Below are 70,718 nucleotides of genomic sequence, written 5' to 3' on the forward strand. Positions count from 1 at the left end.
CAAGTACAGACACTCCTCGACTTACGATATTTTGACGTTACATAGAAACATAGAAACATAGAAAATAGGTGGAGTAGGCCATTCGGCCCTTCGAGCCTGCACCGCCATTCAATATGATCATGGCTGATCATCCAACTCAGTATCCCATACTTGCCTTCTCTCCATACCCCCTGATCCCTTTAGCCACATCTAACTCCCTCTTAAATATAGCCAATGAACTGGCCTCAACTACCTTCTGTGGCAGAGAATTCCACAGATTCACCACTCTCTGTGTGAAAAAAAACTTTCTCATCTCGGTCCTAAAAGACTTCCCCCTTATCCTTAAACTGTGACCCCTTGTTCTGGACTTCCCCAACATCGGGAACAATCTTCCTGCATCTAGCCTGTCCAACCCCATAAGAATTTTGTAAGTTTCTTTAAGATCCCCCCTCAATTTTCTAAATTCCAGCGAGTACAAGCCGAGTCAATCCAGTTACAGTGGCGCAAAAGCGATGCACATTCAGTAGAAACTGTAATAAAGTGCTCAAGTCCACGCTAAGATACAACGCATCATTTTATTGATGCACTTACATCATAGGACCTGCAGTACATTACAGCTCCGAGCTGCTTCATCTACTGCCTGACGTAGGCGAGTTCTTAATATTATAAAGCACGTATTAGGCGGGACTACTACTAACAAGCACTACGATTGGCTAGCATGCAATAGCCCATTTACAGAAACCATACTTCGAATTTTGAATTTTGATCTCTTCCCGGGCTGGCGATTCTGTTTTTCACTTTCACTACAGTGCAGTATTCAATAAATTACATGGGATTGTGGCCAGGCCACTACAAGATATTCAATAGGTGCAGGAGTAGGCAATTCGGACCTTCGAGCCAGCACCGCCATTTTCCGTGATAGAAAATAGACAATTGGTGCAGGAGTAGGCCATTCGGCCCTTCGAGCCAGCACCGCCATTCAATGTGATCATGGCTGATCATTCTCAATCAGTACCCTGTTCCTGCCTTCTCCCCATACCCCCTGACTCCGTTATCCTTAAGAGCTCTATCCAGCTCTCTCTTGAATGCATTCAGAGAATTGGCCTCCACTGCCTTCTGAGGCAGAGAATTTCACAGATTCACAACTCTCTGACTGAAAAGGTTTTTCCTCATCTCCGTTCTAAATGGCCTACCCCTTATTCTTAAACTGTGCCCCCTGGTTCGGGACTCCTGCAACATTGGGGACATGTTTCCCGCCTCTAGCGTGTCCAATCCCTTAATAATCTTACATGTTTCAATAAGATCCCCTCTCATCCTTCTAAATTGCAGCGTACACAAGCCTAGTCGCTCCAGTCTTTCAACAGACGACAGTCCCACCATTCCGGGAATTAATTCGGGCAGTCAGTCAAGGAGTAACAGGTTTAGTTTAGTTTCGAGATACAGTGCGGAAGCAGGCTCTTTGGCCCACCTAGTCCGCTCCGACCAGCGATCCCCGCACGACCCTACACACGCACTCGGGACAATTTACAATTTTACCGAGGCCAATTAACCTGCAAACCTGTCTTCTTTGGAATGTGGGAGGAAACAGGAGCACCCGGAGAAAACCCACGCGGGTCATGGAGAGTCAAGTCAAGTCAAGTCAAGTTTATTTGTCACACACATACAAGATGTGCAGTGAAATGAAAGTGGCAACGCCTGCGGATTGTGCTAAACTACAAAACACAATAGAAAAAAAAAATTTAACACAAAAAAAATAATTAATACAGTAAATTAAATTAGTCCCTGGTGATATGAGAGTTAACAGTCCAGATGGCCTGTGGGAAGAAACTCCGTCTCATCCTCTCTGTTTTCACAGCATGACAGCGGAGGCGTTTGCCTGACCGTAGCAGCTGGAACAGTCCGTTGCTGGGGTGGTAGGGGTCCCCCATAATGTTGCTGGCTCTGGATCTGCACCTCCTGATGTATAGGTTCTGCAGAGGGGGCGAGTGTAGTTCCCATAGTGCGTTCAGCCGAATGCACTACTCTCCGCAGAGCCTTCCTGTCCTGGGCAGAGCTGTTCCCAAACCAGATTGTGATGTTTCCGGACAAGATGCTTTCTACAGCCCCAGAGTAAATCCTCTGAAGGGTCCTCAGAGAGACTTTGAATCTCCTCAACTGTCTGAGGTGGTAAAGGCGCTGCCTTGCCTTACTCACCAGTGCGGCAATGTGTGTTGTCCATGATGTCAGGTCCTCTGTGATGTGGACTCCCAGGAATTTAAAGCTGCTCACCCTATCCACAGTAATCCCATTTAACTCCAGTGGCGTGTACGTCCTCGGATGTTGGGCCCTTCTAAAGCCTACAATCAGCTCCTCAGTTTTTGTGACATTCGAGAACGTACAAACAGCATGCAGACAGCGCCCGTAGTCAGGATGGAACCTGGATCTCTGGCGCTGTGAGGTAGCGACTCCACCTTACAGAAAGTATAAGAAGATAACTGCAGATGCTGGTACAAATCAAAGGTTTTTATTCACAAAATGCTGGAGTAACTCAGCAGGTCAGGCAGCATCTCGGGAGAGAAGGAATGGGTGACGTTTCAGGTCGAGGCCCTTCTTCAGACTCCACCTTACAGAAAGGTCTTTTGAAGAAAATACACAGTGCTGGAGTAACTCAAGGGGCCAGGCAGCATCCGTGGAGGGAATGGATAGGCGACCATTTGGGATGGGGCAGTTCTTCAGACCGATTGGTACAAAGGAGAGTGCGCATGGGGCGGTGGCGCAGCGGTAAAGCTGCTGCCTTACAGCGCCAGAGACCCGGGTTCGTTCCTGACCACCGGTGCTGTCTGTTCGGAGTTTGTCCGTGCTTCCTGTGACCCTTTGGGTTTCCACCTCCCCTTTTTCCAACTCTCCGAGCTTCCCCCAAACCTACTCTCCCTCTCACAGACCCTCTTCCGAAACTGCCCCCCCCCCATCCATCTCAGTGGCTCTCTCTCTCATTGACCCCCTTCCCCGACCCCCCTCTCTCAAAGACCCTACCCCCTCAGAAGGCAGTGGAGGCCAATTCTCTGAATGCATTCAAGAGAGAGCTAGATGGAGCTCTTAAGGATAGCGGAGTCAGGGGTACGGGGAGAAGGCGGGAACAGGGTACTGATTGAGAATGATCAGCCATGACCACATTGAATGGCGGTGCTGGCTCGAAGGGCTGAATGGCCTACTCCTGCACCTATTGCCTATTGTCTATTGTCCCCAACCTTCAGCACAGCTGTGAGATGTAACGGTTTCAGCAGCAAAAGCAAAACCTCTGGTATCTTCCTCCCTGTCTCGATTGTGGTTTACCTTAGACCCAAAGTGAACAGGAAACCGAGACGCAAACTAGGTCAGTCATCATGGGCAGGAAACAACTGCAGGTGCTGCTTTAAATCGGAGAATAGGCACAAAATGCTGGAGTAACTCAGCGGGCCAGGCAGCATACTCTGATGAAGGGTCTCGACCCGAAAACGTCACCCATTCCTTCTGTCCAGAGATGCCGCCTGTCCTACTCCAGCATTTGGTGTCTATCTTAGGTCAGCTGCCTTGCCTTGCAAAGCTGTTTGCTGCTTGCTGAGGGGATGATGGGACTGGGTAGAGGGGGCTTCTCTCCGTGTCTACCAGGGAGTGTGTGACAGGACAGTGCAGAGGGAACTTCATTCTTCATCTAACCCTTGCCCTGTGTTTAAAAAATATATAATTGAAAATGCTTTATTTCAATTATACACAAATACAGAGTAGTAACAAAATCAAGGCTGCCATTTGGCACTTTACAATCAAACTGTTTAGTTTAGTTTGGCGATACAGTGCGGAAACGGGCCCTTCGGCCCATCGAGTCTGCACGGACCAGCGATCCACGCACATCTGTACGGAGTTTGTACGTTCTCCCCGTGACCTGCGTGGGTTTTCTCCAAGATCTTCGGTTTCCTCCCACACTCCAAAGACGTACAGGTATGTAGGTTAATTGGCTGGGTTAATTAAATGTAAAAATTGTCCCTAGTGTGTGTAGGATAGTGCTAATGTGCAGGGATCACTGGGCGGCGCGGACCCGGTGGGCCGAAGGGCATGTTTCCGCGCTGTATCTCTAAAAAAAAAATTAACACTATCCCATACACACTAGGGATATTTCACGTTTCCACCAAGCCAATTAACCTACATACAATAGACAATAGGTGCAGGAGGAGGCCATTCGGCCCTTCGAGTCAGCATCGCCATTCACAATCAGTGATCATGGCTGACCATTCACAATCAGTACCCCGTTCCTGCCTTCTCCCCATACCCCCTGACTCTGCTACCATTAAGAGCTCTATCCAGCTCTCTCTTGAAAGCATCCAGAGAATTGGCCTCCACTGCCTTCTGCTGCAGGGAATTCAACAGATTCACAACTCTCTGAGTGAAAAAGTTTTTCCTCATCTCTGCTATAAATGGCCTACCCCTTATTCTTAAACTGTTGCCCCTGGTTCTGGACTCCAACATTGGGAACATGTTTCCTGCCTCAAGCGTGTCCAATCCCTTAATCATTTTTATATGTTTCAATAAGATCCCCTCTCATCCTTCTAAATTCCAGTGTATACAAGCCCAGTCGCTCCAGTCTTTCAAAATTCGACAGTCCCGCCATTCCGGGAATTAACCTGGTGAACCTACGCTGCAGGCTCTCAATAGCAAGAATGTCTTTCCTAAAATTTGGAAAATTTGGTTACCTGTACGTCTTTGGAGTGTGGGAGGGTGGGAGTTATCAAATTAAAACATTGTTGGGCCGAAGAGCGTGTTTCCAGTGTTTCACTCAGTGTGTCACGTGTGGCGCCGCCGTAATGGCTGCGGCTCGCTGTCTGTCTGTTTGTCCTTTTTCCCTTTTTTGTTTGTGTGTTGGTGTTGGGGTGGTTTGTTTTTGGCTGTGTATGTGTGGGGGGTGTGGGGGGGTAGTGGGGTGGGGGAAATCTTTCTTTTTTTAGGTCTCTTCCTCGGGGCGAGGCTCGGCCGCGGGACTTAACAGCGCCCGGTGCAGCTCGGCCACGGGATTTTCCATCGCACGGTGTGGCTCGGCCGCGGGACTTAACAGCGCCCGGTGCGGCTCGGCCGCGGGGCCTTCCATCGCCTGGTGCAGCTCGGCTGCGGGATTTTCCATCGCCCGGTACGGCCGTAGGATATTCCATCGACGGTGCGGCTCGGCCGCGGGGCCTTCCTTCGCACGGTACGGCTCGGCCGCGGGACTTACCATCGACGGCGCGGCTCGGCCGCGGGGCCTTCCATCGCCCGGTGTGGCTCGGCCGCGGGGCCTTCCATCGCCCGGTACGGCCGCGGTATTTTCCAGCGCCCGGTGCGGCTCGGCCGCGGGACCTTCCATCTCCTTGCGAGTCGGTCGCCTCGGTATGCGTCGAGCTGTCTGTCCGTGGGTGGGGCATAGGGGAAGAGAGAGGAAGTTTTTTGGCCTCCATTACAGAGAGAGGGTGTTTGGAGTCACTGTGATGGATGTTTGTGTTGGGGTTGTGTGTCTTGTGTTCTTTGTTTTTTTTTGCTCTGTGACTGCTGGCAAATTAATTTTGATCAGTAAAACGAATGACAATAAAGCTATTCTGTATTCTGTATGACTCCATAACATATAGAGACTCATGTACCCCATTGCCGAGGAAGAAGCCCGATTTATATGAAAATTCAAGTCTCTCTCCCGCTATCAATACAATACAATATATCTTTATTGTCATTGTACAGGGGTACAACGAGATTGGGAATGCGCCTCCCATACGATGCAATAATTTAATTAGCTAGTCAGTATTAATTTAAACAACCCAATGAAACAAATTGTAACAGTTTTAAAACAGAATAAAGTGCAAGGAGATCTGTGCCGGTTCACTGTGCGATATGACCATCTGGCTCAGCAGGACCGGTTCATAGCAGCTATGGCCCTGGGGATGAAGCTGTTCCTGAGTCTGGAGGTGCGGGCGTATAAGGCCTTGTATCGTCTGCCCGATGGTAGAAGTTCGAACAGACTGTTACAGGGGTGTGAAGAGTCTTTGTGGATGCTGGTGGCTTTTCTGACGCATCGTGTGTTGTAGATGCCCTCCAAGGCTGGTAGCTGTGTTCCGATGGTCCTCTGAGCTCTATGGACTACCCGCTGAAGAGCTCTCCTCTCTGCCTCCGTGCAGCTGATCCCACAGGGATCCCATGTGTTAGGATGCTCTCTATGGTGCAGCGGTAGAAGGTCACCAGGTGAGTCAGGACAGTGTGAAGAGCCAGGGAGATGGCTCATCACACTCCCAGGGAAGGAACAAAGGAGGATTCGGCGTGGGGGGGGGGGGGGTGCCGTGAGGGGGGAGGGGGGGAAGAAAGGGGGACCTGGCGCAAGGGTAGCTTTGTAAACACCCTTTATGTGGTGACTACTTGCATACCTTGGTTATGCAAGCAAAGAATGTCACTGGCACTCGAGGTGAGAAGAAACTTTTTCCACCCAGAGGATTTGTCGTGAATTTGTGGAATTCTCTGCCACAGAGGGCAGTGTAGGCCAATTCCAATTCACTGGACGAATTTAAGAGAGAGTTGGATAGAGCTTTGGGGGCTACCGGAATAACGAGTATGGGGAGAAGGCGGGCACGGGTCACTGATTGTGGACGATCAGCCATGATCACAATGAATGGCGGTGCCGGCTCGAAGGGCCGAATAGCCTCCTCCTGCACCTATTTTCTATGTTTCCATATGTCAATAGAGTATTAATTAATTAATTCATTCATTCATTAATGTGTTGCTGTTGTCAAATCAGGAAAACCAATCTAACTTGAGGAGGAATTCCCACTGATGATGAAAGTCGCTGGAAATAGTGACGGTTTTACTTTCTAAAGACCTTTTGTCACAAGCTCTGCATTTCTCTTTAATCTGCCACATCTTTGTCATAGATTCATAGAGTCGTGGAGTGGTACAGCGGGGAAACAGGCCCTTTGGCCCATCTTGCCCACACCGGCCTTTATCCCCCTTGTTCCCACTCGACTTTCAAAACCCTTTACCCCTGACATTCCTCACCACTGCTTCTGTCTCACTCGGCTCATTCAGACCACCCCAGTCCCCCACTTCTCTCATTCATTTATGTGCCCTCTCACTCTCTAAGCCTCTCGCTTGCACATTATCACCTCTCTCTCCCTCCCTCCCCTCTCTCTCTCTCTCTCCCTCTCCCTCTCCCTCTCTCTCTCCCTCTTCCTCTCCCTCTCCCTCTCCCTCTCCCTCTCTCTCCCCTCTCTCTCCTCCTCTCCCTCCCCCTCCCCCTCTCCCTCTCGCTCCCTCCTCCTCTCACTCCCTCTTTCCCCTTTCTCTCTCTCTCCCTCTTTTTCTCTCTCTCTCTCTCCCTCTTCCCCTCTCTCTCCCCCTCTTCCTCCCCTCTCTCTCTCTCTCCCTCTTCCTTCCTCTCTCTCTCTCTCTCTCTCCCTCCCTCCTTCCCTCATGCCCTCCTTCCCTCCCTCCCTCCTTCCCTCTCTCTATCTCTCTCACTACCCCCCTCTCTCTCCCCTCCCTCTCTCTTTTCCCCACTGTTGCTTGTACATGCCTCTCGAGGCCTGGGTAGAGTAGACGTGGAGAGGATGTTTCCACTAGTGGGAGAGTCAAGGACTAGAGGCCATAGCCTCAGAATTAAAGGACGTTCCTTTAGGAAGCAAATGAGGAGGAACCTGTGGAATTCTTTGCCACAGAAGGCTATGAAGGCTGCCAATGGATATTTTTAAGGCAGGGTTAGATAGATTCTTGATTGGTGTGGGTGTCAGGGGTTATGGGGAGAAGGCAGGAGAATTGGGTTAGGAGGGAGAGATAGATCAGCCATGATTGAATGGCAGAGTAGACTTAATGGGCCGAATGGCCCTAATTCTACTCCTATCACTTATGGCCTTATGAGCCAACCACAGCAATATGGGCTGACGGGATTTTTCTCCAGCTGTTTTAATGCTGCCTAAAGGTGGCATGTTACTGCATGTGAGAATCACCCTTTGCAAGCAGGATAGCCTGGGGTCTTGTGAATCAGTCACCCAGCTGCACAGAGTTGTTTATGTTGAATTCTAATATTAGATATCCAATAAATAAATGCAAAGTCAGTTGTGCAATCAATGCAGGATATGACCAACCCATCATCTAAAACGCTGTCTAAAGTCAGGAACAAGACCAGTTGCAGTTGTCGTGCAATGGAGAAGCATTTCTCAAGATAAAAGTGACACAAACAGTGGTTGGAAATAAAAACTCCTAGTGCTAGTTGGCATCTTGCTCAAGCAAGCATTGCTACTGGTAACCACGAGACCAAACGCAGGATCGGCGATCGTTTCGCTCAACGCCTTCGCTCAGTCTGCCTTAGCCAACCTGATCTCCCGGTGGCTGAGCACTTCAACTCCCCCTCCCACTCCCAGTCTGGCCTTTCTGTCCTGGGCCTCCTCCATTGTCAGAGTGAGGCCCAGCGCAAATTGGAGGAACAGCATCTCATATTTCGTTTGGGCATCTTGCAGCCCAGTGGTGTGAACATTGATTTCTCTAACTTCAGATAGTTCCTCTGTCCCTCTCTTCCCCCCCCCTCCTCCTTCCCAGTTCTCCCACTAGTTTTCCTGTCTCCAACTACATCCTATCTTTGTCCCTCCACCTCCCCCTGACATCAGTCTGAAGAATGGTCTCGACCCAAAACGTCACCCGTTCCTCCTCTCCTGAGATGCTGCCTGACCCACTGAGTTGCTCCAGCGTTTTGTGATTGCTACTGGTACTAAGCTTGCTGGAGCGTTACACTGTGGTTCGTGTGGTCTCATGTGGTGTTGTCTCTTCTGCAAACTCAGCGGGCTGCGAAACCTCGCAGACGCATTGATCAGGCACCCGGTGCCATTTAGTGTCATCGAGTCATACTTCCCCATGCCGACCAAGAAGCCCCACCTACGCTTGTCTCAGCTGCCCGCGTTGGCTGACACCCTTCCAAACCTTTCCTATCCATGGGCATAGAGTCATACAGCACGGAAACAGGCCTTTCAGCCCAACTTCCCCATGCCATAGAGTTAGAGAGTTATAGTGTCATACAACACAGAAACAACTTCCCCATGCCAACCATGACGCCCCATCTACGCTAGTCCCACCTGCCCACGTTTGGCCCATATCCCACCAAGCCTTTTCTACCCATGAGCATAGATTCATACAGCACAGAAACAGGCCTTTCGACCCAACCTCCCCATGCCAACCATGACGCCCCATCTACGCTAGTCCCACCTGCCCACGCTTGGCCCATATCCCACCAAGTCTTACCTACCCACGGGCATAGATTCATACAGCACAGAAACAGGCCTTTCGGCCCAACCTCCCCATGCCAACCATGACGTCCCATCTACGCTAGTCCCACCTGCCTGCGTTTGGCCCATATCCCTCTAAATCACATGTGTCAAACTCAAGGCCCGCGGGCCGAATCCGGCCCGCCACGTCATTTTATGTGACCCGTGAGAGCTTAATTGTCATTGGTTGAATACCTTTTAAGTTAAAGACATTTTAAGCTTTAAAACTTTAATTTCATTTTGTCCAAGTGCTGTGCGTCTGACGTCACCACGCACGGCCTTTCCTCACACGCACAAACAAGATGGCCGCCGTTAGCGGAGCCGCCCGCCCGCAATCACCGCCTCTCCTCTCCTCACTCTCCCCGCTCTCCCACACCCGGGGGACACTCCCGAGCAGGAGGGAGATGGTCGGACTGATGGTCCGTTCATCCGTCCCTTCAACCCACGCCACGGCTTCCTCGAGTCCCCCCTCCCACCCGGGCCCAGCACCGTTACCGCACACAGGCCGCAGCGCAGCGCAGCGCAGCGGGCAGCCTCTTCTCCTCCTCCTTCAGCGGCCGCTGCCACCGACGGCCGCGTCGCGACTTCACAAAGATGGCGGCCTCCTCGCGCTCCGCCATCTTGTGCGCGCCTCCCGCAGCGCCATCTTGTGCGCGCCTCCTCGCGCTCCGCCATCTTGTGCGCGCCTCCCGCAGCGCCATCTTGTGCGCGCCTCCCGCAGCGCCATCTTGTGCGCGCCTCCCGCAGCGCCATCTTGTGCGCGCCTCCCGCAGCGCCATCTTGTGCTCGCCTCCCGCAGCGCCATCTTGTGCTCGCCTCCCGCAGCGCCATCTTGTGCGCGCCTCCCGCAGCGCCATCTTGTGCTCGCCTCCCGCAGCGCCTCTCTCGTCTCTCCTCTCTCCCCTCGCTTCTCTCCCCCTCCCCACTCTCCCAGAGTAGCCGCCGCCCGCCTCGAGTAGTCGCACCTCCGCCGCCCGCCTCGAGTAGTCGCACCTCCGCCGCCCGCCTCGAGTGGTCCGGAGCTCCCTCCTCCTCCTCCTCCCTGCACGCTCGGTAAGTGCCTTTCGCCGCCAACGGCTCCACGGAGGGGAGTGGACGTGGGGCCGAGTGGGTGGAGGGAAGGGTGGGGGTAGGAGGGGGGTGGGAGGAGAGAATGGGGTGGGGGGGAAGGGGAGAATGGGGGAAAGGGGGGGTGAGAGTGGGTGAGGAGAGAGTAGGGGGAGAGTGGGACTGGGGAGGGGGACAGCAGGGGTGGGGGGTGGTTGGGGGAAGAGAGAGTGGGGGTGGGGGGGTGGGAGGAGCAGAGAGTGGGGGTGGGAGGGAGAGTGGGGGAGGGGGGGGGGGGGGGTGGGAGGAGCAGAGAGTGGGGGTGGGAGGGAGAGTGTGCCCCGACGTGGCAACTCCAACAGCCTGACCGCGGGAGAAGACGGCAGGGGAAGAGAAAAGACATTGTGGCCTTCCATCACAGTGAGGAGGGACTGGAGGAGACTCACTGTGATGGATGTTTCTTTTGTTTGGTGTTAGTTTATGATTGTATTTTTATTGATTATTCTTATTGGCCTTATTGTTGAACTGCGGGTAATTTTTCATTTCACTACACATTTATGTGTATGTGACAAATAAATATTGATTGAAATATACGACTATTGAAGGGGGTGGTGGGGGGGGGGGGAAGAGAGAGTGGGGGCGGGGGGAAGGGGACTGGGGGTCGGGGAAGAGTGGGGGCGAGGAAAGGGGGAGAAGGTGGGTGGGGGGAAGAGGGACAGTGGGGGTGGGGAAGAGAGGACGGTGGGGAGGGGCAGTGAGAATGGGGGTGGGGCGAGTGTGTGGTGGGGAGGGTGGGGGTAGGTGGGGGGTGAGGGTGGGGGGAGGAGAGGAGTGGGGCTGGGGAGGAGAGAGTGGTGGAAAGGGGGGGGTTGGGGAAAGGGGTGGGGGAGAGTGCGAGTCCGGGTGGGAGGGAAAGTGGGACTGGGGAGGAGGGCAGAGTGCGGGTGGGGAGGAGGAGGGGTGGGGGGAAGGGGACAGCAGGGGAGGGGGGTTGTTGAGGGTTGAGAGAGTGGAGGGGAGGGAAGGGGGACAGTGGGGGTCAGGGAAGAGGGGAGAGTGGGGGGAGGGAGGAAAAGGTGGGTGAGGGGGAAGGGCACAGTGAGAGTGAAAGGAGGGTGAGGGGAGGAGAGAGGAAGTGTGGGGGGAAGGGTGGTGGTGGTGGGGGGAAGTTAGTGGGGGAAGGGGGAGAGTGGGGGGAGGGGGACGGTGAGAATGCAGGTGGGGTGGGTGGGTGAAGGAGAAGATAGGGGTGGGAGGGGGGTGAGGGGAGGAGACAGTGGGGGAGGTGGGGGTAGGTGAGGAGGGGTGGAGGAGAGTGTGGGGCTGGGGGAGAGAGAGGGGCTGGGGGAGGAGAGAATGTGGGGGGTGGGGGGGGGAGATAGTGGGGAAAAAGGGGGGCCAGTTACAACCGGCCCTTTGAGGGCAACCATAATGCTGATGTGGCCCGGGGTGAAAATGAGTTTGACACCCCTGTCATAGAGTGATACAGCGTGGAAACAGGCCCTTCGTCCCAACTCGCCAACACTGGGCCAACGTGTCCAGGCTGCACTAGTCCCACCTGCCTGCATTTGGCCCCTTATCCCTCCAAACCTGTCCCATCTCTGGTGAAAAAGGATGGGCGATGTTTTGGGTGGGAACCCTTCGCAAGAGGTCTTGTTAGTCAGCGACGGGCTGTTGTCAGTCACTGGTCCTGGTCTTTTTCCTATTCTTAGAAGGTGACAGATGATGAATTGGTCATATCCTGCATTGTTTATTGGTTAGCTAATTGCCTAAAATTCAACACATTTCACAACTGGTCCATGACTCACAAGCCCTTAGACACTGATGTTGCGAAACGGTGATTCTAGTTTACGTAGTGTCTATCGGACGGATAAAAAGTGAGTATTAGCTTGATAGAACATGGAAACAGGTCTTCAGGCCCAATGTTCCATGCTAATTCAGCAGCCAACCTGAGCTATTTGACTGCCTCTGACCCTTATCCCTCTAAACCTTTGAGAAAGGATTAGGTAGCAACAAGGTACTGCAGATGCCTGTTAATCCACAAAAGGACACAGAGCGCTGGAGTAACTCGGCGAGTCAGTCAGCATCTCCGAAGTTTAGCTTTGAGATACAGCACGGAAACAGGCCCTTCGGCCCACCGAGTCCGTGCCGACCATCGATCCCCACACTAGCACTATCCTACACACACGAGGGACAATTTACAATTTTACCAAGCCAATTAGCCAACAAACCTGTATGTCTTTGGAGTGTGGGAGGAAACCGAAGACATGGAGAAAACCCACGCAGGTCACGGGGAGAACGTACAAACTCTGTACAGACTGGCACCCATAGTCAAGATCAAACCCGGGTCTCTGGCGCTCTAAGGCAGCAACTCTACCGCTGCGCCACCATGCCGACCTTTTCAAATAGTCACTTGATATCTGTCTACCAAAACTCTCGTTTGTTTGTTTGTTTGTTCCTGAACTACAGCCAAAATGGTACACAATAGCACGACAATTTTAGGCCCACCTTACTCACCGTCGTCCCTTTGGTGCTAATGGAAGAAGGTTCATTGAAATCGGTGTTATATTTTTAAAGTTATTCACATTTTAAAGAAGGAGGGGGGGGGGGAGGAGAGGGTGCTACGCCAATGCAGGAGGGGTTTGGGCCCAACAGGTATTGTGGCGGTGGGCTGTCATTATTAACGTTTCATAAATATTATTATTGTGAACAATTGAACAAATTTAGTTTCGATAAAGTACTTTAAAAAAAAAAAAGGCAACAGAATCCAACGCAGGAGCACAGAAGTGCAACTGAGAAGGAGTTTCCCAAATGCAACTGCTTGCTGTGGGAAAGGGAAAATGTCACACTTCTGCATTTTCCAGCTTTCAGTTGCAAAGTTTCCTCGAGCTGTCACACGGAAGTGAATAATGATACTTTCTGTATGAGCCGACACAAATGCCCCCACTCGGATCACACCATTTCTACATCTTCATGACTGCCTCCCTGGAGAAAGGGAATAGGTGACCTTTTTCGGGTCGAGACCCTTCCTCAGACTGAAAGTCAGTCTCCCCAGTCGGGAGAACCAAGATTGTCTCGCTCAGTTTTAGCCAGTTGCCAAACATTTTAACTCCCCTTCCCATTCCCCGACTGACCTTTCTGTCCTGGGTCTCGTCCTTCCACTCTCAGAGTGGGGCAACACGCAAATTGGAGGAACAACACCTCATATTTCGTTTGGGCAGCTCATACCCCAGCAGTATGAACGTTGATTTTTCAGATTTCAGGTGGCCCCTTGGATTCCTTTCCTCTGCCCCCCCTTCCCCACCCCCCCCCACTCCAGCCGCCCTTGTAGTTCTGCTGTTCACATCCTTGTACCCCTTCGTTACCACCTCTTCCCCAGTGAACAAGGGACAAAGGGGCTGAGTAGTTGCCTGAATCAACCGTGTAATATTGACACCCGCCTGTTGCAAAGCTAATTATTACACAGCAAAAGTGCAGAAAGATGAGGTTTTTCTGAAGTGCCCTAGATGCAGTGCGGTCTTGCAACTTTTCTGCAGTTCTTTCGCCTCCGCCTCGCCTTTACCATCAGAGCAGAGGATCAAGAACGTCTCCACCACATCTTAAAGACCATAGCTTCCTGTCGGTGAGCTGGGACTGAATGTCTACCATTTTGTGTCTGCACTTCAGTGTGAAGAAGGGTCTCGCCCCGTTCCTTCTCTCCCGAGATGCTGCCTGACCCGCTGAGTTACTCCAGCATTTTGTGTCTACCTTCCATTTTAACCAGCACCTGCAGTTTATTTTCCTACAGAGACACTGAATGTTTGCCTTGGTGCATGTGATCTACCTCTCTTCTCCGCCTCTCCCCCTAACACTCTTTTAAATTACCTTCCTTTCACTCTCACTGTCCCCTTCCCCCTCACCCACCTTTTCCTCCCTCCCCCCACTCTTCCCTGACCCCTGACCCCTGACGGTGGGCCGAAGGGCCTGTTTCCGCGCTGTATCTCTAAAAAAAATTTTTTTTTAACTCTACTGCTGCGCCACCGTGCCGCACAATGGAGCATGTTGGTCAGCATGGGCAACTTGGGCTGAAGGGCCTGTTTCCACATTGTATGACTCTGACTATGAATGATCTCACTGATCTGCACGCAGAAAATAGTCTCGCGGTACCTTGGCGCACAAGATAAGATGGAGACCATTGAACCATTGAACATTGAGGAAGGGCAGGACTTGCCCAAGAAGATGTTCCTACCAGGAGGAAATTGATGATGGAAGGTGGGACTAGCGTAGATGGGGCGTCATGGTTGGCATGGGGAAGTTGTTTCTGTGTTGTATGACACTATAACTGTCTGACTCTATGGCATGGGGAAGTTGGGCTGAAAGGCCTGTTTCCGTGCTGTATGACTCTATGCCCATGGATAGGAAAGGTTTGGAAGGGTGTCGGCCAAACGCGGGCAGCTGAGACAAGCGTAGGTGGGGCTTCTTGGTCGGCATGGGGAAGTTGGGCTGAAGGGCCTGTTTCCGTGCTGTATGACTCGATGACACTAAATGGCACCAGGTGCCTGATCAATGCGTCTTTGCGAGGTTTCGCAGCCCGCTGAGTTTGCAGAAGAGACAGCACCACATGAGACCACACGAACCACAGTGTAACGCTCCAGCAAGCTTAGTACCAGTAGCAATCACAAAACGCTGGAGCAACTCAGCGGGTCAGGCAGCATCTCAGGAGAGGAGGAACGGATGACGTTTCGGGTCGAGACCGTTCTTCAGACTGATGTCAGGGGAGGTGGAGGGACAAAGATAGGATGTAGATGGAGACAGGAAGACTAGGGGGAGGGGGGGATGGGGGGAGGGGGGGAGGGGATGGGGGGGGGAGAGAGAGAGAGAGAGGGGGAGAGAGAGAGAGAGAGGGGGAGAGAGAGAGAGGGGGAGAGAGGGGGAGAGAGAGGGGGGAGAGAGAGGGAGAGAGAGAGAGAGGGGGAGAGGGAGAGAGAGAGGGAGAGGGAGAGGGAGAGAGAGAGAAATAAATGAGTTGCAAGCGAGAGGCTTAGAGTGAGAGGGTCACATAAATGAATGAGAGAGGTGGGGGACTGGGGTGGTCTGAATGAGCCGAGTGAGAGAGAAGCAGTGGTGAGGAATGTCAGGTGTAAAGGGTGGGGAGAGTCGAGTGGGAACAAGGCCGGAGTGGGCAAGATGGGCCGAAGGGCCTGTTTCCCCGCTGTACCACTCCACGACTCTATGAATCTATGACAAAGATGTGGCAGATTAAAGAGAAATGCAGAGCTTGTGACAAAAGGTCTTTAAAAAGTAAGACCGTCACTATTTCCAGCGACTTTCATCATCAGTGGGAATTTCTCCCCTGACTACTTCTTCCTCAAGTTAGATTGGTTTTCCTGATTTCACAACAGCAACACATAAATGAATGAATGAATGAATTAATTAATACTCTATTGACATATGGAAACATAGAAAATAGGTGCAGTAGGCCATTTATAGCGGAGATGAGGAAAAAAGTTTTCACTCAGAGAGTTGTAAATCTGTGGAATTCTCTGCCCCAGAAGGCAGTGGAGGCCAATTCTCTGAATGCATTCAAGAGAGAGTTAGATAGAGCTCTTAATGATAGCGGAGTCAGGGGGTATGGGGATAGGGCAGGAACGGGGTACTGATTATGAATGGTCAGCCATGATCACATTGAATGGCGATGCTGGCTCGAAGGGCCGAATGGCCTATTCCTGCACCTATTGTCTACTGTCTATTGTATGTAGGTTAATTGGCTTAGTGGAAACGTAAATTGTCCCCAGTGTGTGTATGATGGTGTTAATGTGCGGGGATCGCTGGTCGGTGCGGACTCGGTGGGCCGAAGGGCCTGTTTCCGCGCTGTATCTCCAAACTAAACTAAACAGTTTGATTGTAAAGTGCCAAATGGCAGTCTTGATTTTGTTACTACTCTGTATTTGTGTATAATTGAAATAAAGCATTTTGGATGATATTTTTTTTAAACACAGGGCAAGGGTTAGATGAGGAATGAAGTTCCCTCTGCACTGACCTGTCACACACTCCCTGGTAGACACAGAGAGAAGCCCCCTCTACCCAGTCCCATCACCCCCTCAGCAAACAGCAAACAGCTTTGCAAGGCAAGGCAGCTGACCTAAGATAGACACCAAATGCTGGAGTAACTCAGCAAGACAGGCAGCATCTCTGTCTGGACAGAAGGAATGGGTGACATTTTTGGGTCGAGACCCTTCATCAGAGTCTTCTCCTTCTCTCCAGTAATGCTGCCTGGCCCGCTGAGTCACTCCAGCATTTTGTGCCTATTCTCCGATTTAAACCAGCACCTGCAGTTGTTTCCTGCCCATGATGACTGACCTAGTTTGCGTCTCGGTTTCCTGTTCACTTTGGGTCTAAGGTAAACCACAATCGAGACAGGGAGGAAGATACCACAGGTTTGCTTTTGCTGCTGAAACCGTTCTTGAATGTCACAAAAACTAAGGAGCTGATTGTGGACTTTAGAAGGGCCCAACGTCCGAGGACGTACACGCCACTGGAGATAAATGGGATTACTGTGGATAGGGTGAGCAGCTTTAAATACCTGGGAGTCCACATCACAGAGGATCTGACATGAACAACACACATTGCCGCACTGGTGAGTAAGGCAAGGCAGCGCCTTTACCACCTCAGACAGTTGAGGAGATTCAGAGTCTCTCTGAGGATCCTTCAGAGGATCTACTCTGGGGCTGTAGAAAGCATCTTGTCCGGAAACATCACAATCTGGTTTGGGAACAGCTCTGCCCAGGACAGGAAGGCTCTGCGGAGAGTAGTGCATTCGGCTGAACGCACTATGGGAACTACACTCGCCCCCTCTGCAGAACCTATACATCAGGAGGTGCAGATCCAGAGCCAACAACATTATGGGGGACCCCTACCACCCCAGCAACGGACTGTTCCAGCTACTACGGTCAGGCAAACGCCTCCGCTGTCACGCTGTGAAAACAGAGAGGATGAGACGCAGTTTCTTCCCACAGGCCATCTGGACTGTTAACTCTCATATCACCAGGGACTAATTTAATTTACTGTATTAATTATTTTTTTTGTGTTAAATTTTTTTTTTCTATTGTGTTTTGTAGTTTAGGACAATCTGCAGGCGTTGCCACTTTCATTTCACTGCACATCTTGTATGTGTGTTACAAATAAACTTGACTTGACTTGACTTGACTCTCCGTGACCCGCGTGGGTTTTCTCCAGGTGCTCCTGTTTCCTCCCACATTCCAAAGAAGACAGGTTTGCAGGTTAATTGGCCTCGGTAAAATTGTAAATTGTCCCGAGTGCGTGTGTAGGGTCGTGCGGGGATCGCTGGTCGGAGCGGACTAGGTGGGCCAAAGAGCCTGCTTCCGCACTGTATCTCGAAACTAAACTAAACCTGTTACTCCTTGACTGACTGCCCGAATTAATTCCCGGAATGGTGGGACTGTCGTCTGTTGAAAGACTGGAGCGACTAGGCTTGTGTACGCTGCAATTTAGAAGGATGAGAGGGGATCTTATTGAAACATGTAAGATTATTAAGGGACTGGACACGCTAGAGGCAGGAAACATGTTCCCAATGTTGTGGGAGTCCCGAACCAGGGGTTAAGAATAAGGGGTAGGCCATTTAGAACGGAGATGAGGAAGAACCTTTTTCACTCAGAGAGTTGTAAATCTGTGGAATTCTCTGCCTCAGAAGGCAGTGGAGGCCAATTCTCGGAACGCATTCAAGAGAGAGCTGGATAGAGCTCTTAAGGATAGCGGAGTCAGGGGGTGTGGGGAGAAGGCAGGAACGGGGTACTGATTGAGAATGATCAGCCATGATCACATTGAATGGCGGTGCTGGCTCGAGGGGCCGAATGGCCTACTCCTGCACCTATTGTCTATTGAAATGTAAGGTCAGTTTCACCTTGCAGATGCTGCCTGACCTGCTGAGTTTTGGGGGCAATTTTTGCTTTTATTCCACATTGTAAGCCATGCATGTGGTTTGGGTCGCAGGTGTGGTAACAGGTGACAAAAGTCACTTATTAAATCAGATTCCCGCTGTTTCTGCAATTGTCAAAGTTAATTCTCAAAGTTACAGCTGGTCTGTGGTCGCACCGCGCGGCGTTGCTGCCATCTAGTGGCGGGACCAAGAAGTGACGCGGTTAACGCGTTGAAATGAACGGATCGACAGCTCTGATTCCAATTACTGTTTATTTCTCTCTTCCTACATTTACATTCCCCCTGGTTTTATTTCCGCTGGGGGTTTTTTACGACGCGGAATTTGGGGATTAAATGGGAGCCGTTCAGCGCCGACCTGTTGTCCACCGGGTTTCTGCCCCACAGCCCCTGAGCCCCGCTCCTGACGCCGGTCCCGGGACCCGACCCTTTTTCACACCCGGAGCGGAACCGGAGCACATCCTCAGCCAGTTTTCACCCCTATAAGGCCTGAAGAAAGGATAAAGTTTCTCCGTGAATTTATTCCCAGTGAAGGTGTGGAGATGGGACTTGGTGTCCGCGTCGTAAAATAAAACTGTCCCGGACTCGTAACTGATATAAACTCCCACCCTCCCGGGGATGGGACGGGCGGGGAGACGGGATGGAGGGGAGGTGGCTGCAACAAACCTGTCACCCCACACCCGCCCGATGCTCCAGACTCCAGTCTCCGGGGTCAGTGTGACCACTCCCTTCCTCTCCACAGACTCTGCGGCGACTCCCAGACGCCAGTACTAACTCCCCGCCACCTCTACCTCCCAGTAATGTCTCCCCGATGTGAATCCCTCCGATCCCAGCACACACGCATTGTCTGTAAACCTCTTCCCGGTGTCAGGGAGACTCCTCCGGGTCCATCTCATCCTCTTCCGATCCTCAGACACCTCGAGCTCCGGACCTGCTGTTTCCACATCCAGGGTGACGGAGAAGCAGAGAATCAGAGAGTCCCCGGGGGTCGGGGGGAGACTCGGGCAGCGCGGCCCCGGGACCGGGGGAGAGGCCGCTCGGCCTCAGGCGCAGGCGGGCGGACAACTGAAACCCTGCCCGGGGTTTCACCCACAACCACATCGGGTGGACAACAGACATCTTTACCGGCGTTTTTAATCCAGAGATGGCGAGGGGAATTTCGTGAGGTTGGGGAGGGTGGACGGGGAGGACGAGTGTGGAGAGTGAGGAGGATTGTGAGATTGCGGTGATTAAGGAGAAACGAAGGGGGGGGGGTACTCACATATGGAGGCAGAGGATATAGAGGTTAGCGGTAATTTGAGGTTGTGAAAGAGGAGGTAGAGGTGGGTGGTGGGGTCGTCATGATCACAGTGAAAGGTGGCAGACACGAGGGGCCAGATGACCTGCCCCTGTTTCTTTGAGTGGAGGGTGAGAGAGGGAGGGGTGGCTTGGACCATGGAAGGAAGCAGAGGTTGAATGATCGGGTGTTGGACAGAATGGGTGGAGACTTGTGGTTGTGGGGTCGTTGAAAGAGAGCGGATTCAAGTCAAGTCAAGACAATTTTATTTGTATAGCACATTTAAAAACAACCCACGTTGACTAAAGTGCTGTACATCTGATTAGGTACTAAGGAAAAAATGAAACATACAGTAGCACACAAACTTAACAGGACATACAAAACAGTTCACAGCGCCCCCTCAGAGGGCCTCAAACGCTAGGGAGTAGAAATAGGTTTTGAGCCTGGACTTAAAGGAGTCGATGGAGGGGGCAGTTCTGATGGGGAGAGGAATGCTGTTCCACAGTCTGGGAGCTGCAACCGCAAAAGCGCGGTCACCTCTGAGCTTAAGCCTAGACCGCGGGATAGTGAGTAGCCCCAAGTCGGCCGACCTGAGGGACCTGGAGTTAGAGAGGTGGGTAAGAGGATTTTTGATGTGGGGGGGAATGTCCATTTAGGGCTTTATATATGAATAGGAGTAGCTTGAAGTTGATTCTGTACCGTACAGGGAGCCAGTGGAGAGAGGCCAGAATCGGCGTGATGTGGTCCCTTTTACGGGTACCCGTCAGGAGTCTCGTTGCGGCGTTTTGGACCAGTTGCAGGCGGGACAGGGATGATTGGCTGATCCCAGTGTATAGGGAGTTGCAGTAGTCTAGGCGGGAGGAAATTAAAGCGTGAATGATTTTTTCAGTGTCGTCGAATTGGAGGAAAGGTTTGATTTTAGCTATGGTACGAAGTTGGAAGAAGCTGGCTTTTACCACAGCGTTGACTTGCTTGTCAAACTTTAATGCAGAGTCAAATATCACGCCGAGGTTTTTGACATGCGGTTTGACTAGGCAGGATAGGCTTCCAAGACTGCCTGTTATCGATTTGATGGAGTCGGGGGGGAGGCCGAATAGGATGACCTCAGACTTGCTCTCGTTTAATTGGAGGAAGTTCTGTGCCATCCAACATTTTATGTCCTCAAGGCAGTGTAAGAGGCTGTTTAAATTTGACTGGTTGTTGGGTTTCAGGGGGAGGTAAAGCTGAGTGTCATCGGCATAGCAGTGGAAAGAAATGCCGTGCCTTTGAATGATTTGGCCAAGGGGGAGCATGTATAGAGAGAAGAGAATGGGGCCTAGGACGGAGCCTTGTGGAACTCCGCAGGAGAGGCTAGCTGGAGAAGAGGAATAACTGCCTATGTTGATGGCGAAACTCCTATCCTTGAGGTAGGAAACGAACCAGCTCAGGGCAGTGCCATCAATGCCAACCGCGTACCGGAGACGGTCAATAAGGATGGTATGATGGGTGTGTACAACTAACACACTGATCTCATTGTAAAACAATATATGAACTTCAATGAGGGACTTGACAATGTTCCGCGTGCAAGGCTGGTCCAGAAAGCGAAGGCAGGTGGGATCCAAGGCGAACTGGTGAAATGGATCCAGAAGTGGCTTGGTGGTTGGAGGTAGAAGGTAGCGGTAGAAGGATGATTTTTCTGCTTGGATGTCTGTGGCTGGTGATGTGCAGCAGAGATCGGTGCTGCAACCGTTGCTGTTTATGTTATATGATCATGGCTTGGTTGTGAATGTGGGAAGTGTAATTAGTAAGTTAGGGGAGGAAGCAAAAATTGTGGATAGTGGGGTAGGTTGTCAAAAGTCTGCAGCAGGATGCAGGATAATTATCTAAACCTTATTCGAATGCAGGGATATCAAATCACGAGAGTGCAGGTTTATATTGAGAGCAAAGAATTTTAAACTATATCTGAGATTTATGTTTTACTAGACCAAGTGGACACGTTGCGCCCAAACCTCTCCTGCATTGGTGCAGCACCCACTCTTCACCACCTCTCCCCCTCCTCCCCTCCTTCCTCCCTCCCTCCCTCACCCCCTCCCCTCTCTCCCCCCTCTCTCCCTCCCTCTACCCCACCTCCCTAGGAGATAGATTTAAACTTTAAAATGTGAATAACTTAAAAAATATAACACCGATTTCAATGAAACTTCTTCCATTAGCACCAAAGGGATGACGGTGAGTAAGGTGGGCTTAAAATAGTCATGCTATCGTGTACCATTTTCGCTGTAGTTCAGGAACAAACAAACAAACGAGAGGTTTAGTACATAGATTTACTCTGAGAGTGGGTGATATCGGGAACATGCTACAGAGGGGGTGGCGGAGTGAGATATCATCAATATATTGGAGGTAATTAAATAGGTGAGGTGGAGAAGAATGCCGATGGAATGTGGGCAAATCGATTAGTATAGCTGGGGAAAAGATGGTCATGGACACGATGGACCGAAGGGCCAGACTCTGTAATGTACAACCACGGCTCTCAGCTCCAAGAGCACTGAATGACTGAGTCTCCACAGCCACCGGTGCAGGGTCATTCCCCAGTCTCTGCGTGCAGTAATGTCTCCTTATCTCTGTACTACACGGTGAGGCCCACATTCTGAGAGAGTGCCCGCTCTCCAGACCCCTTTGACAGGGGAACCATCTTCCCTGCATCCAGCCCACTGAGCCCTGTAAGAACTCTGTGTTTCACTGAGATCTCCTCTAATACACTGAAACACTCAAGTACACAGGCCTAGTCTACTCAATCTCACCCCACACAGCAAACACATTGTCCTAGGTACAAGTATTGTTAATCTCTGCGTCAAGTCTGTCTATTTATCGGTGCACAGGAGGAAAGGAACACAAGAAAACAGGAGCAGGATTAGGATCCACTCCTCAGGCTTGCCCCTCCATTCAATGTGATCATAGCTGATCTAAGCTGGCACCAATTCCTCTTCTGTGTGAGTTCCCCATAATCTTATATTTTCGATCTATCAAATATTTATTTGTAGCCAAGTTGCACATATCCAACAACTCAGCTTTTTACCACCACCCTGGGCACAACATGCCAGATATTCACTGCCCTCCGAGAGATGCAACTTCTACACATCGCATGGGAGGCCGCTCTGGAAGGTTGGATCTCATGGAATCCGGGGTGAACTAGCCGATGGAACACAACATTACCTGAAGGTCGCAGGCAGAGGATGTTGGTAGAGGGTTGATTTTCAGACTGGAAACAGAGCCCACTGTTGTTCCTTATTTATATACATGATTGAGTGTGTATGTAGGTTGCAAGGTTAGTCAGTTTGCAGATGGAAGTAAAATTGGTGACATTGTGGAGAGTGAAGAATGTTACCTGAGAGTAAATGGGATCCCTGTGAACTGGGCCAATGGGCTCAGGAACGGCAGGTGGGATTTATTCATGTGAAGGTGAGGCGATGAACTTTGCTAAGACAAACCAGGGCAGGACATACACAGTAAACGGGGAGCTTTATAGAATGGAGAGATGTCGGGGTGCAGGTACACAGTGCCATGGAAGATGCAACGGTGACAGGCAGGGAGGTGAAGAATGTGTTTGTCGCTCATGCTTTCATAGGTCAGGATATTAAATACAGCGCTTGACACAATGAGGTTGTTTGTAAATTGGAAAGGGTGCAAAAGGATCTACGACAATTTCATCATGTCTGAAGGGAGACGTTGGACAGGCAGGGACATTTGTCTTTGGAGCCCATCAGGGTGCTTTAACAGTTGTGTATAAGATCTATACAAGGTGCACAGATGAGGTGAATAGCCACAGTATTTTACCCAAGGTACGAGAGTCTAAACCTAGAGTGCATCAGTTCAAGGTGAGAGTGGAAACAGTAAAAAGGAGCAGCTTTTTCAGTCAATGCGTTGTGTATGTACGGAACGAACTGACAGAGGAAATGGTGGAGGGAGGTACAATGACGACCTTTTACAGACAGTTGGGTGGATACGTGGATCAGAAAGACTTGGATGAATATGTGTCAAGCTCAGGCAAGTTGGACAAGCTCGGTTGGGCAACTTGGTTGGCATGGTCATGTCGAATCAAAGGGCCTGTTTCTGTGTGACACAGCTCTCTGACTCTGTCATGCTTTTCTGCAGCTGTGTTTGGTGGAAGATCAAATCTTCAATTTCCCTTCAGTCCAATATACCATTAATGTTTGCATCTACACATTACTTAAAGATGTCAGAAACAAGAACAATGGAAAAGGTATAAGTTTTACCTTGCTTGATGGCATTAGATGTTTCTGCCAATACCGCGTTGTACAAAAAAGGAGTTTCAAACTTTTCAATCAGCAAGTTACCATCTACCACCCACTGTCGTTTGGCTTCATCACCAACTCTGCAAATATTTAACAGCTGGTTATAAACTGAGCATTAGAAATATATTGGGCTGTTCAACAAGACCTTACAATGTTTCTGTCAAGAGCATGTCCTACCTTCGATTGCGACCAGCTTCCTCCTGAAAGAAATAAAACACAAATCTCAATTGACTGAGATGGATCGTCCTCATCCCGACAGCGGGAATTTCACCACATTTCTACAACCCTCTGATAATTCCCATTTCCCAACTCTTATTACCGCTGTCATGCAGATGGAAAGCAGACATTGCCGTTGAGACGTAGAACGATGGGGAAAAGCACAAGAAATGTTCATGAGAATGATGCTATAACTGAAGAGGATGGAACTCAATGCAAAGACTGGGCAGGTCATGGGAGTTTATCTGGGGAAGATGTCAGGAGTGAAGAGATAGGATTTAAGTTTATCGGTGGATTTAAACGGGTGAGGATGAAATAATATCTCTAATCGATGGGAGAGCAAAAATCAAAGCTGAAATGTAACGCGGTCTTCAACAAATACCGAAAGGAATGCAGTTATGAGAACATGGACCTCACTTGCATTGGAGGGACTGAAGCCAACAGCAGAGATAATTTAAGGGCGATCGGGATAAACACTTGAGCACTCCTGGAATTCGGGGTATTGTTACTGGGTGTGGTGAGTTGATGGGAGGGATGTTGAATGGAGCTGAAATCTTGACCGGATAGGATGGGCTGAATGGCCTGTCTATGTTGTAGAGTGGGATGTCATTCTATGGTGAACAAAGGTGGGTAAAACAAACAGCAAATTCCCCCAAGGTGACCGCCCACTGCTGATGGGAACCGGATGTAGATGATCAATCTGCTGTGTGCCACGTTCTAGATTTCAATGTTAATCCCCACAATGTGGTCATGGCTGATCCAGCCCAGGACTGAACTCCTCCGCTTTGTCCCATTCCCTTTCATTTCAGTTCCCCGAATTTTCAAAAATGTATCTTCCTCTGGTATAAATACGTCTAACAGGTTAAACCTCTCAGGGTCTCTGGGTTGGAGAATCCCAGAGATTTACTGCCCTCTGTCCATTCGTGGCCCTTGGGATCAGATTACGATTACCCGTCGTAGTTCTGAACTCCATAGAATACAAACACCTCTCTACATTCCGGCCAGGCAGTCCTGAGATCCCATAGATTATGCGAGAGGTCAATTAGTTTGGGAACAACAACAACTGGAATAGATGAAACATTTACCCCATTCTGAATTACTGGTAAATACAGCATTCATTTCAGAAATGTCACCCACCATTTTGTGACTGCACTTTCACTTCGCCAGACTGTAGTGAAACCACTCACCTTCAGAAACACCACACTGTCCTTTTGATCCATCTGTTGCTGCAACTTAAAGAGTTCCTCCTGAATGGAATTTAAATTCTCCTCAATTTCTTGAAGATTTTTCTCCATTACATTTAGAATCTTCTTCTCTTCCTCCCGGATATCTGCCAGTACACGCTGCTCATTCTCAGTGAGAATCTGGTGCAGTTCAGCAAACTGGGATGTGATCTTAGACTGAAGGTTGTGTGACTGTTCCTGTGAAATGAAAGGTGAAGATCAATATTTCCTCAATATCTCAAAGTGTGGAGTTGTGCATTTTTGGCGTAGGAATAAAGCATAGGTTATTTTCTAGATGGGGTGAGATTCCAGAAAACGGAGGTGCAAAGGGACTTGGGAGTGCTGGTGTTGGATTCCCAAAGCCTTAATCTGAAAGTCGAATCGATAGTAAGGAAAGCAAACTCAATGCCAGCATTTATTTCAAGAGGGCTTGTATAGAAAAACAGGGATGTAATGTTGAGGCTCCATAAGGCGCTGGTAAGGCCGTATTTGTAATATTGTGAGGAATTTTGGGCACCTTATCTGTGGAAAGATGTGCTGGCTCTGGAGAGGGTCCAGAAGAGGTTTACAAGAATGAGCCCAGGAATGAGTGGGTTAACCTATGATGAGCATTTGTCAGCACTGGGCCAGTACTCGCTGAAGTTTCGGAGAATGAGGGGGAGCTAATTGAAACATACAGAATAGTGAAAGACTTGGATAGAATGGATGTAGAGAGGATGTTTCCACTAGTGGGAGAATCCAGGACTCAAAGTCATAGCCTCAGAATTAAAGGACGCTCTTTTGGGAAGATGAAGAGGAATTTCTTTGGTCAGAGGGTGGTTAATCTGTGGAATAGTTTGCCACACAAGGCTATGTATATTTTTAAGGCAAAGATAGATAGATTCTTGATTAGTACCGGTGTCAGAGATTATGGGGAGAAGGCAGGAGAATGGGGTTAGGAGGGAGAAATAGGTCAGCCATGATTGAATGGCGGCGTGAATGTGGTGGGCTCATTCTACTCCTGTTTCTTATGACTTTAATTCCCTGCTGCCTATTCCTTTTCATGTACCCATTAATTCTCATTCATCCGCCCAACACCCACATTCGCAGGGATAATTTACAGTCGCCGATTGACCATTGAACCAGCGTGTATTGGGGACCAAAGATACTAGAGGAGCAAGATAGACCACTCGACTCTAAAAACTGTAGTCGGTCATGGGTAAATTTCAGCGCCATTTTAGTAAGCAGATTCTGTGTGCCAGACTGGGCTGGGTTCACAACTCTCTGCGATTTCTTCGTATATAAAATGTTTGCAAACAATTTTTATTTTCAACTTCTTGGATAAGTTGATAGTTGACATTTATAGCGATATCACGATGCTGCTTCGTGATCTTTAAACTTTGGATGTTACTGATTGAATATTTGCACGAGAGATCCAATCTGTCTGTATCTGGCCAATTGATCATATTTAATGAACTGTTCTTCTTTGCTTTCACTGTTAATTTTAATTTCACCTCCATGAGCTATATCTCTTTTTGTTTTATTTTAAAAAGTCATGGAAGCAGAGATTAGGCATTTGCAAACAATAGAACTCTACTGTATCCACAATATATTCGAAACGACATTGAATTTTATACTTAGAGCCAAGAAAATTTGAATTGGTGAATTGATCAGTTAAAAACCCCTGACAGCCAAGAAAATGACCAATGCTGCCTGACATGATACAGAAGCTTGAATCCAATTCAAATAGACACAGTGTAGGAGTAAGTGACCGGGTCAGGCAGCATCTCTGGAGAAAAAGGATGGGTGATGTTTCAAGTTGGGACACTTCTTCAGACAAGGGGGAGGGGAAGGTGAAGTGCTGGAAAAATCATGACCTGATCATTTCATTGGTTAGCTGATATGCGAAACAGTGCAACCCTGTATATCTCGCACACAAAATGACGTTAATCTTACCATGAATGACAGAAATAAAAAGTGTTATCCTTGTTTATGAAGTGCATTTTTGAATTATGTAAAATCGGGATTTGCTTACTAAAATGGCGGACGTTCCTCCGTTGCGTACTACACTTCAGTATACGCGATTTCGACAGAGTGGTTCATCTTGCTCCTCTTGCTGGGTGGTAGTGTGAACTGTGAGGATGATGCTATGAGGTTGCAGGGTGACTTGGACAGGTTGTGTGAGTGGGCGGATGCAGTTTAATGTGGGTAAGTGTGAGGTTATCCACTTTGGTGGTAAGAATAGGAAGGCAGAGTATTATCTGAATGGTGTCAAGTTAGGAAAAGGGGACGTACAACGAGATCTGGGTGTCCTATTGCATCAGTCACTGAAAGGAAGCATGTAGGTACAGCAGGCAGTGAAGAAAGCCAATGGAATGTTGACCTTCATAACAAGAGGAGTTGAGTATAGGAGCAAAGAGGTCCTTCTGCAGTTGTACAGGCCCCAAGTGAGACCGCACCTGGAGTACTGTGTGCAGTTTTGGTCTCGAAATTTGAGGAAGGATATTCTTGCTATTGAGGGCGTGCAGCGTAGGTTCACTAGGTTAATTCCCGGAATGGCGGGACTGTCGTATGTTGAAAGACTGGATCGACTAGGTTTGTATACCCTGGAATTTAGAAGGACGAGAGGAGATCTTATGGAAATGCATAAGATTATTAAGGGGTTGGACATGTTAGAGGCAGGAAACATGTTCCCAATGTTGGGGGAAGTCCAGAACAAGGGACCAAAGTTTAAGAATAAGGGGTAGGCCATTTAGAACGGAAATGAGGAAAAACTTTTTCAGTCCGAGAGTTGTAAATCTGTGGAATTCTCTGGCTCAGAAGGCAGTGGAGCCAATTCTCTGAATGCATTCAAGACAGAGCTAGATAGAGTCTAAAGGATAGCGGAGTCAGGGGTATGGGGAGAAGGCAGGAACGGGGTACTGCTTGAGAATGATCAGCCATGATCACATTGAATGGCCTCCTCCTGCGTCTATTATCTAGCATGTTTTTTGGGGACGTGGAAGGAATCCGACGCGGTCACAGGGAGAAGGCGTGAACCACACGGGCAGCGCCCGAGGTCAGGATCGAACCCGCTCGCCAGAACGAGGAGACAGCAGCACCACTTGTGTCACTGCGCTGCCCTGTTATTACACGCATCACAGGGATCAAACCTGCACAAGATCAGGAAATCGAAACTTAAAGCCTCACCAGAACTCCAGAAATCTCCTCTTTCTGTTGCTGCTCCATTTGCTGGATCCCTGTTTTTTCTTTTGTGAGGGACAGGATGGAAGATTTCACCTGATCCTGGAATTGTGTTTGGGAATCAGAAAATTAAATGTTTGAACAGTAAAAATGGAATTAAACAATGATACGATTAAAATCGGTTTGCTTTTACCTTGTGGTTTTCAACAGCTTCTTTAACCGGCATGAAGCTGTGAGACTTGTGTTCCCGCTCAGCTGCACAAATCACACAGATCAGCTTCTTATCAGTTTCACAAAACAGCTTCAGTTCTTCCTGATGTTCCTCGCAGTGAAGTTTACTTTCCTTCTCTGTCCGATTCAGGCTCAGTGTTCGAGCTTTCTCAGCCAGTCTCGCCAAGGCCGACTAACCCTGAGGGTGCGGTCTTCAAACTCCTCTCTACATTCCGGGCAGGAGTTTCTCCCCTCCCTGTCCCATCTCTGTGTGATACAGGAGCGGCAGAAGTAGTGGCCACACTCCAGTGACACCGGATCGGTGAAGAAATCCAGGCAGATGGAACAAACTACCTCCTCGGTCCAACTCTCGACCTGGTCTTTCGCAGCCATTGTAACTCCGCCTCTTCCTGGTTCAGTGTTTTCCACTGCGCGCGCTGCCGTCTCCGGCAATGACCTTATTTGGCTGCAAGTGTTCAGTGTGAAGGTGTCCTGGCCACTTCCAACTAATCACTCGAGGGAGGGGTCAGTTAGACATTAAACAGTCCTGAATATAGACGAAAGCGGAGAGATTGCCCTGGGAATGTCTAAGGCGTGACAGAAAGGGACGGACCAGCGCTAAGGAGGTGTAACTGAGGAGGCGTTGCACCTGTTGGGCAGTGGAACCCGCCGCCCGCATCTCCGTTCACAGCCCGGGATCAGGATGGACGGAGACCTCCCTCCGGTCTTATGTTAATCCACAACAATGCACCTGTCTCTCATGCACCAGTCTTCGGGGCAATCTATATTTGCGTGTGTTGTTTAAAGGATATTATATGACCCTTTAACATTTATTGCAGTTTGCAAAGGTTCACTTTATCTTCTGATCAGTTTAGTTTAATTTAGAGACAGAGGGCGATAACAGACCCTTTGGCCCACCGAGTCGCAGCGACCAGGGATCCCCGCATGTTAAGACTATCCTGCACACACTAGGGACAATTTTACACACACAAACACCAAGCCAATTACCCACACGTCTTGGGAGGATTGTGGGAGGAAACCGAAGATCTCGGAGAAAACTCACGCGGTCACGGAGAGAACAGACAAACTCCGTGCAGACAGCACCCGTAGTCGGGATCGAACCTGGGACTCTGGCGCTGCGAGCGCTGCAAGGCAGCAACTCTGCCGCTGCGCCACCGTGGGATCAGTGAGAGTGGAACACGGAATACTGAGATTCGAGAGCCCAATTGACACCCTTTACCCCCCCCCCCCCCCCCCCCCCACACACACACACACACACACGTGCTGGCCAATTATTCCGCTAATGTTTCCGAGATGGCGCCCAACCCAGGTGTCTGTTTGCGTGCGACGCAGATCTACAATCACATATTACAATCGCCCCACACTCTTAAATCTCTACTCCCACCTCAATATTTCTCACTTTATGTATGATCGGTTTAACCTTGCACTAAATGTTATTCCATCGTCGTGTATATGTTTCACACACTTACATACTGTAAGTGGCTTGATTGTAATCATGTATTGTCCTTCTGCTGACTGGATTTCACTGTACCTCGATACTCGTGACAATAAACGAAACTGAAAAGCCTTATTCCCCTTAGATAGGCACAAAATGCAGGAGTAACTCAGCGGAACAGGCGGCATATCTGGGAGGAGGAATGGGTGGCATTTCCCTACAGTCTCGACCCGAAACGTCACCCATTCCTTCTGTCCAGAGATGCTGTCTGTCCTGCTGAGCTACTCCAGCATTTTGTGTCTATCTTCGGTTTAAACCAGCATCTGCAATTCCTTCCTACACTCCCAGCTATATTCACCTTGATGCTTCTCCCTCTCAAATCAGTGCCCATTTGAACCTCGCACAGATGGGAAAAACGTCCCCCCCTCGACCCGCCCCCCATTTCCCCAGTCCACACCAGACCCAAGCTTAAACCTTCTGTGAAAGCGTTCAAATGCCCTTCTCCACAGAGAACCTGCATCCGCTTCTCCGGCCTCACCCTCGACCCGAATCTCCTCAGCCTTGAAACCATTCCAATGAATATTTCCTGCGCCATCCCGAGGACTCTCGCTCCATTCATTAAGTGTGGTGACCAGAAATAGCCTTGATGCACCAGGTGGGTCCAAACCTGTGTTTTATACAGATTCAACATAATCTCCTGATGATGTGGGAAGGAACTGCAGATGGTGGTTTAAATCGCAGATAGTCACAAAATGCTGCAGTAACCCAACAGGACAGGCAGCATCTGTGGAGAGCAGGAATGGCTGACGTTTCGGTTCGAGACCCTTCTTCGGACTCTTTCACTCATTTTTTTCTATACCTCTTTACACCACCGTCTATATCTCTCGCTTCCCTTTCCCCTGAAGCTCAGTCTGAAGAAGGGTTTCGACCCGAAACGTCACCCACTCCTTCTATCCAGAAACAATGCATGTCCGGTTGAGTCACTCCAGCTTTTTGTGACTATCTCCTGATGTTGTCCTCTGGGCCTTCATTGATGAGGTTCTGGATTGCCGTTCCCATTACCGGCTGCGCTTCAATGTGATTTACGCAGGTAAAGCACTCTGGGGTCTCCTAAAAGAGATGCGGGTACATTGTATAAACGCGAGCGGGTTGTGACGCTGCAATGCTGAGAACTAATATGCTGCACATTGTAACTTCTCCTTTTCCCTATCTATTGTACTCGTGTTTGACTTGATTGCATTTATCTTTGGTATTATCTAATTTGACTGGATAGTGTGCAAACGTTAGTGTACACGTTAAAATAATCAACGTAAACCGGTTTGGGACTGGAGACACTGCGGCAGGTGGGGCCGGGTGGTGGGGGGTGTGAGTGCCGGAGGTGGGAGGCGGGCGGGGGGTATCACACCCTCCAGTGTTTGTGTTCATACCCCGTGTTGTCCGTGATCCGGAGGGCCGCCGAGTACTGAAGGTGGCCACACGTACAGAGACGTTTGGAAATTCTGTGAAGAAAGTCACATATCTGGAGCATAAATCGATACCGATTTATCTGGGTGCTGTGCATCTTATTTAGTCGATGAATTCACTGCACTGCCCCATCACAAACGCTGCCGTGGCTGGCGGGGTGTTCCAGTGATTACCGCTGCCGCCAGCGAGATCCAGCGACTTGAGTTCGATCCTGGCCTCCGGTTCTGCTTGTGTGGACTTTCAGAAAGCCTTCGACAAGGTCCCACATAGGAGATTAGTGGGCAAAATTAGGGCACATGGTATTGGGGGTAGGGTACTTACATGGATAGAAAATTGGTTGACAGACAGAAAGCAAAGAGTGGGGATAAATGGGTCCCTTTCGGAATGGGAGGCAGTGACCAGTGGGGTACCGCAAGGTTCGGTGCCTGCTGTACCTGCATGCTTCCTTTCATTGACTGATGCACTAGGACACCCAGATCTAGGTTAATTCCCGGACTGGCGGGACTGTCGTATGTTGAAAGGCTGGAGCGATTGGGCTTGTATACACTGGAATTTAGAAGGATGAGGAGGGATCTTATTGAAACATATAAGATAATTAGGGGATTGGACACATTAGAGGCAGGAAACATGTTCCCAATGTTGGGGGAGTCCAGAACAAGGGGCCACAGTTTAAGAATAAGGGGTAGGCCATTTAGAACGGAGATGAGGAAGAACTTTTTCAGTCAGAGAGTGGTGAAGGTGTGGAATTCCCTGCCTCAGAAGGCAGTGGAGGCCAGTTCGTTGGATGCTTTCAAGAGAGAGCTGGATAGAGCTCTTAAGGATAGCGGAGTGAGGGGGTATGGGGAGAAGGCAGGAACGGGGTACTGATTGAGAGCGATCAGCCATGATCGCATTGAATGGCGGTGCTGGCTCGAAGGGCTGAATGGCCTACTCCTGCACCTATTGTCTATTGTCTATAACCTGTCACCGCGTGCTTTTCCGCGGGTGCTCCGGTTTCCTGCCACTTCCCGAGGGCGTGAGGGGCTCTCGGTGAACCGGCTGCTTGATGTGACCCCAGCGTAGGTTAGTGTGGGGGTGGAGGCAAGGGGGAATAGGGTAGGATGAGGGGAGTGGGGGTGATGGTACGAGTGCGAGAAATGAGTGCAAGCAGTGGGGCTGATGGGAATACAGTGAGTGGCGGCAGAGAGTTGAGTCACGAGCCAGGAGTTGCTGGAATCTCAACAAAAAAAAATCCGCTCGACTCAACGGGTGAGGCAGCATCTGTGGAGGGACATGGATGTTTCACGTTTCCACTCGTGATCCTCAGGCTTGATGGACAATTGGCTTCTCGTCTTTAAAATCGTGCGTAAAAAAGAACGAGCCTTGACAGAATTTCACTTTCAGAACTTGAATTTCCCCTTGAACCGCGCGGCCGCTGGTATGACTTGGTACATCTAGATTGTGCTCGTGTACAGTATGATTTGAATGGACAGCACGTAAGCAAAGCTTTTCACTGTACCTCGGTGCACGTGAAATCATAAACCTACCGAAACCACCATGTTGCTGTCAGCGTGTCAGTGAATGAATGACGAAATGAATGAATAACTGAACGAATGAATGAACGAATGAATGAACGAATGAATGAATGAATGAACGAATGAATGAATGAGTGAATGAATGAATGAATGAATGAATGAATGAATGAATGTGAGTGAATGAATGAATAATTGAATGAATGAATGAATGAATGAATGAATGAATGAATGAATGAATGAACGAATGAATGATACTTTATTATCACATGTGACATGTCACGGTGTGATTCTTTGTTTTGCATACACAAGTCTGCAAAGAGTCGCCACATAATCGGCGTCGATAGTTACAAAGTATTCCACTTAGTCCCCAATTGTCCCTCTGTTCACACAGACCCCCCCCCCTCACCACGCCGGTCCCTATTTGTTCTCGGCCGCGCGTCCAACCAAGGGTCTCGACCCGAAACGTCACTCATTCCCTCTCTCCTAGATGCTGCCTGACCTGCTGAGATACTCCAGCATTTTGTGATACCTCCACCCTTCTGCACGCACACGAGCCTGTCGACCTCATGGCACCCTCTGCAGGCCTGTCCTCGACCGCCGACGTCCGTCCTCGACCAGCGGCCCCTTCCTCGACTTCGACCAACGGCCCCGTCCTCACCGCCGCTGGGTCCTCTCCAGACGACTCCTCGGCGTCTGCCGGGAGCTTCCCCAATGACTTCCCCCTGTTACCTCAGTACATGTGATAATAAACTACATCGCTGTGTAACGTTACAATGTCCGTCCAGCCTTAATCCCGGTTTTAAGCATGATTGTTAACTAATACCATAGAAACTGGCGAACTCAAGGCAGCAACAGGCAGTCGGCGTGAGGTGTTGAGGCAGCGATTTATTTATTGAATGAGGAACCCAGAGACACAAATTGAAGTCTCCTAACGCACCTTGAATAGTTACTCATAAGTGATAGGAGCAGAATTGGGCCATTCGTCGCATGAAGTCCGCACAGCTACTCAATCATGGTTGATCTTTCTCTTCCTCCTAACCCCATTCTCCTGCCTTCTCCCCATATCCCCTGACACCTGTACTGTTCATGAATCTAGCTATCTCTGTCTTAAAGATACCCATTGAAATATAATCTCAAAAATATAATCTCAAATCCTTTAAAAATAAACTAGTCCGAGGAGCGATGACCACAACGCTGCTAAGACACGCATTAAGTTCAAAGTGCTTGAAGGAACCACTCAGAGGATAATTAGGGATGTGCAGTAAGTGATGCACCTGCAGCGACAACCAAACCGTGAACACCGATCAAGATCATCCATTTAAAGTATTCCTTTATAGGAAGATGGAGGAGTGTTTATGGAAGATGTTATCTTATTAACTGTTCAAGTTAATGAACAGGTAACACTAGTAATGGTGCAATTTGTATCAAATCTAGTTATCGAGGCAGCTTGTGGCCTCCTCTGTTCTTTTCCACGCAACAGATACATTTAATACCCTGTTGGTGAATTTCCATAATTTGCACGACCAGTAACATTCACAAGAACTGAATAGAAAGATTGTGTTTTTGTTAGAATTATATCGTTGGTGCTTCTAATACTGCAAATGAAATCAACCCAAATCTCTTTGGAGAGTATCGCTTGCTTTTAAACTCAATTTGTGAACGTTCCTGTCTACAAATTGACTCCTGCGTTTCAGTTGCCGTTCGTGGCTGCACTTCAAAGAGATTAGCGCCTGTAAAGCACTCTGTGGTCTCCTAAACGAGATGCGAGGACGTTGCGTAAATGTAAGCGGGTCGTTGCTGTGCGCACTCGGACTTGGAGGGAATATTCCATTTCCGATGCGCAAACAGGGGTAGTGGAGAGACAAAGTGGCCGATGGCGTCCGCGAGCTTGGAGTGGACTTTGGTCACTCGCGTTTTCTCTGAAACGGAGACAGAGACGGCGAGAAAGCGAAGGGAAGAGTCGGGGCTCGAGCAGAGGAAAGTGGGAGCTGGTGGGAAACTGACTGCGCTACTCTAGCAGCTGCGGCTCGCCTGTAGTCCGTTTGTCTTTTGTGTTTTTTGTTGTTTTTTGTCTTCATTGTAGTGTTTAGATGTGATGTCGTGTTTTTTTGTGGTTGTGTACTATGTGTGTGGGGTGGGGGTCGGGGTGGGGACTGTAAAATTCTCTCTTCTAAACGGAGACGCGACCTTTTTTTCTGGGTGGTGTCTCCGTTCCCGCTGCGCCCTACCATCGGCCAAACACCTGGAGCTGGCGGCCTCCAGCTGGGACCACCTGGGCTCTGGTTCACAGAGCCCGCGGACCGGACTGTACTTATCATCTGCGGAGCTGGCTGCCTTCGGAGGCTGCGGTGACGCTGCGGGAGCGGCTGCGACTCGCCTTCGGAGGCTTCGGCCGCGTGGATATCGGAAGCTCGCAGGCCCTGCCCTGGGCGGGGGCCGACATCAGGAGCTCCGGCAGCGGCAGCGTCTTCGCCCGCCCCGGACCTCGCGGGGCTTGGGTCGGCCCGCCGCAGACCATTCACCGTCCGGCGCGGCCTGGAACGTGGCAACTTCAACAGCCTGACCGCGGGAGAAGACGGCAGGGGAAGAGAAAAGACATTCTGGCCTTCCATCACAGTGAGGAGGTGACTGGAGGAGAATCACTGTGATGGATGTTTCTTTTTGTTTGGTGTTGGTTTGTTATTGCTTATTTTTATTGCTCTTATTGTTGGACTGTGGGTAATGTTTCACTTCACTGCGCCTTTATGTGTGTGTGACAAAATAAAATTGACTATTGAGGGAGGTGAAACGTTAAAGCGATGAACGAGAGCAGGAAGCAGCACCGATACAGACATGATGTGCCTGGGAGAGAGGTGAGGGAGATGAAGCGTTAAATGCTGAGGCTCTGTAAGGCGCTGGTCTGGCCGCATTTCAAATATCGTGAGCAATTCCTGGCACCATATCTGAGGAAGGATGTGCTGGCTCTGGAGAGGGTCCAGAGGACGTTTACATGACTGATCCCAGTAATGAGAAAGTTAACATATGATGAACATTTGACTGCACTGGGCCTGTACTCGCTGGAGTTTAGAAGAATGAAGGGGGACCTCATTGAAACATACAGAATAGTGAAAGGCTTGGATAGAGTGGATGTGGAGAGGATGTTTCCACTAGTGGGAGAGTCGAAGACAAGTGGTCACAGCCTCAGAATTAAACGACGTTCTTTTAGGAAGGAGATGAGGAGGAATTTATTTCGTCAGAGGGTGGTGAATCGGTGCAATTCTCTGCCACAAAAGGCAGTGGAGGCCAAGTCATTTAATATATTTTAGGCAGACAGATAGATTCTTGATTTATGTGGGTGTCATGAGTTATGAGGAGAAGGCAGGAGAATGGGGTTAGGAGGGAGAGATAGATCAGCCATGATTGAATGGCGGGGTAGAATTGATGGGCCGAATGGCCTAATTCTACTCCTATCACTTATGAACTTAATGCGGTGAACAAAAGCAGGAAGCAGCAGCGATACAGACTTGATGTAACTGAGGGAGAGGTGGGGACGGGGTCTGGCGGCGACTGAATGAAGAATGATCTATGTATCGACGTCGAACTACAATCTTTAGAACCCGGGGGGGGCCCGGAGCTCAGGACCCGCCGCCCGCGGCCGCTGCTGAACCCGCGGGAAGGGCGATTGTTTCAATCTTTATATTTTCACAAAAGTAATTTCTGTTCCGTTGACGGACGCGGTTAACGCGTTAAAATGAACGGATTGACAGCTCTGATTTCAGTTGCAGTTTATTACACTCTTCCCACATTTACATCCCCCCTGGTTTTATTTCCGCGCTCACTGGGGTTTTTACGACGAGGAATTTGGGGATTAAATGGGAGCCGTTCAGCGCCGACCTGTTGTCCACCGGGTTTCTGCCCCACAGCCCCTGAGCCCCGCTCCTGACGCCGGTCCTGGGACCCGACCCTTTTACACACCCGGAGCGGAACCGGAGCAGATTCTCAGCCACTGGTTTGGTGCCCAAGGCCCGAAGAAAGGATAAAGTTTCTCCGTGAATTTATTCCCACCGAAGGTGTGGAGATGGGACTTGGTGTCCGCGTCGTAAAATGAAACTGTCCCAGACTCGTAACTGAGATAAACTCTCACCCTCCCGGGGATGGGACGGGCGGGGACACGGGATGGAGGAGAGGTGAATGCAACAAACTCGTCACCCCACCCCCGCCAGATGCTCCAGACTCCAGTCTCCGGGGTCAGTGTGACACGTCTCTTCCTCTCCAAAGAATGTGCGGCGACTCCCAGACCCCAGTGCTGACTCCCCGTCACCTCCACCTCCCAGTAATGTCTCCCCGATGTGAATCCCTCCGATCCCAGCACACACACACTGTCTGTAAACCTCTTCCCGGTGTCAGGGAGACTCCTCCGGGTCCGGGTCCATCTCACCCTCTTCCGATCGTCAGACACCTCGAGCTCCGGATGCGCTGTTTCCACATCCAGGGTGACGGAGACTGGGGGAGAAGCAGAGAATCAGAGAGTCCCCGGGGGTCGGGGGGAGACTCGGGCAGCGCGGCCCCGTGACCGGGGGAGAGGCCGCTCAGCCTCAGGCACAGGCGGGCGGACAACTGAAACCCTGCCCGGGATTTCACCCACAACCACATCGGGTGGACAACAGACATCTTTACCGGCGTTTTTAACCGGGCAGTAGATGAGAAAATCCGCGCGTTAGCGGGAACGGGAGGGAGTGGTGCATGCGGAGGGGGAGAACGAATGCGAAAAGTGAGGATGAACGAGAGATTGCGGGTGGGGATGGAGATACGGCGGGTAGTCAAATATCTGGGTGTCCTAGTGCATCAGTCACTGAAAGGAAGCATGCAGGTACAGCAGGCAATGACGAAAGCCAATGGAATGTTGGCCTTCAGAACAAGAGGAGTTGAGTGTAGGAGCAAAGAGGTCCTTCTGCAGTTGTACAGGGGACTAGTGGAGTACTGTGTGCAGTTTTGGTCTCCAAATTTGAGGAAGGAGATTCTTGCTATTGAGAGCGTGCAGCGTAGGTTTACTAGGTTAATTCCCGGAATGGCGGGACTGTCATATGTTGAAAGACTGGAGCGACTAAGCTTGTATACACAGGAATTTAGAAGGATGAGAGGAGATCTTATCGAAACGTATAAGATTATTAAGGGGTTGGACACGTTAGAGGCAGGAAACATGTTCCCAAAGTTGGGGGAGTCCAGAACCAGCGGCCACAGTTTAAGAATAAGGGATAGGCCATTTAGAACAGAAATGAGGAAAAACTTTTTCGGTCAGAGAGTTGTGAATCTGTGGAATTCACTGCCTCAGAAGGCAGTGGAGGCCAATTCTCTGAATGCATTCAAGAGAGAGCGAGATAGAGCTCAGCGTCGGGTAAGGGGAGAAGGCAGGAACGGGGTACTGATTGAGAATGATCTGCCATAATCACATTGAATGGCGGTGTCTATTGTCTATCTTGCGGGTAGATGCCGAGGGAGAGACAGATTGGAAGATGAGGAGACTGTTGTGAAGGGTAATTGGAGATGGTTAAAGAGGAGGTAGAGATATGGGGTGGAGTTATCGTGATCACATTGAATGGGAGTGTACTTTGTGGGCGAGGCAATCTGCTACTGGTTACTTGCTTTATTTATTGGACGGTGGATTTGATGCGTCTGTGTAACCAAGAACACTCTGATCTCATTGTGAACCAATATATGAACTTCACAGAGGGACTTGACAATGTTCCGCATGTAAGGCTGGTCCAGAAAGCGAAGGCAGGTGGGATCCAAGACAAGTTGGTAAAATTGAGCCATAATTGGCTTGGTGGTTGGAGGTAGAAGGTAGCGGTAGAAGGATGATTTTTTCTGCCTGGAGGTCTGTTACTGGTGGTGTGTATCACAGATCGGTGCTGCAACCTTTGCTGTTTATTTTATATTTTTGTGATCTGGATGCGAATGTAAGAGGTGTGTATAGTACGTTTCTGGAGAATGAGAAATGTTATGGGTTGCGAGGAAGTCTGTCAAAGTTTGCAGAAAGACCTAGGCTGGATCATCAAAACATTATTTTCATGCGGGGATATCAATTCTGGAGGACACAGTTTTCTTCACACAAAGAGTTGTTAAGAGGTATCAGTTTTACCTAATTTGATGATATCAGATGTTTCGCTCAATGCCATGTTGTAGAAAAAGGTGTGATCAAACTTTTCATTTGGCAACTTGCCACCGACCACCAACATTGGTTTGGCTTCATCACTGAACCTGCAAATATTTAACAGCTGGTTATAAACTGAGCATTTGAGCTGTTCTTATAAAATATACATTGTTTCAGTCAAAAGCATGCCCTACCTCGTCTTGCGACCAGCTACCTCCTGAAATAAATAAAACACAAATGTCAATAGACTGAGATGGATCGTCATGATCCCGATAGCAGGTATTTCGCCAAATTGCTACAAAAAAACCCACTGATAATTCCCATTTCCAAACTCTTTGCCTGTGCCACACAGACAGGAAGTGGATATTCTGGTAGAGACATCGAACACGGGGCAAAGCATTAGGAATGTTGATGAAAAATAGGCGCGATCATGCAACCTACGAGTCAGACCGGGCAGGTCGTGGGATTTTACCTGGAGAAGATGTCAAGAGAAAATGGGATGGAATATTTTAGGATCAGCGTCGGATTCAAATGGGTGGGGGATGGAAATATTATCACTACTTGCGGGGGGAACAAAAATCAAAGCTGAAATGTAAGATGACCTTTTGATAAATTCCATAAGAAATGCAGTAAAGAGAACGTGGAACTCACAGGACAGCCTGAAGACAATATTGCAGATAAATTTAAGTTGAAGTGGGATGAATACATGAGGATTCCTGGAATTTGGGGTATTGTTGTCGGATGTGGGGAGTAGTTGGAACAGACGGAACATTGACCCAGTTCTGAATTACTGGTAAATGCGGCATTTATTTCAGAAAATTTAACCCACCATTTTGTGCCTGTGCACTTTCACTTCACCAAACTGTAGTGTAACCCCTCACCTTCAGAAATATCACGCCATCCTTGTGATCTATCTGTTCCTGTAACTTTGAGAGTTCCTCCTGAATGGACTTTAAATTCTCTTGAATCTCTTGAAGATTTTTCTCCATTGTTTTTACAATCGTCTTCTCTTCCTCCCGGATCTCTCCCAGTAAGCACTGCTCTTTCTCAGTGAGAATCTGGTGCAGTTCAGCAAACTGGGATGTGATCTGCGACTGAAGTTTGTGTGACTCTTCCTGTCAGATGAAAGATGATAATATATATGTTATATCATTCTGAGCGCAGAATAGGCCAATTGGTCCATCATGTCCATGCTGGGCTTCATATGTATCTACACAAATCCCATTTACATGTATTTAAACCATAGCTTTCATTACCTTGGCAATTAAAGAGCTCGTCATGATAATTCTGAAATATTTTGTGAAAGCAATGTACAAGCACATCATTCCCATTTCCCCAATTCAATTCTCTGCAACCTGTTCCATTTAATTTCTCCATTAACCCTCACTGGACAGAACCAGGTCACCAGAACTAGCAGACAGCAGCACCACTTAGAATGTCAGACTTCACAGAGTCATACAGCAAGAGGTCATACCGACCAAGACGCCCCATCTGCAGTATTTCCGCCTGTCCGCATTTGGTCCAAATAGTTAAAAACCTTTCTCTCCACGAATTTGTTCAAATACCTTTTAAATGTTCTTATGTTACCTGACTCAACGACCTCATCTGGCAGCTCTTTCCATGCACACACTACCAAATTTGTCCTTCATGTTCGTTTGAAATCTTTTCCCTCTCACCTAAAACCTATACCCTCACTTTCCCGATCCTCCTACTAAGACTGACCATCCAACTTATCATTCCGTTTCGTGATATTATACACCTGCCACAGCCCATTCTTCAGACTACTGCGCTCCAGGGAGTAAAGTCCTTGGTTGCTCAACCTCTCCCAAGAGTTTTGGACCTCGACTACTGAGCTCTATAGAGGTGCCAAATTATTACACACATTGCAGGGATGAAATGTACACAAGAACATTAAATCGACAGTACAAACCTGAACTTCATAAAAGCTCTCTTTCTGTTCCGCCTCCGTTCGCCAGATCTCTGATTGTGTCCTTCTGAGAGATTCGAAGGTAGATTTCACCTGACCCTGGGGTAGGGTTTTAAATCAGAGAATAAAATTGTCAGAAAATAAACAAGAAGTGACACAATGATGTGATCAGAATCGGTTTGCTTTTACCTTGTAGATTTCAACAGCTTCTTCTATCAGCATGAAGCTGTGAGACGTGTGTTCCCGCGCAGCTGCACAAACCACACAGATCAGTGTCTTGTCCGTTTCACAAAACAGCTTCAGTTCTTCCTGATGTTTCTCGCAGTGAAGTTTACTTCCCTTTGTCCGATTCAGGCTCAGTTTTCGAGCTTTCTCAGCCAGTCTCGCCAAGGCCCGACTAACCCTGAGGGTGCGTTCTTCAAACTCCTCTCTACAATCCGGGCAGGAGTTTCTCTCCTCCCTGTCCCATCTCTGTGTGATACAGGAGCGGCAGAAGTAGTGGCCACACTCCAGTGCCACCGGCTCGGTGAAGAAATCCATGCAGATGGGACAAACTGCCTCCTCGGTTAAACTCTCGACCGGGTCTTTCGCAGCCATTGTAACTCCGCCTCTTCCTGGTTCAGTGTTTTCCTCTGCGCGCGCTGCCGTCTCCGGCAATGACCTTATTTGGCTGCAAGTGTTCAGTGTGAAGGTGTCCTGACCACTTCCAACTAATCACTCGATGGAGGGGTCACTTAGACATTAAACTAGCCTGAATATAGACGAAAGCGGAGAGATTGCCCTGGGATTGTCTAAGGCAGGACAGAAAGGGACAGGGACCAGCGCTAAGGAGGTGTAACTGAGGAGGCGTTGCACCTGTTGGGCAGTGGAACCCGCCGCCCGCATCTCCGTTCACAGCCCGGGATCAGGATGGACGGAGACCTCCCTCCGGTCTTATGTTAATCCACAACAATGCACCTCTCTCTCATGCACCAGTCTTCGGGGCAATCTATCTTTGCGTGTATTGTTTAAAGGATATTATATGACCCTTTAACATTTATTGCAGTTTGCAAAGGTTCACTTTATCTTCTGATCAGTTTAGTTTAATTTAGTTTAGATTGGAGATAGAGGGCGATAACAGACACTTCGGCCCACCGAGTCGCAGCGACCAGGGATAACCGCATGTTAAGACTATCCTGCACACACTAGGGACAATTTTACACACACAAACACCAAGCCAATTACCCACACGTCTTGGGAGGATTGTGGGAGAAACCGAAGATCTCGGAGAAAACTCACGCGGTCACGGAGAGAACGGACAAACTCCGTGCAGACAGCACCCGTAGTCGGGATCGAACCTGGGACTCTGGCGCTGCCAGGTTCCGCTGCGCCACCGTGGGACCACTGAGAGTGGAACACGGAATACTGAGATTCGAGAGCCAAATTGACAGCCTTTACCCCCCCCCCCCCCCCCCCCCACCACCACCACCACACACACACACACACACACACACACTTGCTGGCCAATTATTCCGCTAATGTTTCCGAGATGGCGCCCAACCCAGGTGTCTTTTTGCGTGCGACGCAGATCTACAATCACATATTACAATCGCCCCACACTCTTAAATCTCTACTCCCACCTCAATATTTCTCACTTTATGTATGAATGGGTTAACCTTGTACTAAATGTTATTCCATCGTCGTGTATATGTTTCACACACTTACATACTGTAAGTGGCTTGATTGTAATCATGTATTGTCCTTCTGCTGACTGGATTTCACTGTACCTCGATACTCGTGACAATAAACGAAACTGAAAAGCCTTATTCCCCTTAGATAGGCACAAAATGCAGGAGTAACTCAGCGGAACAGGCGGCATCTCTGGGGAGGAGGAATGGGTGGCATTTCCCTACAGTCTCGACCCGAAACGTCACCCATTCCTTCTGTCCAGAGATGCTGTCTGTCCTGCTGAGCTACTCCAGCATTTTGTGTCTATCTTCGGTTTAAACCAGCATCTGCAATTCCTTCCTACACTCCCAGCTATATTCACCTTGATGCTTCTCCCTCTCAAATCAGTGCCCATTTGAACCTCGCACAGATGGGAAAAACGTCCCCCCCTCGACCCGCCCCCCCATTTCCCCAGTCCACACCAGACCCAAGCTTAAACCTTCTGTGAAAGCGTTCAAATGCCCTTCTCCACAGAGAACCCGCATCCGCTTCTCCGGCCTCAAACTCGACCCGAATCTCCTCAGCCTTGAAACCATTCCAATGAATATTTCCTGCGCCATCCCGAGGACCCTCGCTCCATTCATTAAGTGTGGTGACCAGAAATAGCCTTGATGCACCAGGTGGGTCCAAACCTGTGTTTTATACAGATTCAACATAATCTCCTGATGATGTGGGAAGGAACTGCAGATGGTGGTTTAAATCGCAGATAGTCACAAAATGCTGCAGTAACCCAACAGGACAGGCAGCATCTATGGAGAGCAGGAATGGCTGACGTTTCGGTTCGAGACCCTTCTTCGGACTCTTTCACTCATTTTTTTCTATACCTCTTTACACCACCGTCTATATCTCTCGCTTCCCTTTCCCCTGAAGCTCAGTCTGAAGAAGGGTTTCGACCCGAAACGTCACCCACTCCTTCTATCCAGAAACAATGCATGTCCGGTTGAGTCACTCCAGCTTTTTGTGACTATCTCCTGATGTTGTCCTCTGGGCCTTCATTGATGAGGTTCTGGATTGCCGTTCCCATTATTGGCTGCGCTTCAATGTGATTTACGCAGGTAAAGCACTCTGGGGTCTCCTAAAAGAGATGCGGGTACATTGTATAAACGCGAGCGGGTTGTGACGCTGCAATGCTGAGAACTAATATGCTGCACATTGTAACTTCTCCTTTTCCCTATCTATTGTACTCGTGTTTGACTTGATTGCATTTATCTTTGGTATTATCTAATTTGACTGGATAGTGTGCAAACGTTAGTGTACGCGTTAAAATAATCAACCTAAACCGGTTTGGGACTGGAGACACTGCGGCAGGTGGGGCCGGGTGGTGGGGGGTGTGAGTGCCGGAGGTGGGAGGCGGGCGGGTTGGGGCGGGCGGGGGGTATCACTGCCTCCAGTGTTTGTGTTCGTACCCCGTGTTGTCCGTGATCCGGAGGGCCGCCGAGTACTGAAGGTGGCCACACGCACAGAGACGTTTGGAAATTCTGTGAAGAAAGTCACATATCTGGAGCATAAATCGATACCGATTTATCTGGGTGCTGTGCATCTTATTTAGTCGATGAATTCACTGCACTGCCCCATCACAAACGCTGCCGTGGCTGGCGGGGTGTTCCAGTGATTACAGCTGCCGCCAGCGAGATCCAGCGACTTGAGTTCGATCCTGGCCTCCGGTTCTGCTTGTGTGGACTTTCAGAAAGCCTTCGACAAGGTCCCACATAGGAGATTAGTGGGCAAAATTAGGGCACATGGTATTGGGGGTAGGGTACTGACATGGATAGAAAATTGGTTGACAGACAGAAAGCAAAGAGTGGGGATAAATGGGTCCCTTTCGGAATGGGAGGCAGTGACCAGTGGGGTACCGCAAGGTTCGGTGCCTGCTGTACCTGCATGCTTCCTTTCATTGACTGATGCACTAGGACACCCAGATCTAGGTTAATTCCCGGAATGGCGGGACTGTCGTATGTTGAAAGGCTGGAGCGATTGGGCTTGTATACACTGGAATTTAGAAGGATGAGGAGGGATCTTATTGAAACATATAAGATAATTAGGGGATTGGACACATTAGAGGCAGGAAACATGTTCCCAATGTTGGGGGAGTCCAGAACAAGGGGCCACAGTTTAAGAATAAGGGGTAGGCCATTTAGAACGGAGATGAGGAAGAACTTTTTCAGTCAGAGAGTGGTGAAGGTGTGGAATTCTCTGCCTCAGAAGGCAGTGGAGGCCAGTTCGTTGGATGCTTTCAAGAGAGAGCTGGATAGAGCTCTTAAGGATAGCGGAGTGAGGGGGTATGGGGAGAAGGCAGGAACGGGGTACTGATTGAGAGCGATCAGCCATGATCGCATTGAATGGTGGTGCTGGCTCGAAGGGCTGAATGGCCTACTCCTGCACCTATTGTCTATTGTCTATAACCCGTCACCGCGTGCTTTTCCGCGGGTGCTCCGGTTTCCTGCCACTTCCCGAGGGCGTGAGGGGCTCTCGGTGAACTGGCTGCTTGATGTGACCCCAGCGTAGGTTAGTGTGGGGGTGGAGGCAAGGGGGAATAGGGTAGGATGAGGGGAGTGGGGGTGATGGTACGAGTGCGAGAAATGAGTGCAGGCAGTGGGGCTGATGGGAATACAGTGAGTGGCGGCAGAGAGTTGAGATACGAGCCAGGAGTTGCTGGAATCTCAACAAAAAAAAAATCTGCTCGACTCAACGGGTGAGGCAGCATCTGTGGAGGGACATGGATGTTTCACGTTTCCACTCGTGATCCTCAGGCTTGATGGACAATTGGCTTCTCGTTTTTAAAATCGTGCGTAAAAAAGAACGAGCCTTGACAGAATTTCACTTTCAGAACTTGAATTTCCCCTTGAACCGCGCGGCCGCTGGTATGACTTGGTACATCTAGATTGTGCTCGTGTACAGTATGATTTAAATGGACAGCACGTAAGTAAAGCTTTTCACTGTACCTCGGTGCACGTGAAATCATAAACCTACCGAAACCACCATGTTGCTGTCAGCGTGTCAGTGAATGAATGACGAAATGAATGAATAACTGAACGAATGAATGAACGAATGAATGAACGAATGAATGAGTGAATGAATGAATGAATGAATGAATGAATGAATGTGAGTGAATGAATGAATAATTGAATGAATGAATGAATGAATGAATGAACGAATGAATGAATGAATGAATGAATGAATGAACGAATGAATGATACTTTATTATCACATGTGACATGTCACGGTGTGATTCTTTGTTTTGCATACACAAGTCTGCAAACAGTCGCCACATAATGGGTGCCGATAGTTACAAAGTATTCCACTTAGTCCCCAATTGTCCCTTTGTTCACTCAGACACCCCCCCCCCCCCTCAACACGCCGGTCCCTATTTGTTCTCGGCCGCGCGTCCAACCAAGGGTCTCGATCCGAAACGTCACTCATTCCCTCTCTCCTAGATGCTGCCTGACCTGCTGAGATACTCCAGCATTTTGTGATACCTCCACCCTTCTGCACGCACACGAGCCTGTCGACCTCATGGCGCCCTCTGCAGGCCTGTCCTCGACCGCCGACGTCCGTCCTCGACCAGCGGCCACTTCCTCGACTTCGACCAACGGCCCCGTCCTCACCGCCGCTGGGTCCTCTCCAGACGACTCCTCGGCGCCTGCCGGGAGCTTCCCCAATGACTTCCCGCTGTTACCTCAGTACACGTGATAATAAACTACATCGCTGTGTAACGTTACAATGTCCGTCCAGCCTTAATCCCGGTTTTAAGCATGATTATTAACTAATTCCATAGAAACTGGCGAACTCAAGGCAGCAACAGGCAGTCGGCGTAAGGTGTTGAGGCAGCGATTTATTTATTGAATGAGGAACCCAGAGACACAAATTGAAGTCTCCTAACGCACCTTAAATACAGTTACTCATAAGTGATAGGAGCAGAATTGGGCCATTCGTCGCATCATCCGACAGATGGGGGGAGATAAACAAGTAGAGTCTATCATTGGTAAACCAAAAATTGCAGTAATGGGATGGGGCTGTAGATCAATATTCAAAACCGTAGACAAAGTACTGAAAATGTCTTTCCAGTACCTTTCCAAGGAAGAGCATGACCAAAACATATGGGTAAGAGAAGCTATCTCAGAGTGACATCTATCACATATAGGATTTATATGGGAATAAAAACGAGCCAGTTTATCTTTGGACATATGAGCCCTATGAACGACTTTAAACTGTATCAAAGAGTGTTTAGCGCATATAGAAGAAAAGTTAACAAGTCGAAGAATTTTATTCCAATTGTCAATAGGGATAGTAAGATTAAGTTCTCTTTCCCAAACATTCTTAATTTTATAAAAGGGATAAGAGTGTATTTTCATAATTATATTATAAAGATTTGATATTACACCCTTTTGAAGGGGGTTTAATTGTAACATATTCTCCAAAATACCCTTAGAGTCTCGGTTAGGGAAAGAAGGAAGAACCGTGTTTAAAAAATTCCTAATCTGTAAATATCTAAAAAAGTGAGGACTGGAAAAATTATATTTGTTAGATAATTGTTCAAAAGACATGAAACAATTATCCAAAAATAAATCTGAAAATCGTACTATACCTTTAATCCTCCAAACTAGATAGGCTTGATCCATCAGAGAGGGGTGAAAGAAAAAATTCGATACAATGGGTATCTCTAAAATAAAATAATTCAATCCAAAAAATTTCCAAAATTGAAACCATATTCGTAAGGTATGTTTAACTATCGGATTGTCAATTTGTTTATGTAACTTAGAAGGAGCTAAAGGAAGAGAAGTTCCTAAGATAGAGCCCAATGAAAATCCTTGTACCGATTTAGTTTCCAAATCTACCCAATGAGGACTCGGAGATAAGTCCAAGTCGTTCAGCCAACATTTCAGGTAACGAATATTAGTTGCCCAATAATAGAATCTAAAATTAGGCAATGCCAATCCACCTTCCTTTTTGGATTTTTGTAATAAATGTTTTTTCCCTAATCTAGGATTTTTATTTTGCCATATATATGAAGATATTTTAGAATCAACTTTATCAAAAAAGGATTTGGGAATAAAAATTGGTATTGCTTGAAATATATATAAAAACTTAGGTAAAATAATCATCTTGATAGCATTAATCCGGCCTACCAGAGATATTGATAATGGTGACCATTTAGTACATAAACATTTAATCTGATCCAATAGATTCTTGATTAGTACGGGTGTCAGAGATAACGGGGAGATGGCAGGAGAATGGGGTCAGGAGGGAGAGATAGATCAGCCATAATTGAATGGCGGAGTAGACGGTGGGCCGAATGGCCTAATTCTACTCCTATCACTTATGAACTTAATGCGGTGAACAAAAGCAGGAAGCAGCAGCGATACAGACGTGATGTAACTGAGGGAGAGGTGGGGGAGGGGTCTGGCGGCGACTGAATCAAGAATGATCTATGTATCGACGTCGAACTACAATCTTTAGAACCCGGGGGAGCCCGGAGCTCAGGACCCGCCACTCGCGGCCGCTGCTGAACCCGCGGGAAGGGCGATTGTTTCAATCTTTATATTTTCACAAAAGTAATTTCTGTTCCGTTGACGGACGCGGTTAACACGTTAAAATGAACGGATCGACAGCTCTGATTCCACTTGCTGTTTATTTCACTCTTCCCACATTTACATTCCCCCTGGTTTTATTTCCGCGCTCACTGGGGTTTTTACGACGCGGAATTTGGGGATTAAATGAGAGCCGTTCAGCGCTGGGCTGTTGTCGACCGGGTTACTGCCCCACAGCGCCTGAGCCCCGCTCCTGACGCCGGTCCCGAGACCCGACCCTTTTGCACAACCGGAGCGGAACCGGAGCAGATTCTCAGCCACTGGTTTGGTGCCCAAGGCCCGAAGAAAGGATAAAGTTTCTCCGTGAATTTATTCCCACCGAAGGTGTGGAGATGGGACTTGGAGTCCGCGTCGTAAAATGAAACTGTCCCGGACTCGTAACTGAGATAAACTCCCACCCTCCCGGGGATGGGACGGGCGGGGAGACTGGATGGAGGGGAGGTGAGTGCATCAAACTCGTCACCCCACCCCCGCCAGATGCTCCAGACTCCAGTCTCCGGGGTCGGTGTGACCCGTCTCTTCCTCTCCAAAGACTCTGCGGCGACTCCCAGACCCCAGAGCTGACTCCCCGTCACCTCCACCTCCCAGTAATGTCTCCCCGATGTGAATCCCTCCGATCCCAGCACACACGCACTGTCTGTAAACCTCTTCCCGGTGTCAGGGAGACTCCTCCGGGTCCGGGTCCATTTCACCCTCTTCCGATCCTCAGACACCTCGAGCTCCGGATGCGCTGTTTCCACATCCAGGGTGACGGGGACTGGGGGGAGAAGCAGAAAATCAGAGAGTGTCCGGGGGTCTGGGGGAGACTCGGGCAGCGCGGCCCCGGGACCGGGGGAGAGGCCGCTCAGCCTCAGGCACAGGCGGGCGGACAACTGAAACCCTGCCCGGGGTTTCACCCATAACCACATCGGGTGGACAACAGACATCTTTACCGGCGTTTTTAACCGGGCAGTAGATGAGAAAATCCACGCGTTAGCGGGAACGGGAGGGGGTGGTGCATGCGGAGGGGGAGAACGAATGCGAAAAGTGAGGATGAACGAGAGATTGCAGGTGGGGATGGAGATATGGCGGGTAGTCAAATATCTGGGTGTCCTAGTGCATCAGTCACTGAAAGGAAGCATGCAGGTACAGCAGGCAATGACGAAAGCCAATGGAATGTTGGCCTTCATAACAAGAGGAGTTGAGTATAGGAGCAAAGAGGTCCTTCTGCAGTTGTACAGGGCCCTAGTGAGACCGTACCTGGAGTACTGTGTGCAGTTTTGGTCTCCAAATTTGAGGAAGGATATTCTTGCTATTGAGGGCGTGCAGCGTAGGTTTACTAGGTTAATTCCCGGAATGGCGGGACTGTCATATGTTGAAAGACTGGAGCGACTAGGCTTGTATACACTGGAATTTAGAAGGATGAGAGGGGATCTTATCGAAACGTATAAGATTATTAAGGGGTTGGACACGTTAGAGGCAGGAAACATGTTCCCAATGATGGGGGAGTCCAGAACCAGGGGCCACAGTTTAAGAATAAGGGATAGGCCATTTAAAATGGAAATGAGGAAAAACTTTTTCAGTCAGAGGGTTGTGAATCTGTGGAATTCTCTGCCTCAGAAGGCAGTGGAGGCCAATTCTCTGAATGCATTCAAGAGAGAGCTAGATGGAGCTCTTAAGTATAGCGGAGTCAGGGGGTAAGGGGAGAAGGCAGGAACGGGGTACTGATTGAGAATGATCAGCCATGATCACATTGAATGGCGGTGCTGGCTCGAAGGGCCGAATGGCCTCCTCCTGCACCTATTGTCTATTGTCTATCTTGCGGGTAGATGCCGAGGGAGAGACAGATTGGAAGATGAGGAGACTGTTGTGAAGGGTAATTGGAGATGGTTAAAGAGGAGGTAGAGATATGGGGTGGAGTTACCGTGATCACATTGAATGGAAGTGTCCTGGGTGGGCGAGGCAATCTGCTACTGGTTACTTGCTTTATTTATAGGAGGGTGGATTTGATGCGTCTGTGTAACCAAGAACACTCTGATCTCATTGTGAACCAATATATGAACTTCACTGAGGGACTTGACAATGTTCCGCATGTAAGGCTGGTCCAGAAAGCGAAGGCAGGTGGGATCCAAGACAAGTTGGTAAAATGGAGCCATAATTGGCTTGGTGGTTGGAGGTAGAAGGTAGCGGTAGAAGGATGATTTTTCTGCCTGGAGGTCTGTGACTGGTGGTGTGTATCACAGATTGGTACAGCAACCTTTGCTGTATATTTTCGTGATCTGGATGCGAATGTAAGAGGTGTGTATAGTACGTTTGTGGAGAATGAGAAATGTTATGGGTTGCGAGGAAGTCTGTCAAAGTTTGCAAAAAGATCTAGGCTGGATCATCAAAACATTATTTTCATGCGGGGATATCAATTCTGGATAACGTAGTTTTCTTCACACAAAGAGTTGTTAAGAGGTATCAGTTTTACCTCGCCTGATGATATCACATGTTTCTCTCAATGCCATGTTGTAGAAAAAGGTGTGATCAAGCTTTTCATTTGACAACTTGCCACCGACCACCAACATTGGTTTGGCTTCATCACTGAACCTGCAAATGTTTAACAGCTGGTTATAAACTGAGCATTTGAGCTGTTCTTTTAAAACATACATTATTTCAGTCAAAAGCATGTCCTACCTCGTCTTGCGACCAGCTACCTCCTGAAATAAATAAAACACAAATGTCAATAGACTGAGATGGATCGTCATGATCCCGACAGCGGGTGTATCGCCAAATTGCTACAAAAAAAACAACTGAAAATTCCCATTTCCAAACTCTTTGCCTGTGCCACACAGACAGGAAGTGGATATTCTGGTAGAGACATCGAACACGGGGCAAAGCATTAGGAATGTTGATTAAAATAGGCGCGATCATGCAACCTACGAGTCAGACCGGGCAGGTCGTGGGATTTTACCTGGAGAAGATGTCAAGAGAAAATGGGATGGAATATTTTAGGATCAGCGTCGGATTTAAATGGGTGGGGGATGGAAATATTATCACTACATGCAGGGGGGAACAAAAATCAAAGCTGAAATGTAAGATGAACTTTTGATAAATTCCATAAGAAATGCAGTAAAGAGAACTTGGAACTCACAGGACGGCCTGAAGACAATATTGCAGATAAATTTAAGTTGAAGTGGGATGAATACATGAGGATTCCTGGAATTTGGGGCATTGTTGTCGGATGTGGGGAGTAGTTGGAACAGACGGAACATTGACCCAGTTCTGAATTACTGGTAAATGCGGCATTTATTTCAGAAAATTTAACCCACCATTTTGTGCCTGTGCACCTTCACTTCACCAAACTGTAGTGTAACCCCTCACCTTCAGAAATATCACGCCGTCCTTGTGATCTATCTGTTCCTGTAACTTTGAGAGTTCCTCCTGAATGGACTTTAAATTCTCTTGAATCTCTTGAAGATTTTTCTCCATTGTTTTTACAATCTTCTTCTCTTCCTCCCGGATCTCTCCCAGTAAGCACTGCTCTTTCTCAGTGAGAATCTGGTGCAGTTCAGCAAACTGGGATGTGATCTGCCACTGAAGTTTGTGTGACTCTTCCTGTCAGATGAAAGATGAAAATATATATGTTTAGTAACTGAGCGCGGGGCTTTGTTTGGAGAGTATGACTGCCAGGGCAGTTTTTTGTTCTGGGTGTCAGATGTGGGGAATCTGGGAGTCTGATAGTCTTCCAGACATCCACATCTGCGCCAGGTGTGACGAGATGGGGCTCCTAAGGGACCGTATTAGGAACCTGGAGCGGCAGATTGATGACCTCCGTCTGATCAGGGAGAGTGAGGAGGTTATAGATAGGAGTTACAGGGAGGTGGTCACTCCTAGACCACGGGAGGTAGACAAGTGGGTCACTGTTAGGGGGGGCAAGGAACAGAGGCAGGGACTAGGGAGTACCCCGGTGGCTGTACCCCTTGGAAATAAGTACTCCTGTTTAAGTACTGTTGGGGGGGACAGCCTACCTGGGGGCAGCGACGGTGCCCGGGCCTCTGGCAAGGAGTCCGGCCCTGTTGCTCAGAAGGGTAGGGAAAGGAAGAGGAGAGCAGTAGTAATAGGGGACTCTATAGTGAGGGGGTCAGATAGGCGTTTCTGTGGACGCAGTCGGGAGACCCGGATGGTGGTTTGCCTCCCTGGTGCCGGTGTCCGGGATGTGTCTGAGCGTGTCCAGGATATCCTGAAAGGGGAGGGAGAGGAGCCAGAGGTCGTGGTACATATAGGTACCAACAATATAGGTAGGATAAGGGAAGAGGTCCTGAAAGGAGAATTCAGGGGGCTAGGAAGAGAGTTAAAAAAAAGGACTTCCAAAGTAATAATCTCAGGCTTACTGCCTGTGCCACGCGATAGTGAGAATAGGAATGGAGTGAGGTGGAGGATAAATACGTGGCTGAGGAACTGGTGCAGGGAGCAGGGTTTCAAGTTTCTGGATCATTGGGACCTCTTCTGGGGGAAGTATGACCTGTACAAAAAGGACGGGTTGCATCTGAACCCGAGGGGAACCAATATCCTGGCGGGGAGATTTGCTAAAATAACTGCGGAGACTTTAAACTAGTACGGTTGGGGGGAGGGACTCAAACACAGATAGCTAATAGGCAGTGTGTGAGGCAGGAGGCAGAAAAGGGAAACACTCAGACCCAATATGTAGGAGAGAAAGAAGGGAAAAGAAATAAACTGAGAATAAGAAATGATGGGTCCCTTAAATGTGTATATTTTAATGCTAGGAGCATTGTAAGAAAGGTGGATGAGCTTAGAGCCTGGATTGACATCTGGAAGTATGATGTTGTGGCGATCAGTGAAACATGGTTGCAGGAGGGTTGCGATTGGCAATTAAATATTCCAGGATTTCATTGTTTCAGATGTGATAGAATCGGAGGGGCAAGAGGTGGGGGTGTTGCATTGCTTGTCAGGGAGGATATCACAGCAGTGCTTTGGCAGGACAGACTAGAAGGCTCGATTAAGGAGGCTGTTTGGGTGGAACTCAGAAATGAGAAAGGTTTAGCAACACTTATAGGGGTGTATTATAGACCGCCAAATAGGGAACGAGAATTGGAAGAGCAAATATGTAAGGAGATAGCAGATATTAGTAGTAAGCACAGAGTGGTGATTGTGGGTGATTTCAATTTTCCGTATATAGACTGGGAATCACATTCTGTTAAAGGGCTGGATGGTTTGGAGTTTGTAAAATGTGTGCAGGATAGTTTTTTGCAGCAATACGTAGAGGTGCCTACCAGAGAAGGGGCAGTGTTGGACCTCCTGTTAGGAAATGAGATGGGTCAGGTGACGGAGGTATGTGTTGAGGAGCACTTTGGGTCTAGTGATCATAATGCCATTAGTTTCAATATCATTATGGAGAAGGTCAAATCTGGACCAAGGGTTGAGATTTTGGATTGGAGAAAGGCTAATTTTGAGGAGATGAGAAAGGATTTAAAAGGAGTGAAATAGAAATTGTTGTTTTATGAAAAGGATATAATAGAGAAATGGAGGATATTTAAAGGTGAAATTTTGAGAGTACAGAGTCTTTATGTCCCTGTTCGGTGGAAAGGAAAGAATAATAATTTGAAAGAGCCGTGGTTTTCCAGGGAAATTGGACACTTGGTTCGGAAAAAGAGGGAGATATACAATAAATATAAGCGGCAGGGAGTAAATGAGGTTTTTGAGGAATATAAAGAATGTAAAAGGAATCTTAAAAAGGAAATTAGAAAAGCGAAAAAAAGATATGAGGCTGCTTTGGCAAGTAATGTAAAAGTAAACCCCAAGGGGTTCTACAGATATGTCAATAGCAAAAGGATAGTGAGGGATAAAATTGGTCCATTAGAGAGTCAGAGTGGACAGCTATGTGCTGAGCCGGAAGAAATGGGGGAGATATTAAACAATTTCTTTTCTTCGGTATTTACCGAGGAGAAGGATATTGAATTATGTGAGGTAAGCGAAACAAGTAGAGTAGTGATGGAAATTAGGAGGATTAAAGAAGAGGAGGTACGGACACTTTTGAAGAATATAAAAGTGGATAAGTCTCCAGGTCCTGATAGGATATTCCCTAGGACATTGAGGGAAGTTAGTGCAGAAATAGCAGGGGCTATGACGGAAATATTTCAAACGTCATTAGAAACAGGGATGGTGCCGGAAGATTGGCGCATTGCGCATGTTGTGCCTTTGTTTAAAAAAGGTTCTAAAAGTAAACCTAGCAATTATAGACCTATTAGTTTGACGTCTGTTGTGGGAAAATTAATGGAAAAGATACTTAGGGACAATATATATAATTATTTGGATAATCAAGGCCTGATTAGAAACAGTCAACATGGATTTGTGCCTGGATGGTCATGTTTGACTAATCTTCCTGAATTTTTTGAAGAGGTTACCAGGGAAATTGATAAGGGCAAGGCTGTGGATGTTGTCTATATGGACTTCAGTAAGGCATTTGACAAGGTTCCACATGGAAGGTTGATTAAGCAGGTTAAATCGCTGGGTATTAATAGTGAGGTTGCAAGATAGATTCAACAATGGCTGAATGGGAGATACCAGAGGGTAATGGTTGACAATTGTATGTCAGGTTGGAGGCCAGTGTCTAGTGGAGTGCCCCAAGGATCTGTGTTGGGTCCACTGTTGTTTGTCATTTACATTAATGATCTGGATGATGGTGTGGCAAATTGGATTAGTAAATATGCAGATGATACTAAGATAGGTGGAGTAGTTGATAGTGAGGTAGATTTTCAAAGTCTACAGAGAGACTTGGGCCTTTTGGAAGGGTGGGCTGAAAGATGGCAGATGGAGTTTAATGCTGATAAGTGTGAGGTGCTGCATTTTGGTAGGACAAATCAAAATAGGACGTACAGGGTAAATGGTAGGGAATTGAGGAATGCAGTGGAACAGAGGGATCTGGGAATAACTGTGCATTGTTCCCTGAAGGTGGAATCTCATGTGGATAGGGTGGTGAAGAAGGCGTTTGGTATGCTTGCCTTTATAAATCAGAGCATCGAGTATAGAAGTTGGGATGTAATGTTGAAATTGTACAGGGCATTGGTGAGGCCGAATCTGGAGTATGGTGTGCAGTTCTGGTCGCCAAATTATAGGAAGGATGTCGACAAAATGGAGAGGGTACAGAGGAGATTTACTAGAATGTTGCCTGGGTTTCAGCACTTAGGCTACAGAGAGAGGTTGAATAGGTTGGGTCTTTATTCTTTGGAGCGTAGAAGGTTGAGGGGGGACTTGATAGAGGTTTTTTAAATTTTGAGAGGGACGGACAGAGTTGACGTGGGTAGGCTTTTCCCTTTGAGAGTGTGGAAGATTCCAACAAGGGGACATAGCTTCAGAATTGAGGGACAAAGGTTTAGGGGTAACATGAGGGGGAACTTCTTTACTCAGAGGGTTGTGGCTGTATGGAATGGGCTTCCGGTGGAAGTGGTGGAGGCTGGCTCGATTTTATTATTTAAGAGTAAATTGGATAGGTATATGGATAGGAGGGGATTGGAGGGTTATGGTCTGAGTGCAGGTAGATGAGACTAGGTCAGGGAGAATGGTCGGCGTGGACTGGTAGGGCTGGACAGGCCTGTTTCCATGCTGTAGTTGTTATATGTTATATGTTATATGTTGTTATATCATTCTGAGCGCAGAATATGCCAATTGGTCCATCATGTCCATGCTGGGCTTCATATGTATCCACACAAATCCCATTTACATGTATTTAAACCATAGCTTTCATTACCTTGGCAATTAAAGAGCTCGTCATGATAATTCTGAAATATTTTGTGAAAGCAATGTACAAGCACATCATTCCCATTTCCCCAATTCAATTCTCTGCAACCTGTTCCATTTAATTTCTCCATTCACCCTCACTGGACAGAACCAGGTCACCAGAACTAGCAGACAGCAGCACCACTTAGAATGTCAGACTTCACAGAGTCATCCAGCAAGGGGTCATACCGACCAAGACGCCCCATCTGCACTATTTCCACCTGTCCGCATTTGGTCCAAATAGTAAAAAACCTTTCTCTCCACGAATTTGTTCAAATACCTTTTAAATGTTCTTATGGTACCTGACTCAACGACCTCATCTGGCAGCTCTTTCCATGAACACACTACCAAATTTGTCCTTCATGTTCGTTTGAAATCTTTTCCCTCTCACCTAAAACCTATACCCTCACTTTCCCGATCCTCCTACTAAGACTGACCATCCAACTTATCATTCCGTTTCGTGATATTATACACCTGCCACAGCCCATTCTTCAGACTACTGCGCTCCAGGGAGTAAAGTCCTTGGTTGCTCAACCTCTCCCAAGAGTTTTGGCCCTCGACTACTGAGCACTATAGAGGTGCCAAATTATTACACACATTGCAGGGATGAAATGTACACCAGAACATTAAATCGACAGTACAAACCTGAACTTCAGAAAAGCTCTCTTTCTGTTCCGCCTCCGTTCGCCAGATCTCTGATTCTGTCCTTCTGAGAGATTCGAAGGTAGATTTCACCTGAGCCTGGGTTAGGGTTTTAAATCAGAGAATAAAATTGTCAGAAAATAAACAAGAAGTGACACAATGATGTGATCAGAATCGGTTTGCTTTTACCTTGTAGATTTCAACAGCTTCTTCTATCAGCATGAAGCTGTGAGACGTGTGTTCCCGCGCAGCTGCACAAACCACACAGATCAGTGTCTTGTCCGTTTCACAAAACAGCTTCAGTTCTTCCTGATGTTCCTCGCAGTGAAGTTTACTTCCCTTTGTCCGATTCAGGCTCAGTTTTCGAGCTTTCTCAGCCAGTCTCGCCAAGGCCCGACTAACCCTGAGGGTGCGTTCTTCAAACTCCTCTCTACATTCCGGGCAGGAGTTTCTCTCCTCCCTGTCCCATCTCTGTGTGATACAGGGGCGGCAGAAGTAGTGGCCGCACTCCAGTGCCACCGGATCGGTGAAGAAATCCATGCAGATGGGACAAACTGCCTCCTCGGTCCAACTCTCGACCTGGTCTTTCGCAGCCATTGTAACTCCGCCTCTTCCTGGTTCAGTGTTTTCCACTGCGCGCGCTGCCGTCTCCGGCAATGACGTTATTTGGCTGCAAGTGTTCAGTGTGAAGGTATCCTGGCCACTTCCAACTAATCACTCGAGGGAGGGGTCAGTTAGACATTAAATCGGCCTGAATATAGACGAAAGCGGAGAGATTGCCCTGGGAATGTCTAAGGCAGGACAGAAAGGGACAGGGACCAGCGCTAAGGAGGTGTAACTGAGGAGGCGTTGCACCTGTTGGGCAGTGGAACCCGCCGCCCGCATCTCTGTTCACAGCCCGGGATCAGGATGGACGGAGACCTCCCTCCGGTCTTATGTTAATCCACAACAATGCACCTCTCTCTCATGCACCAGTCTTCGGGGCAATCTATATTTGCGTGTATTGTTTAAAGGATATTATATGACCCTTTAACATTTATTGCAGTTTGCAAAGGTTCACTTTATCTTCTGGTCAGTTTCGTTTAATTTAGTTTAGATTGGAGATAGAAGGCGATAACAGACACTTCGGCCCACCGAGTCGCAGCGACCAGGGATCCCCGCATGTTAAGACTATCCTGCACACACTAGGGACAATTTTACACACACAAACGTCTTGGGAGGAGTGTGGGAGCAAACCGAAGAACTCGGAGAAAACTCACGCGGTCACGGAGAGAACGGACAAACTCCGTGCAGACAGTATCCGTAGTCTGGATCGAACCTGGGACTCTGGCGCTGCGAGCGCTGCAAGGCAGCAACTCTACCGCTGCGCCACCGTGGGATCAGTGAGAGTGGAACACGGAACACAGATTCGAGAGCCCAATTGGCAGCCTTTGCAGCCTTTACTCCCTCTCCCTCCCCCTCCCTCCCTCCCCCCCCCCCCCCCCCCTGGACTTGATGCACCAGGTGGGTCCAAACCTGTGTTTTATACAGATTCAACATAATCTCCTGATGATGTAGGAAGGAACTGCAAATGGTGGTTTATTTTAATTTTATTTTTTTATAATTCTATTTTTATTTTTATTTTCCAGTTCCATACATTCCGCAATGATACACATTCTCATTCACCTTAAACCCTCCGTAGTTAACAAATACTGCATATCCCAAAATAAAGCATTCCACAGGTATTGGAAGCACTACAAGGATGGGTAATGACTTACTGGACATTTGATCATATCCAAAGCTTAACTACACACAAAAACAAAAACAAAAACAACTAAAACCAACATTTGGGGTATGCCTCTATAATATTTCATCACTACTTCTGGAGCGGTATGAAATCAAGGAAAATGAGTTAGGACACGGAAGCAGGATACAAAGATCCGCTTTAAACAAATGATGGCCGTACGGGCATGATGTACAACATCCATTTTTCCCACCTTTTCAAAAATATTCCCTGTTGCAATCTTAAAGCAAAAGTTATCCTTTCCATTATAAAAATATCATATACAATGTTAATCCAGTCATCCACATTAGGTTTTCCAGGTTTCAACCACTTCCTAGTAATAGCTTTCCTGCTGGCAGCACTTAAGATCTGGAAAAGATACTTATCTTTAATAGAAGCATTTTGTGCTGGTAAAGCACCAAAATATAAAAACTCAAATTTAAATGGAATATCCATATAATAAACTTTTTGTAAAACTTTATGAATCTCCTGCCAAAATGGGATCACTGATACACAAGACCAAAATATGTGAAAATGGTTTGCCTCAAGGCACCCACATTGTCGCCAGCATGAAGAAGAATTTGTGTAATGCCGTTTTTGAACTGGTGTAATAAAAAACCTAATAAGGGTTTTCCAGCAAAACACCCTCCAAACATTTGAACATGAAGTTTTCCATTGTATCTCACATAAGCTCTCCCAGGTTTCTTCCTTTAGAACCAGATTACCTTCCCTTTCCCATTTCTGTTTTACATACAGTGGGTTGCCTTTTCTCTGCCGTAAACCCTTGTATAATTTTGAGATGGTTTTCTGTTTTGAGCCTCCATGGTAAGCATCAATAAATACATTTAACAAAATATTATCCCATTTTACTTCTGCACATTCCTTTTGTATTTGATCTATATAATGGCGAATTTGAAGGTATCTATAGAAATCATCATTATTCAAACCAAATTGCCTCTTCAGATTCTCAAAGCTGTTCAAGACCCCTTATGTAAAAATGTGCAATATGATGTCAAACCTTGAGAACTCCATCTTTTAAAACTAGTGTCCTGAATTTTTGGTACAAAATCTGGATCAAACGTGCACCATCTCAAAACCTTCACAGCATCCCTCAGATGATTTTGGGTAACGACCTTATTCCATACCTTAAGTGATAATCGAATCCATGAGTTTCCCAAATTAATTAACTTATTTGTTAACTCCTTATCTCCGATTGCAGCCTGAATCGGAAATTCCTCTGTTATAGCAATCTCAATCTCCTTCCATCTAGCACAATAGTCGGGGTTGCACCAATAAATTAATGTTCTCAGCTGAGCAGCTGCATAATAGTCTTTCAAGCACGGGAGTGCAACCCCACCTTTATTTTTGGTCAGTTGTAACCCCTGGTATCTGATTCTTGGTCTTTGTCCCTGCCAAATATACCTCGAGATATGTTTATCCCATTCTTGAAATTGTTGGTCTGATATATCTAGTGGAAGTGATTGAAAGAGATACAACAGCCTCGGTAACATAACCATTTTGACCGATTCAATACGAGATCCAAAATTAAGATAAGGTATTAGGTCCCACCTCCTAATGTCTTCCCTGATCTTATTGTTCAATGGGAGGTAGTTAAGCAAGTGCAGTTTAGTCAGATCTATTGGAATGTTTATTCCCAGATATCTCATGGATTCAGCATCCCACCTCAAGTTAAACTTTTCCCTTACTTTTACTGAGGGGCTATATTTGAAACTAAGAATTTGTGTTTTTATAACATTTAACTTATAGCCAGAGAAGGATCCATATTGTTCCAAAACATAAAATAACTGTAACAAAGACTGTTCAGGGTCTGACAAATACACCAATACGTCATCGGCAAATAAGGAAATCTTTTGTTCCCCTCCTTTCATTACTATTCCTTTGATATTATTATTCTGGATAATCCACTGACTCAAAGGTTCGATAAAAACCGCAAATAAAAGGGGGCTGATTGGACATCCCTGTCTTGTTCCTCTTTCTAGCAAAAATGGTTTTGAAACTACTCCGTTAATTTTAATTCTTGCACTTGGGCTATCATAAAGAGCCTGTATTGTTTTAATAAAAGTATTGTGAAATCCAAATCTATCTAAAGCTCTAAGCAAAAAAGACCAATTTACACAATCAAAAGCTTTTTCCGCATCTAACCCAACTAGGACTGCTTCTAAGTTAAATTTTGTTATGTGGTCAATTATGTGCAATGTCCTTCTAATGTTGTCTTGGGTTTGTCTCCCTCGAACAAACCCTGTCTGATCCAGGCTAATAATTTGTGGTAGCAACACTCTAATCGTTTGGCTAGTATGTGAGTAAAGATTTTGTAATCCTGGTTGAGTACGCTCACTGGCCTAAAATTACTGCATACAGATTTATCTTTTCCCTCTTTCGGAATCAATGAGATTACTGCCTCCTTCCAGGAGGGGGGTATTACGTTCTCTTTGAGAACCCAACTGAAAGTGCGTTGTAATGTAGGGACCAATGAGTCCACCATTACCCGGTACCATTCTGAAGGGAACCCGTCTGGGCCCGGGGCCTTATTTGGTTTAAGATATACTACAGCAGACCTAACTTCTTTCTCTGTTATTTCAGCTACAAGGGACTTACTCTGTTCACTGGTCAATTTTGGCAAATGAATCTCCTTAAAGAAATCCTCCATTTTCTCCCCACTGATTTGAGGTTGTAAATATAATCTTTTGAAATATATATCAAAACAATTTTGTATTTCCTTCAATTTATAGTGTGTAAAATTAGTTACAGGGTGTTTTATTTTATGAATTGTATTCTCTGCCTGTTGTTTTTTTAGTTTATAGGCTAATAATTTACTGGCTTTTCCTCCCCATCATAATATTTCTGTTTTACAAAAATCAACTTTTTTTCTATATCTTTTGTATAAATATCATTTATTTCATTCTTCTTCTTCACCAGTAGTTCTCGGATTTTTTGATCATTTGTATCCTTATGGTTTTGTTCCAGTTGTTTCAGTTCCACTTGCAGCCGATCTAACTTTTCATGTCTAGCTTTCTTTATGTGAGCACTGTATCCTATTATCTTGCCCCGAAGCACCGCTTTACATGCATCCCACAGTATCAGAGGTGAAACTTCGTCATTGTCATTTAGTTCCAGATACTCTGTAATATCGTTCTTAATCTGTTCTTTCATATGAGTCAGTACATATGTATTTAATCTCCATAAAGTGTCTCTTTGATACCGATCAAGAAGTAGTTTTAAATACACAGGACTATGATCTGAAAGGTCCATGCTCCCCACCTCGCAGCTTACAACCCTATGAAGGTCTTTTCCAAAGGTAAGAAAATAATCAATCCGAGAATATGCCAAATGTGGATTAGAAAAATATGTGTAGTCTCGTTTTGACAAATTTAGTTCTCTCCATACATCAATTAATCCAATATCATTCATTGCCAAATTAATTTTTTAATTTATCAATTTCGGCTGAGCTATATGAACATTTGAAGAGTCCAGTTTAGGATTTAAATGAACATTAAGACCCCCCCCCCTCAGATTAATACTCCCTGGGTTTCAGATATTATCAAATCAAACACTTGTTTAAAAAAAATCCAATCCGAGTTGGGAGGAGCGTAAATATTTAACAGAGTAACCAATGAGCCGCCTAAATTGCTTCTCATGAAGATATATCTCCCCTCTGGATCACTCTTTTCAAAGGTGGGATCAAAACATATTGCTAGAGATTAATATTGCCACCCCCCTCCTATGACCAGCACTATATGATGAGGAGTACTGATGTTTAAAGCCCAGTCGTTTTAGTTTAGCATACTCTGTTTCAGACAGGTGTGTTTCTTGTAGAAAGGCCACCTCGACTCTATCTCTCTTTATTTTGGTTAATATCTTGCTTCTCTTGCTTAAGGCCATTCACATTATAAGTTACTATTTTAACTGCTTGCATTTAGTGTCCAATAAGTAGAAGAAATAAAAGTATATAAACCATACCAGCTCCAGTATCCATGCACGAAACAGCGCCCAAAAAACAACTACAGAACAAAAACACAATAATGACACTAAAGTAAATAAACGGACTTCCAACTGTGGGGTCCTGATTTTGACCCTATTAAAGCCCTGATGGTGAGAGGGCTTTGAGGTGTTGCCTCTCCCCCTGACAGGTGGGAGAGGGCCGTCTTCTAACGGTGGCTCTTCAGTTCCAAAGCTGTCCATCTATCCGGCTACCCGGTTAGAAGAGTCCACCCGACACATACGTAATATCCGTGTTCATAGCCTATACCATGCTCGTTTAATGTAACGAGTAAAAACAAGGCCTTAAAGTCTGTCCTCCGATGGGAGACGGGTCCTGAAACTCCCCAACATCAAAACTCGACTCACCCGCTTCCTTTGGTCACCTCTGCCATTCGAACCTTTCGGTTCAGTCATTATCCCGAGCCCTGGCGTCTAAAAGCCTGTAACTTTTCCTTGAAATCCACTTTCCTGACCATTCTCTCCCGGTTCCCCGGTCTCCCGGCACTACGCCAAGTGAGATGCTGGATCCGCTCCAAAAGGGACTCCGGGTGTTTGATGACCGACACCGGGAGTCCCCTCTTCGCCATATCCTCCGTCGCCTCCTCCGCCGATCCATATACCACTGTTCCCTCCTGGTAGAAAACTCTTAACTTTGCCGGAAATGGAGTTTGAAATCTGATTTTCTTCTCCTTCAGGATTTTTTCGCTTCGGTGTATTCCCTCCGTTTTTTTAACACATCTGGCGAATAATCGTGATCCAGGTTAACTCTCTTCTCGAGGTATTGAAATCCTCTATTCTGCCAGGCCAGTCTAAGCAGCTCCTCTTTCATCCTGTAACTTGACAACTTGGCCACCATGGACCTCGGTCGGGCATCCCCGGGCGGCTTCGACATCAGAGCTCGGTGCGCTCTCTCTACCCGTAGTTTAAAGGCGGCCGGGAGCCCCAGTCCTTCCCGCAACAAACTTTCCACAAAATCCACCATTGACGGGGAGTTCTCCTCTGCTCCCTCTTTAACTCCATGAATTCGGATATTTTCACGTCTGGAGCGTCTCTCTACATCCGTCAATTTGGCATCTAGGTATATTTGGAGTTGCAGCAGCTCCGTCACCACGTCCTCTGCCACCTGCAGCCTGTTTTCGGCCGCGTCAATCCTCTCTTCCGCCTCCCTGATTATCATCATATCATATCATATATATACAGCCGGAAACAGGCCTTTTCGGCCCTCCAAGTCCGTGCCGCCCAGTGATCCCCGTACATTAACACTATCCTACACCCACTAGGGACAATTTTTTACATTTACCCAGCCAATTAACCTACATACCTGTACGTCTTTGGAGTGTGGGAGGAAACCGAAGATCTCGGAGAAAACCCACGCAGGTCACGGGGAGAACGTACAAACTCCTTACAGTGCAGCACCCGTAGTCAGGATCGAACCTGAGTCTCCGGCGCTGCATTCGCTGTAAAGCAGCAATTCTACCGCTGCGCTACCGCGTTCGTCTTAGTAATTTCTTCCCGAATTCCGTTCAGCTGCTCACTATTGTCCTTTCTAAACTCTCTCAACTCTTTCAATATGAGGCTGAGGTCCGCTCTCTCTCGTTCCTTATCTGGGTGCATTTGCTTATCATCGTCCTCCCTTGCACTGCGAGCTGAGGAGGCTCGGCTAGGCCCCTCCCCCTCACCATCGAAAAACTCCATCTGCGTCGACTTTTTACTCTTTCCTCTAGGCATAATCCTGACCCACAATATTTACGAAACTGCAACAAAAGTTTTGGAAATATTCGAGTTGTGTGGGTAAATATTAACTCAAAATGTCGGGAGCTCTTACCCTAATCTGCCATCTCGTGGCTCGTTCAACCGGAAGGCGCAAATGGTGGTTTAAATCGCAGATATTCACAAAATGCTGCAGTAACCCAACAGGACAGGCAGCATCTCGGGAGAGCAGGAATGGCTGACGTTTCGGTTCGAGACCCTTCTTCGGACACTTTCACTCATTTTTTCTATACCTCTTTACACCACCGTCTATATCTCTCGCTTCCCTTTCCCCTGGAGCTCGGTCTGAAGAAGGGTCTCGACCCGAAACGTCACCCACTCCTTCTATCCAGAGACACTGCATGTCCGGTTGAGTCACACCAGCTTTTTGTGACTATCTCCTGATGTTGTACTCTGGGCCTTCATTGGTGAGGTTCTGGATTGCCGTTCCCATTAATGGCTGCGCTTCAATGTGATTTACTCTGGGGTCTCCTAAAAGAGATGCGGGTACATTGTATAAACGCGAGCGGGTTGTGACGCTGCAATGCTGAGAACTAATATGCTGCACATTGTAACTTCTCCTTTTCCCTATCTATTGTACTCGTGTTTGACTTGATTGCATTTATCTTTGGTATTATCTAATTTGACTGGATAGTTTGCAAACGTTAGTGTACACGTTAAAATAATCAACCTAAACCGGTTTGGGACTGGAGACACTGCGGCAGGTGGGGCCGGGTGGTGGGGGGTGTGAATGCCGGGGGTGGGAGGCGGGCGGGTTGGGGCGGGCGGGGGGTATCACACCCTCCAGTGTTTGTGTTCGTCCCCCGTGGTTTCCGTGATCCGGAGGGCCGCCGAGTACTGAAGGTGGCCACACGCACAGAGACTTTTGGAAATTCTGTGAAGAAAGTCACATATCTGGAGTATAAATCGATACCGATTTATCTGGGTGCTGTGCATCTTATTTAGTCGATGAATTCACTGCACTGCCCCATCACAAACGCTGCCGTGGCTGGCGGGGTGTTCCAGTGATTACAGCTGCCGCCAGCGAGATACAACGACCTGGGTTCGATCCTGGCCTCCGGTTCTGCCTGTGTGGACTTTGTTCATTCAACCCGTGCTTTTCCCGCGGGTGCTCCGGTTTCCTGCCACTTCCAGAGGGCGGGAGGGGCTCTCAGTGAACCGGCTGCTTGATGTGACCCCAGCATAAGTTAGTGTGGGGGTGGAGGCAAGGGGGAATAGGGTAGGGTGAGGGGAGGGGGGGGGGGGGTGATGGTACGAGTGCGAGAAATGAGTGCAGGCAGTGGGGCTGATGGGAATACAGTGAGTGGCGGCAGAGAGTTGAGACACAAGAGCCAGGAGTTGCTGGAATCTGGAACAAAATAAAATCCGCTCGACTCAACGGGTGAGGCAGCATCTGTGGAGGGACATGGATGTTTCACGTTTCACTCGTGATCCTCAGGCTTGATGGACGATTGGCTTCTCGTCTTTAAAATCGTGCGTAAAAAAAGAACGATCCTTTACAGAATTTCACTTTCAGAACTTGAATTTCCCCTTGAACCGCGCGGCCGCTGGTATGACTTGGTACATCTAGATTGTGCTCGTGTACAGTATGATTTGAATGGACAGCACGAAGGCAAAGCTTTTCACTGTACCTCGGTGCACGTGAAATCATAAACCAAACGAAACCAATACCACCATGTTGTTGTCAGCGTGTCAGTAAATGAATGAATTAATAAATGATGAATGAATGAATGACTGAACGAATGAATGGACGAATGAATGAACGAATGAATGAATGAACGAATGATACTTTATTATCACATGTGAAATGTCACGGTGTGATTCTTTGTTTTGCATACACAGGTCTGCAAAGAGTCGTCGCGTAAAGGGCGCCGATAGAGTTACAAGTTATTCCACTTAGTCCCCAATGGTCCCTCTGTTCTCGCAGACCCCCCCCCCCCCCCCTCACCACGCCGGCCCCTCTCTGTTCTCGGCCGCGCGTCCACCCTTCTGCGCGCACACGAGCCTGTCGACCTCATGGCGCCCTCTGCAGGCCTGTCCTCGACCGCCTCCGCCCGTCCTCGACCAGCGGCCCCTTCCTCGATTTCGACCACCGGCCCCGTCCTCACCGCCGCTGGGTCCTCTCCAGACGACTCCTCGGCGCCTGCCGGGAGCTTCCCCAATGACTTTCCCCTGTACCTCAGTTCACGTGACAATAAACTACATCGCTGTGTAACGTTAAAATGCCGGCCAGTCTTAATCCCGGTTTTAAGTATGATTATTAACTAAAGGGCCGCAATTCCATAGAAACTGGCGAACTCGAGGCAGCAACTGGCAGTCGGCGAGGTGTTGAGGCAGCGAATTATTTATTGAATGAGGAACCCAGAGACACAATTTGAAGTCTCCTAACACACCGTTACTCCTAACATCACAGTTACTCATAAGTGATAGGAGCAGAATTGGGCCATTCATCGTATGAAGTCCACACAGCCACTCAATCATGGTTGATCTTTCTCTCCCTCCTAACCCCATTCTCCTGCCTTCTCCCCGTATCCCCTGACACCCGCTCTATTCAAGAATCGGTCTATCTCCACGTTAAAATTATCCATTGAAATATCAACTTAAAAATATCATCTCCAATCCTCTAAAAATAAACTAGTCCGAGGAGCGAAGACCACAACGCTGCTAAGACACGGATCAAGTTCAAAGTGCTTGAAGGAACCACTCAGGGGATAATTAGGGATGTGCAGTAAGTGATGAACCTGCAGCGACAACCAAACCCTGAACACCGATCAAGATCATCCATTTAAAGTATTCCTCTATAGGAAGATGGAGTAGTGTTATAAGAAAATAACTGCAGATGCTGGTACAAATCGATTTATTCACAAAATGCTGGAGTAACTCAGCAGGTCAGGCAGCATCTCGGGAGAGAAGGAATGGGTGACGTTTCGGGTCGAGACCCTTCTTCAGACTGATGTCGGGGGTGGGACAAAGGAAGGATATAGGTGGAGACAGGAAGATAGAGGGAGATCTGGGAAGGAGGAGGGGAAGGGAGGGACAGAGGAGCTATCTGAAGTTGGAGAAGTCGACGTTCATACCACCGGGCCGCAAACTGCCCAGGCGAAATATGAGGTGCTGCTCCTCCAATTTCCGGCGGGCCTCACTATGGCACTGGAGGAGGCCCATGACAGAGAGGTCAGACTGGGAATGGGAGGGGGAGTTGAAGTGCTGGGCCACCGGGAGATCAGTGGCGTTAATGCGGACCGAGCGCAGGTGTTCAGCGAAGCGATCGCCGAGCCTGCGCTTGGTTTCGCCGATATAGATGAGTTGACATCTAGAGCAGCGGATGCAATAGATGAGGTTGGAGGAGGTGCAGGTGAACCTCTGTCTCACCTGGAAAGAATGTTTGGGTCCTTTGATGGAGTTGAGGGGGGAGGTAAAGGGACAGGTGTTGCATCTCGTGCGGTTGCAAGGGAAAGTGCCCGGGGTTAGGGTGGTTTGGGTAGGAAGGGACGAGTGGACCAGGGAGTTGCGGAGGGAACGGTCTCTGCGGAATGCAGAGAGGGGAGGGGATGGGAAGATATGGCCAGTGGTGGGGTCCTGTTGTAGGTGACGGAAATGTTGGTGGATGATATGTTGGATCCGCTGGCTGGTGGGGTGGAAGGTGAGAACGAGGGGGATCCTGTCCTTGTTGCGAGTGGGGGGATGGGGAGCAAGAGCGGAGCTGCGGGATGTAGAAGAGACCCTAGTGAGAGCCTCATCTATAATGGAGGAGGGGAAGCCCCGTTTTCTGAAAAACGAGGACATCTCGGAAGCCCTAGTCTGAAACACCTCATCCCGGGCACAGATGCGGCGTAGACGGAGGAATTGGGAGTAGGGGATAGACTTTTTGCAGGGGACCGGGTGGGAAGAAGTGTAGTCCAGATAGCTGTGCGAGTCGGTGGGCTTGTAATAAATGTCCGTCACTAATTTTTCTCCTGTGATGGAGATGGTGAGGTCCAGAAACGGGAGGGAGATGTCAGAGATAGTCCAGGTATATTTAAGGGCAGGATGGAAATTGGAGGTGAAGTGTATAAAGTCAGTGAGTTCTGCATGGGTGCAAGAGGTAGCACCAATGCAGTCGTCGATGTAGCGGAGGTAGAGTTCGGGGATGGGGCCAGTGTACGTCTGGAACAGGGATTGTTCGACGTACCCGACAAAGAGGCCCAATGCAGTCGTCGATGTAGCGGAGGTAGAGTTCGGGGATGGGGCCAGTGTACGTCTGGAACACCCATGCAGTCGTCGATGTAGCGGAAGATGTTATCTTATTAACTGTTCAAGTTAATGAACAATTAACACGAGTAATGGCGCAGTTTTCATCAAATTTAGATATCCAGGCAGCTTGTGGCCTCCTCTGTTCTTTTCTCCGCAACAGATACATTTAATATCCTGTTGGTGCATTTCCATAATTTGCACGACCAGTAACATTCACAAGAACTGAACAGAAAGATTGTGTTTTTGTTTGAATTATGTGCTTGGTGCTTCTAATACTGCAATTGAAATCAACCCAAATGTCTTTGGAGAGTATCGCTTGCTTTTAAACTCTGTTTGTGAATATTCCTGTCTGCAAATTGACTCCTGCGTTTCAGTTGCCGTTCGTGGCTGCGCTTCAAAGAGATTTACGACTGTAAAGCACTCTGTGGTCTCCTAAAAGGGATGCGAGGACACTGTGCAAATGTAAAGCGGGTTGTTGCTGTACGCACTCGAACTCGGAGGGAATATTCCATTTCCGATGTGCAAACAGGGGTAGTGGTGAGACAAAGTAGCCGCGGGCTTGGAATGGACGTTGGTCACTCTTGTTTTCTCTGAAACGGAGACAGAGACGGCGAGAAAGCGAAGGGAAGAGTCGGGGCTCGAGCAGAGGAAAGTGGGAGCTGGTGGGGAAACTGGCAGTGAGGGAGATGAAGCGTTAATGCGGTGAACGAGAGCAGGAAGCAGCGCCGATACAGACATGATGTGTCTGAGAGAGAGGTGAGGGAGATGAAGCGTTAAATGCTGAGGCTCTATGAGGCGCTGGTCTGGTCGCATTTCAAATATCATGAGCAATTCTTGGCACCATATCTGAGGAAGGATGTGCAGGCTCTGGAGAGGATCCAGAGGAGGTTTACAAGAATGATCCCAGGAATGAGTATTTATTCACAAAATGCTGGAGTAACTCAGCAGGTCAGGCAGCATCTCGGGCGAGAAGGAATGGGCGACCATTCCTTCTCTCCCGAGATGCTGCCCGACCTGCTGAGATACTCCAGCATTTTGTGAATAAATACCTTCGATTTGTACCAGCATCTGCAGTTATTTTCTTATACTACCAGGAAGGAGTAAGTTAACATACGATGAGCGTTTGGCGACACTGGGACTATGTTCGCTGGAGTTTAGAAGAATGAGGGGGGACCTCATTGAAACATACAGAATAGTGAAAGGCTTGGATAGAGTGGATGTGGAGAGGATGTTTCCACTAGTGGGAGAGTCTAGGACTAGAGGTCATAGCCTCAGAATTAAAAGACGTTCTTTTAGGAAGAACATGAGGAGGAACTTCTTTCGTCAGCGGGTGGTGAATCGGTGGAATTCTTTGCCACAAAAGGCTGTGGAGCCCACAAGTCAGTTGATATATTTAAGGCAGAGACAGATAGATTCTTGATTAGTACGGGTGTCAGATATTACGGGTAGATGGCAGGAGAATGGGGTTAGGAGGGAGAGATAGATCAGCCATGATTGAATGGCGGAGTAGACGGTGGGCCGAATGGCCTAATTCTACCCCTACCACTTATGAACTTAATGCAGTGAACAAAATCAGGAAGCAGCAGCGATACAGAAGTGATGTAACTGAGGGAGAGGTGGGGGAGGGGTCTGGCGGTGACTGAATGAAGAATGATCTATGTATCGACGTCGAACTACAATCTTTAGAACCCGGGGGAGTTGTTTCAATCTTTATATTTTCACAAAAGTAATTTCTGTTCCGTTGCCGGACGCGGTTAACGCGTTAAAATGAACGGATCGACAGCTCTGATTTCAGTTGCAGTTTATTACACTCTTCCCACATTTACATTCCCCCTGGTTTTATTTCCGCGCTCACTGGGGTTTATACGACGAGGAATTTGGGGATTAAATGGGAGCCGTTCAGCGCCGACCTGTTGTCCACCGGGTTTCTGCCCCACAGCCCCTGAGCCCCGCTCCTGACGCCGGTCCCGGGACCCGACCCTTTTACACACCCGGAGCGGAACCGGAGCAGATTCCCAGCCACTTGTTTTCACCCCAATAAGGCCCGAAGAAAGGATAAAGTTTCTCCGTGAATTTATTCCCAGTGAAGGTGTGGAGATGGGACTTGGTGTCCGCGTCGTAAAATGAAACTGTCCCGGACTCGTAACTGAGATAAACTCCCACCC

The 70,718-nt window shown here is 48.1% G+C and overlaps 4 protein-coding genes across 4 annotated transcripts in view; all 4 read right to left on the reverse strand.

Moving 5' to 3' along the window:
- Window positions 1–22,924: 22,924 nt before the first annotated feature.
- On the reverse strand, window positions 22,925–28,690 carry LOC144602841 (uncharacterized). The gene is made up of 5 exons (XM_078415961.1): window positions 28,587–28,690; window positions 28,400–28,495; window positions 25,196–25,429; window positions 23,754–23,889; window positions 22,925–22,956 (listed from the first exon to the last, which is right to left on the reverse strand). The coding sequence occupies exons 1-5, from the start codon at window positions 28,617–28,619 to the stop codon at window positions 22,925–22,927; spliced, it is 531 nt and encodes a 176-aa protein (XP_078272087.1). The 5' UTR covers window positions 28,620–28,690.
- Window positions 28,691–36,796: 8,106 nt separating this feature from the next.
- Window positions 36,797–41,647, reverse strand: LOC144602659 (zinc-binding protein A33-like). The gene is made up of 6 exons (XM_078415794.1): window positions 41,284–41,647; window positions 41,098–41,193; window positions 40,049–40,282; window positions 39,362–39,384; window positions 39,156–39,274; window positions 36,797–37,519 (listed from the first exon to the last, which is right to left on the reverse strand). Exons 1-6 carry the CDS (start codon window positions 41,632–41,634, stop codon window positions 36,984–36,986), a joined length of 1,359 nt encoding a protein of 452 aa, XP_078271920.1. The 5' UTR covers window positions 41,635–41,647; the 3' UTR covers window positions 36,797–36,983.
- Window positions 41,648–48,422: 6,775 nt separating this feature from the next.
- Window positions 48,423–57,386, reverse strand: LOC144602842 (zinc-binding protein A33-like). The gene is made up of 6 exons (XM_078415963.1): window positions 56,979–57,386; window positions 56,793–56,888; window positions 51,735–51,968; window positions 51,048–51,070; window positions 50,842–50,960; window positions 48,423–49,146 (listed from the first exon to the last, which is right to left on the reverse strand). Exons 1-6 carry the CDS (start codon window positions 57,384–57,386, stop codon window positions 48,527–48,529), a joined length of 1,500 nt encoding a protein of 499 aa, XP_078272089.1. The 3' UTR covers window positions 48,423–48,526.
- Window positions 57,387–70,393: 13,007 nt separating this feature from the next.
- LOC144602660 (zinc-binding protein A33-like) overlaps window positions 70,394–70,718 on the reverse strand; it is a 13,001-nt gene continuing 12,676 nt past the window's right edge. The window contains exon 6 of the mRNA XM_078415795.1: window positions 70,394–70,718. This exon is cut by the window's right edge and continues 354 nt beyond it. Within this exon, the coding sequence (XP_078271921.1) occupies window positions 70,537–70,718 (182 nt within the window). The 3' untranslated portion in view covers window positions 70,394–70,536.

The sequence above is a fragment of the Rhinoraja longicauda genome, chromosome 19, assembly GCF_053455715.1.
Source record: "Rhinoraja longicauda isolate Sanriku21f chromosome 19, sRhiLon1.1, whole genome shotgun sequence".
Lineage (NCBI taxonomy): Eukaryota > Metazoa > Chordata > Chondrichthyes > Rajiformes > Arhynchobatidae > Rhinoraja > Rhinoraja longicauda.

Bases quoted from the DNA above. Each gene is read 5' to 3' on its own strand.
- LOC144602841 (XM_078415961.1), bottom strand. From the start codon at position 28,619: ATGCCGGTTAAAGAAGCTGTTGAAAACCACAAG. The intron at 28,496-28,586 runs GTAAAAGCAAAC...ACACAATTCCAG, and splicing joins AAGCTGTTGAAAACCACAAG to GATCAGGTGAAATCTTCCAT. The intron at 23,890-25,195 runs GTGAGTGGTTTC...GTTTATAACCAG, and splicing joins ACAGTGTGGTGTTTCTGAAG to CTGTTAAATATTTGCAGAGT.
- LOC144602842 (XM_078415963.1), bottom strand. From the start codon at position 57,386: ATGGCTGCGAAAGACCAGGTCGAGAGTTGGACCGAGGAGGCAGTTTGT. The intron at 51,969-56,792 runs GTTTGTACTGTC...TTCATCTGACAG, and splicing joins AGAGCTTTTCTGAAGTTCAG to GAAGAGTCACACAAACTTCA. The intron at 50,961-51,047 runs GTAGGACATGCT...AAACATTTGCAG, and splicing joins GTAGCTGGTCGCAAGACGAG to GTTCAGTGATGAAGCCAAAC.
- LOC144602659 (XM_078415794.1), bottom strand. From the start codon at position 41,634: ATGGATTTCTTCACCGAGCCGGTGGCACTGGAGTGTGGCCACTACTTC. The intron at 40,283-41,097 runs GTTTGTACTGTC...TTCATCTGACAG, and splicing joins AGAGCTTTTATGAAGTTCAG to GAAGAGTCACACAAACTTCA. The intron at 39,275-39,361 runs GTAGGGCATGCT...AAATATTTGCAG, and splicing joins GTAGCTGGTCGCAAGACGAG to GTTCAGTGATGAAGCCAAAC.